The sequence below is a fragment of the Siphateles boraxobius genome, unplaced genomic scaffold (genome assembly GCF_051911475.1).
Source record: "Siphateles boraxobius isolate OS27281-9 unplaced genomic scaffold, OSU_SipBor_1 65, whole genome shotgun sequence".
Lineage (NCBI taxonomy): Eukaryota > Metazoa > Chordata > Actinopteri > Cypriniformes > Leuciscidae > Siphateles > Siphateles boraxobius.
In genome coordinates, this window is record NW_027509192.1 from 7,309,012 (window position 1) to 7,369,959 (window position 60,948).

The following is a 60,948-nucleotide window of genomic DNA, read 5'->3' on the forward strand; positions in this document are numbered from 1 at the left end:
AGATCATTTGACACTGAAGAGTAATGATGCTGAAAATTCAGGAATATATTACATTTTATAATATATTAAAATAGAAAACCCTTTTAATTAGTAATAACAATACACAATATTTTACTGTATTTTTGATCAAATAAATGCAGCCTTGCTGAGAGACTTCTCAAAAACATTATAAAATCTTACCAACCCACAAACCTTTGAACGATAGTGTATTTATTTAGTTTATGCAGACTCCTGCTTTTTTGTGATCAATTGAAGAGTTTCAAAATTACAAATCGTCGTTGTAAATTTGCATCACATATGACTGAAACAACTTTCCTTTTCAGACGACATCACCAAAGCCCTCTTATTTTTCAACCCTCCCCTAGACCCTCCTGTCATACTGTACAAAGATCACTCTTCACAATCCGATCAGTTCCTTATGCATAAAATCAAATCCCACCCTCCACGTTCTTGTTCAATATCTTGTTTATCTTAAATGTGGAGGTAAAACCAGCTTCATATAGGCTTTAAGTATCAGGCAGACTAAAAAAAGCAATCTGTGAAACTAATTTCACTCCAGAAGAGCAAAATGTGTCACTGTCCAAGCCATTGTGTTTTTACATGCTGTAGCACAGCTCAGATTAGCATGGCTGAATTCTGCATGCCAGCCGCTCTGTCACATACAATTAAACCGAGTCTTTTCCTCTGCTTTTACACACAGTCTCCCATTTCAAAAAGGCACTGGAGAGAAATGGGCAGCATTTTTTTTTCTCATGATGTATATGCACTTGCAAGTTGTATATAGACTTGTAATAGAAGTCAATGTGGCAAACATACAACTATCACCCCAGAGACTTTCATTTTAAGTGGATTTCTGTACAAATAATGGTTGCACTTTATTTTACAGTAGGTGCAATTGCGTGTACTTACAGTGTACTTACCTGAGAAAGTAAAATAAGGTAACTACTTAAGGTTAGGTTTAGAGGTAGGTTTAGGGTTATTACCCAGTTATTGCAAATAAATAAGTACATAGTGTGCATGGGGAACAGGGCTGTAAAATAATACTGCCCAAAAATGCATGTTATTATTATTGTTCTTTTAACGATTTGAACTAACCCCTAACCCTAAATGCTTGGTAAAACTTTATTTTGATGGTCCACTTTAAAAATTCTACTATCTATAAGTAACTTTGCAACTACATGTCAACTAGCAGCCATTCGACTATTAGTAGACTGTCTTCTTAATATCTACTGACACTTTTTTGATGCTACCCCAACATGCATTCTACTGACCCTAAGTAACTTTGCAAGTCAACTACTACAGTCTACAGTAAGCTGATATGTTGTTGCAAAGTTACTTATAGTTAGTACAATGTCTAAAATGGACCATCAAAATAAAGTGTAACATTGTACTTTGGCACATAACTTGTTCAACGTTGTTTGCGATACAAATATGAATGAGAGAATCAATTTTAGTTTACTTAAACTTATTTCGGTTTATTGCCATTTCTAATTTTCATTTAGTTTAAGTTTTCCAACTAATATTTATATTCATTTCAATTAACAGAAATAGTTTTGAATACTTTATTTTAGTTAATAATAACCATGCCTGAGCCACGTTGGGACTCAGTATTGACTTGGACCAGTGACTAAAAGTTGCTAAAAAAAAGAAAACACCCAGAAGACCTTAGCAACCACCTCGCAACAACCTAGCAGTGCGCCTGTGAGCTTTGCATGATCAAGCACCTCACATTCTCTTCAAAAATCTAATTTCTGTACATTTTTACTTGTATTTAACCCTGGATATTGCTTTATATGTAAATTTGTTCATTTTCTCTCTCTCTCTCTCCCTGTGTTCTTGCACTTGTCCCTGTTTTGGTAGCTGCCCACTGGTGCATTTAATAAAATAAAAAGGACTCGAGCGTGCTGTAGGCATGGTGAAAGGTGATAGCCAGATCTGCTTACAGTAAATACGGCATACAAAAACCTAACCTCCATCAAACAGAAACACACCGAGGTGAGTGTGACAAAGAACCCTAGACATCTTAAAGGACCACAGAACCTTAGAACGGTTAATTGTTTGCTCTCCAACAAGAATGGCTGTTTATCTTGTTCTGCTTCATTACATGAGAATAATCACAACATTTTGCTTCATTGCCTCAAGTGTTGAAACTACACTGCTGACAAAAGGAGCGTGTGTGTTTGTTTGTGCAAGCGTGCGGGGAGGTGTTGCTAGTCCAAGGGGGTGCTTTCGTAGTGGGGAACGTTTTGCTGAGTCCTTCATCAGCAAGTCAGGTTTATCCATCTGGGTTGGCAGGTTTACTCTCTTGTCCCTAATTTTCTTTTGTCCTCCGGCAGGGCCTCTCTGTGCAACTCGTACACACTCACACACCTCTGCCTGGTGACCTGGAGTGTGTTTGAGTCTCTCACCGGTGCTTTTAAGCCAAGCTAGCTGACTAAGGCCAAATCACTGTGCAACCAAGCATGGATGTAAAAACAAACACATGTTGAATTTGTTCATTTCTCACTCAAGTATATCATATTGTTGTACCCTGCATGCATAGATGTTATTTGATATGTTTTTTTTTCTTATGAATGCATATTATTTATTTATAGCATGTGAATCAGAATGGACCTGGCAATACAACATATATATATATATATATATATATATATATATATATATATATATATATATATATACTTTTTTTACATAAATATTTTAGTCTGAGTCGAGCATAGAGAAACCAAGAAAAATGTTATGCATTTTTTATTTATTTATATATTTATATAAGACATTTTTTGGCTGCTTTATTTTTTGTCATTTGTAAAAAATTAATGTAAAAAACATACTATATATATTATTTTGTATCAATAATAATGTAAAATGTGACCTTTTATACTGTGTATTAACGTCAATGAGATATTCAGTGATCCCATTTTGTGGGTTATTAACTAATCTGGCAACATTTTCCATGTCTGTAGTCAAGAGGAACTTAACAGTTTACCTACTGAAGCTCCTTAATCAAATTACTGATTGAATGATGCTGTTTAAAACCTGATTACATGCGTGGTCTGAGCTGAATTAAGACACTTGAACAGTTCCAAGGTCCATCAAACATTTGCAACGGCAATGTTTGCAAATATTAGGTTAAATTGGTCGTAAATGTCTAGTTAGCGTTTCAAGAGAGGACTCTCTCAGCTTTTAGCTTGGTCTTCTCGTGCTGTAATGGGCAACGGGTTTAGATAACTAGGCTCAATTGTATTCAGTCTCAATCAGTAATCTCTCTATTATTGAAGTATTAAGGGCCAATAATGGCTTCTAAGCTCTTGTGGGTGGCCGGTGGTAGCATCTAAAGAGCTTCGGTGCTGCTTCTTTAGGTCTGGGAGATCTTCTCGCAAAGCCACCACTTCTGAATGTGTCTGAATGCCATACCTCTCTCTGATTAAGTCCCCTGGCCTCGACCAGCCGAGCGTGAAAGATCAAATGTGCGAAAACAGAGGAGGGTCCATAGTGACGTGATAGTTATCTGTCCCAGTCAATGCAAGGGAGCGAGATAATGGGTGCACATGAAACAAGTGGGCAGCACTGACAACCCTGGACCCATTTGATCCTCCCCAGACCGTAAAGGGGGCTTAAGCCAGGCCCTGTTTCACATAAGAATACTCAGTGGATAATTAGCATACTCCTCCTCCCCTCCTTTCACAGGCCGGCTGCTCTATTGGGTTGGCACCGCTTTGGTGTTTGGGACTTCACCCTCAAATGACCGATTTGCCCCTTTGTTGACCTGATGACCTCTTTAGCTGACCACTTGATTAAGAGACTTGGGCGTCCTGTCACATTGCCACAGTTCACCTTCTGCTTTGCTCTGGTGATTTCTCTATACTAGGGCTGTCAATTGGTTCTAAATTTGAATCGAATTAATTAGTATCTATATATCGTTCTATCGTTCTGTCTGTCGTTCCATCGCTCTGTCTGTTGATCTATTGATCATTCTGTCTGTCGTTCTGTTGATTGTTCGTTCTGTCTGTCGTTCTATAGATCCTTTGTTCTCTGTCGTTCTATCGTCCTTTCTAGTTCTATCGTTCCATCTGTCGGTCTATTGTTCTATCTGTCGTTCTATCGATCGTTCATTCTGTATTTCTATAGATCGTTCTCTGCATTTCTATAGATCGTTCTCTGTCGTTCTATCTATCTATCTATCTATCGTTCTATCTATCGATCATTCATCTCTCCATCCATCGATCGTTCTATCTATCAATCGGTCTATCTATCTGTCGTTCCATCGATCGTTCTGTCTGACGTTCTATCGTCCTATCGTTCTATCTGTCACCTATCGACCGTTCGTTCTCTGTCGTTCTATCGTTCGTTCGTTCGTTCTGTCTGTCATTCTATCGATCGTTCTGTGTATCTATGTATCTATCTGTCATTCTATCATTCTATTTTTCATTTTATCATTATATTGATCGTTCATTATGTCCATTCTGTCGATCATTGTCTGTCTATCTGTCGTTCTATCGTTCTATCTATCATTGTAATGATCACTCTGTCTGTCGTTCTATCATTCGTTCTGTCTGCTGTTCTATCTGTCCGTCTGTCGTTCTATCTATTTATCATTCTGTCTTTCTATGTATTTATCATTGTTGGTTTATATATACAAACTGTCTTTTAATGTTGCGTCACATCTCGCTTTGCTGTTTTTCAGCATCTTGCTTCTTGAATGTCACATTTATTAAACCATCAAGAGAAAGTAAACTCAAAGCCTCTCTAACATCTATAAAAAGTAGTTTGAATTTATTTTTAAGATCCATTTTCTCACAAGATAAATGATTACTGTGTCGTTTGGAATTGCTTTCATTCCCTTCTGTTACTCCCTACTCATTTTTAAGGCCGGTCTGTCTCGTTAGTTCCCCGGAGATACATTAAAAACCTCTGCACCCACTAGCTGGCCCTCTCCAATACCACCTGCCTCCCTCTAGAACACAGCCGTGGCAGGCCAGTGCCGTTTTAGCGAGTTACTTAGCTTCTGCTCTAGGGAGATACCGAAAAACTAGTTGACGTTAGAGCCAGTGTCCCCTCAAAACAGTCCCTCAATGTCATCATTTAAATATCAGAAATTAAATTACTTTCTGAAGTTGTTTTTAATGCATGAAATCTGCATGTATCTTTTGCTTTTGTCAAAGTAATGTTTATTTATTTTGCTCTTTTCATTTTGTGTGTATACATCTCTAACCTGTCTTTCTATTCCCATTTCTAAAAAAAGAAAAAGAAAAAAATGAAGGCATCTTAATAAGTCAGAGATAAAAAAGGCTCCATTTGACTAAATTATTGTCCTGAATCTCCAGCAAAGGGGTATAATCCTCAACTAGGCCAATTAGCACAAGCCTGGGTTCACTATCCTCAGACAAGCCAACTGATTAGAGCTGACACCAGTCTAGTTCTCACTGCTGCAATGCCAGGTATGATGGGTCTACTTCAAAGAGCCTCCAGGCATCAGCAGGGCAAAGGATTGGAGGCCAACTTTGGCCGGCCCACTAATCTCCCTGCTGCTAAAGCCACGGCGCTCCCCAGTACTCGCACAAAACCAGCTTACAGTTGCACAATCAGGAGGTATTAAGGCCTGGGTCTGAGTCATGCCAATTGCCTTTGATTTTCTGATCGTCTGACCGAGAGGATGGTCACACATCCTGTCATAAGTTTTTAAGGCATGCCTATGATTATGTGGGCAAGTACTTCAGTAAAAAAACTGACACTGACACAATTTTCATGATTTTGCCTATTTGCTATTGTTGAGAATCCTTTGCATGCAGGCAATGTCTGCCTGAAGTCTGGAACTCAGACATCAGCAAAAGACTGTGTTTCCTCCTTTGCCAGGCCTTTACTGCAGCTGTCTTCAGTTGTTGTTTGTTTGTGGGTCTTTCTGCCTTTAGTTTTTTTTTTACCAAGTAAAATGCATGCTCGATCGGGTTGAGATCAGGGGATTGACTCTGCCATTGCAGAATATTCCACTTCTTTACCTTCAAAAACTCCTGGGATGCTACATTTTAAAGAGCTGTAAAATGTTTTCTTTCTTTTCTTTTTTTTTTAATTACGCATGAAGTTTATTTCATTATTTTAAGGCAATGTGTTTGTCTATGTAATGTCCCCATAACACATAAGCACCGTGTGTGTGTGTGTGTGTGTGTGTGTGTGTGTGTGTGTGTGTGTGTGTGTGTGTGTGTGTGTGTGTGTGTGTGTGTGTGTGTGTGTGTGTGTGTGTGTGTGTGTGTGTGTGTGTGTGTGTGTGTGTGTGTGTGTGTCACCTGAAACATGATTGGCAGGTCTGTCTTTGGAGTGGGTTCAGATAAAGGCTGACTGCTGCTGAAGGGAACTTGTTCCCACTACTAATGGTTTCAATCTGCTCAAAGCTCAAATTTCAAGTAGGCTTGCAGGCCTGGGCCAGGTGAAGAAACACAATTGGCTGTGATTCCAGGCAGGTTTGCTAGTTATGGGAACAATTTCCTCTTAATCACTTTTTAGTATGCCGTGAGGATTGGCAACAAGTAGACTGATCTCTTATCAGTAAAATGAAGTATAAGGTTTGCCTTCCTGACTAAAACACAAATGTATCTTCTAGCTAGCAAATGCTAACAAAACTGCAAGAGCAAATTAAAACAAGTCTTCCAACTGGGAAATTGGAAAGTGTTGTTATATGCCCTAAATTAGATTAAAATAAAATTAATACCACTACAAATCTTTCTTGTATAATGCTGAGCTTAGTTGTAGATGGAAGTACTGTAACGTTCAGCCATGCAGGTACATTAGCCTGAGGCTACCATTAACTTCAGGACAGGTGAGCTATGTTGGATTAGTTCTCTTACGAGAGGTTCTCTCGTATTGCGCAAGTTTAGCTTATGCTACGGGAAAGATTCATCTTCTCAAGATATTGAAGCCAAAAAAAATTTATCCTTAATTTTGTATTCATTGTCAACGCAGTGCAGCAGCTAGCAGACCTAGAGCACGCCATCTCGCGTGCTCATTGGCTGCCCTGCGGGCAACTGCTGCAGCCTACCAGTGAGCCCGGCGTGACGTCACGCCCAATGAAGGGTGCCCGCGCCTTCATAGCGTCACAGCCCGCCGGAATGGGCGTGGCTTAGCGTATAAAAGTAGGGGCTGTAGGCTGACTTCTCTGATTTTTCGTCTCTTCAGCGAGTTCTTTGCATCACTGGATCTGAGAGAAGCCACCGCCGCCGTCGAACAGCGAACAGCCAGCTTAGGACAGCGCTGAGGAAGCCGGCCGTCTTCGCCACCTTCAGCCATCTGTGCTAGCTACGCTATCCGGCGACGTATCCTTTACCTTGCTATATTCTAAAAGAGCAGCGAGTGTCTTTTTAAAGATGCCTCACGCTTCCTGCGGCTCGTGTAGAGCCCCGCTCAGCGCCAGAGACTGCCACTTGATCTGCGCTCTCTGCCTGGGCCTGGAAGATGCAGAGCTCGCCCTTGCGTCCGGGGGCTGCGAGCTCTGTGAAGCACTTCCGCTGTCGACCCTGCGGGCTCTGATGCGGAACTGATGCGCCTGCTGACGCAAGCTGTTGACCGTCTCGGGCTCGAGTGGTCGCTGCCGAAGGAACCCGTGCCGAACAGGCTCGACGGCTGTTTCCTTCAAAGTCGCCGCCGTGCAGCTTCAGCAAGCAGGCCCCCCCTATTCCTGCCGGAACTTCACTTGGAGCTGATGAAGTCATGGAACGCACCATTCTCCTCGAGACTTCAGTCCCAGGCCTCCGCGTTGCTCTCTCAAGTGGACGGCGCCGCCGAAAAAGGGTACACGGCTATTCCCCCTGTGGAAGAGGCGGTCGCAGCGCACCTTTGCCCGCCCTCCGCGAGATGGCGGTCACGGTCAGCCCTCCCGTCAAAAGCCTGCAGAGCCACTTCCGCCTTGGTCGGCCGCGCATATGACGCCTCCGGCCAGGCCGCGTCTGCTCTCTACTACATGGCTGTGCTAATGATCCAGCAAGCCGACCTCCTCTGTGAATGGGATGAGAAGGGTGGGGATCCAGCTGCGGTTACAGACATGAGAAGTGCGACGGATCTCTCTCTTCGCGCCACTAAAACCGCCGGCTCAAGCCATTGGACGAGCCATGGCCGCATTGACTGTAACAGAGAGGCACCTCTGGTTGACGCTCGCAGATATGAGGGAAACTGAGCGAGCCACCTTCCTGAACGCGCCGCTCTCCCCCACTGGTCTCTTCGGCCCAACGGTGAACGGGATCGTTGACCGTTTTTCTGAGGTACAGAAGACCACGCAGGCCATGAACCTCTTCCTGCCGCGACGCTCAAGCTCCGCTACAGGCCGCTCTCGCGAGAGACAAAGAAAAGAACAGCCTCCTGTGCGAGCCAGCGCCCAGCGTCCAGCACAGCCTCAGCCTTCGCAGCGACGTCAGGGCGGCCGCCCTAGGTCACGCTCAGATAGCCGTCACAGACCGCCGCCCCCCAGAGGGCCTCCGCAGAAGATCACGCTGAAGTCTGAGCACGCGAAGCGTGATAGAGAGAGAGAAAAAGAAAAAGAAAAAGAAAAGACACGCGTGTCCCGCTGCGGCCGGACCGCTGTCAAAGGTTATTTCCCTGTCAGTCCCCTTCAAACAGGCTACTGCAGTGGTTCATTTAGCAGCCAACAAGCCGGTTTGTTCACCCTCTCGCCTGCAAAACAAACGCACTTTCACGGCGACCCAGAGAAATCTCAAACAGAGTATAATGTCTGGTCTGGCTCACGCCGACGGTGTTTTAAGTGTAGTGAAAGTGCCCACGCCCCAGTGTGCCCCCCTACACACAAGCACTTGGAATCTCGTGTCACTCACAGAGCACGCTCTCATAAAGCGCAGAAAAGCCGCTCGAGTGTTGAATGTAAGAAATGTGTCCATAGGTCTGTGCCCACTATCTGCCCGCTCTGTTACACGATCAAAAAAGCAGGTTATGAATGTAAGTCTCATGCCCGCCAGAGAACGTTCACGCTTACTAACACAAACCTCCCCCCGGGCTCCGCCCGCGAGTTTAAGTGTTATCACAAAATGCAGGGCATTAATAAGACGCTCCCCATCCATTATGATCGGGGCGTCAAATACACTTGTAAGTCTCGTGCCCGCGCACACGCACACGCGCCCCCTAGCGGCTCACATAGCTGCGTGGGAAACCATCCCAGGGATTTCAGAATGGGTGCTGAGCACAATAAAGCAGGGCTATACACTTCAATTCATTCGCAGTCCCCCGTGCTTTCAAGCCCGGACCGCGACGATAGTGAATGCGGAAGTAGCACACCTACTTCACTCAGAAATAGCAAAGCTGCTGTGCAAAGGGGCTATAGAAAAGGTGCCACCTTCTCTGAGCGAGTCAGGTTTTTACAGCCGATATTTTCTCGTACCCAAGAAGGACGAAGCCTTCAGACCTATCCTAGATCTGAGACATTTGAACAAGGTGCTTGCGAAAAGACCATTCAAAATGCTTACGACCAGGAAAATCCTCGCGCACGTTCGCCCGAGGGACTGGTTTATTTCTCTAGATCTGAAGGATGCCTATTTTCAGATTCAGATAATACCCTGTCACAGGCAATTTTTGAGATTCGCCTTCGATGGTCAGGTATATCAATACACCGTCCTGCCGTTCGGCCTGTCCCTAGCACCCCGTACATTTACGAAGTGCATGGACGCGGCGCTCACCCCCCTGAGAAGTCAGGGGCTGCGAATAATGAACTATCTGGACGATTGGCTGATATTGGCACAGTCAGAGACAGAACTGCTATCTCACAGAACAGTGCTTCTCAGTCACCTGGAAAGCTTGGGCCTCACGGTCAACCGGACCAAGAGCTCATTACTGCCCAGCCAGTCAATTTCCTTTTTAGGAATAGAACTGGACTCGGTGGCCATGACGGCTCGTTTATCGACACAGCGCGCGCGCCATGTTCGCCACCTAGCCGCATCTTTCCAGAAGGCCAGCTTTCTCCCTTTGAAAACATTTCAAAGGATGTTGGGCTGTATGGCATCAGCTGCAGCGGTGATTCAGCTGGGCCTACTGCGCATGCGCCCGCTCCAACGCTGGTTGAATGCTCGCACCTCCCGCCGAGCCTGGGTTTCTGGCGGCCAGAAAATCAGAGTGACTCAGACCTGCATAGCGGCTCTGCAGCCCTGGTTAGCTCTGCAGCCCTGGTTAGTACCGACTGGTACCAGCAGGGAGTGATGATGGGAACCATCTCTTATCGGAAAGTCATTTCGACAGACGCGTCCAACTCGGGTTGGGGCGCACTGTTCAAGGGCAGACCGGTCTTCGGCCAGTGGTCAGACCAAGAGAAGTGTTTTCACATAAACTGTCTGGAAATGATAGCTTCCTGGCGCTTCCTCCCGTTCATACAGGACCAACATGTTCTTGTCCGCTCGGACAACATGTCTCTGGTATCCTATGTAAACCGTCAGGGCGGTGTCAGATCCAGAAATCTCTGCAATCTGACGAAACGCCTCCTTATTTGGTCTCAGATGAACCTGCGTTCGCTGAGGGCGGCGCATGTGCCTGGCCATTTGAACGACGGCCCAGACAAACTGTCCAGGGACAATGTTCCCCCAGGGGTATGGTCCCTGCACCCCCAAACGGTCCAGAAGCTGTGGCGCTTATTCGGCAGAGCGGAAGTCGACCTATTTGCGTCAAAAGACAACACTCAATGCCCGACGTTCTTCTCGAAGGACGAGGACGCGCTGGCCCAGGTTTGGCCCAGCCTCCCGCCATATGCTTTCCCTCCGGTCTCTCTGTTACCACAGGTGATCAAGTGAATCAGGGAAACGCGGCACTCTATGCTCCTCATAGCCCCGCGTTGGGAGAATCAGATTTGGTTCCCGGAACTAGCACGGCTGTCACTTACAGCTCCGTGGCCGATTCCAGTGAGGGCAGATCTCCTCTCTCACGCCGCCTTCACACTGGCAGTTGAAATCAGCTCCGATACGGGTCCGAAACGACCGGAAGTCATTCATTTCCTATGGAGATTCGCAGACCGCATGCGAATGGGTCTGAAACGGGTCCGACCGAGTCCGTTGGTCATCCGGATGCGTACAAAAAATTGAACTCTTGCGAAAAGCTATGGACGGTTCCCATCCGACAATTCCAGCGGAAGTTAGCTTTGCTATGATACTGATAAACAAACCTGAATTCTTATCGTTATAAAATCATTATTTATTTTATTAAAAGTTAAGTTGTCGTGTCATTTTTTTATTTTCATGATTTGCTAACGTTATTAGGGCAGTTAATACAATTAAATTGTTGGCAGACATCGAACTAAATGTGATATAGTGGTATAAATTATACCACTATATCACATTTTTTAGCCGACCTGACATGTCAACGTCCTGAGCAACTTTCCTCACGCAGCAGCCTTCCTATTAATATCTCTATAACCCTCATCAGAGAGATCATACAGAACTGACAGAATCAACCTTTCTAATCTCTCCGACATTTTTATTCTACCCGCTTCCGACGCTTTTCACTGTGTAGTACGACGTCCGTTGGGGGCGTATTGCGTATTACGGAGCTGATTTCAACTGCCAGTGTGAAGGCGGCGTCAGGCTCGCGGCGCGATCTGGCATCCCCATCCAGAGCGCTGGTCTCTGCACGCATGGTTGATCAACGGGTACTCGTTGCCCTGCCAGAAGGAGTGATGAACACGATCACGCAGTCTAGAGCTCCTTCCACGAGAAGGCTCTACGCATCTAAATGGTCGGTGTTCTCCGGATGGTGCACCGACAGAGGTCTGGACCCACGGACATGTGGGGTGGCGCATCTGCTCACCTTCCTACAAGAGCTGTTGGATAAGGGGACGTCCCCACGCTTACGTGTCAAAAGGTCTGCAATGCCCTCTGGGCATCAGGGCTCATTCCACGAGAGGCGTGGCCTCGTCGTGGGCGTGGTCCAGTGGGATTTCTATCCATGACATATGTGTAGCGGCAGGCTGGAGCTCTCCGTCTAACCTAGAAGTTCCTGCCTTGCAGGCTAAACTTTTTTCAGTTTGAAGGAGAGGTGTATTCTGCCCAGATCTTCCTGCTCAGATCACTCTCACGTGACTTAATGTAAGTTAGCTCATATGGAGGAGGTGTGTCATCGAATTGAAAAGGTAAGGATTTGTTTGGGTAATAAAAATGGCGAGTCGTCATTGCTAACATTAGCATTATCAGAGCCCGTTTCTCTGTCATTATGCTGAGACGCTGAGGAAAACAAAATTAGCACGCCCATTATTGTTTATCATGCAAGTTCTACAGCCAAAAATAATTGAATGACATGAAATCTTTTACATCACATATTTTAGCGTTATGGACGTGTACTGCGGGGTAAGTTAAAAAATACAGCTGGTAGCTTTCACTATAGCGCCAGCTAAATGAATAGCTGTGTCTTTGATATCGGTTACACACAGTGACAGAGGCTTGTGCTTGTACTTATACGTTCATGACAGATACCTACCGTCACAAGTTAGACTAACAGCTACTGTTCAAACAATGTACTGTCACATACGAGCGTACATCTTTACGATTATATTTGGCTAATCGCCATTAGTACATTTTTGCGATATATAATTTATTTGCAAAACATCTCTCATTTGAAGCATAAACATAATTAACAGAAAAAGCTTCTTGTTGCAGCCTACATTCCTGCTGGATCCTGCAGCTTATCTGGCAACCTCGAGTCAGGGAGGAGGGGAAGGGGATACATCGCTCTACAGTAATTTGAAAGTGATTGTAGTACCAGTTTTGGCCAAAATCTTACATACGGCTCTTTTAAGGATTATTTGTGTTTTTGTTGTACCAAAATTCCAGAATTTTCTCCACCAAGTAATGGAAATTATATTTTCATTTATTACTTGTACATTGCAACTTTATTTCTCATAACTGTGACTTTATTTCTATCAATTGAAAATGTATATATTGCAGCGTGGTTTCATTTTTCGCAAACATGCTTCCATGATTTTTAGTCTTTGTATTGGAAAAGAAAAAGAAAAAAACAGCATCCCTTTTGTATTATTTTTTTTTTTAAATCTTTATTCTTGGTAACAGGTTGCACCTGTTGAGGAAACCTACAAGAAGGTAACACTTTAATATGTTTTACTAACATGCAGTTAGGTCAAATAAATAATAAACCGATAGTAACTGCATATTTTATTTGCATATTTTTCAATTAATGTAATGATACTTTGAAATCTACAACTTTTTAAACAAAGTTAAATAATATAGTCAAATAATTTGAGTAATTATTACCCATATATAAATGCATTAATTTATAGTTGATAACGCTGTGTGTAATGTGTAAATTTCATCAACAACCTTTTTAGACCATCAAGCTCAAAACATTGGAATGTCAGCAATTGGATTAAATGGATTTATATATTAATGAGGTATTTTGTGTAGTGAAATAGCAAACAAATTTTAAGTGGTTTCTGTTGTTGGAGGCTTCTGCTACAAGCCGAGCTGCTGGAGTCTAGGTCACCAGTTCAGGTCCTTGTCACCTGCAGTAGCGCTTTTATCTGAGCTGTTTTGTCAGATTCTGTCATGACATCTGTGCTCCTATTGGCTGCAATCTAACCTGAAACATGTTGGCATCAGCCTGCCAGAGGTACAGCGAGGGCAGAGAGATAGATGAAGGAAGAGAGTGGGAAGGAGGAAGATTGATGGAGAAATGGTAACTGTAAAGACGAGACAGCAAATAAGGACAAAAGTGGGGGCAACTAAGGGATTTGTGATTGTGGTAGAGTCTAAATTAAGAGGGTGTATTATGTTTATAAATATACATGATGGGTTTATTGTGGCTCTTGTTAAGCAAGATGCAAGGTGCTATTTTGAGTGCTGAAGGCAAGATGGCTGCCGAAGTGATTATCGGTCAATTCTAAATAAATAAAATGCGTGAATAAGTGAAAAAAAATTCCATTTTGTTCTTAGCCTACTTTTTCTTTGAATATTCTGAATATTTGAATATTTGAATATTGAATATTCTTTTAACAACATCTTATTGTCTCCAGCATTTTTCTACAAAGTTATTTAAGAAATCACATGCTGGATCAGATTATAAATTAATAAATTCATTAGTTAATAGTTTCATTACAAATTAATAATTTGCAAGGAGGTTTAAACTCTCCTTTAGTATTAAGTGTTCTATACAGTATCTGTCAGACACTACTTTCCCTGTCTAATCTAACTTTGGGCCTTTAACCACCTACAAAAACTGCATAACATTGCTTTTAGAAAATTATTATCTGTTGCATTTTGAAGAAAAGTTAATTTCCTGCAGTAGTGGTATCCTATCTCACGCAAAACGACTACATGGCACATTGATTCAGACATACTGTAAATAATCATTATAGTACATATGCTTTATTTTAAGTGTTTGTAGGATTTTTAACTAAAATGTTGAAGAGGTTAATGTGTTTGGAAAAACACATTTTCATGCAAAGTAGATAACTTAAAATGAACCAAAAATGCTTCTCTCAGAAGCAAATGTTCACATGTATTATGTAAAAAGAAAAGAGAAAAATTGGTAGACAGAAGTTGCCTTTTTGGTTACGCTTTATTTCAATAATCACTTTAAACATTCTACTTACTATAAGTAACTTTGCAACTACATGTCAACAAACCCTCATTGGAGTATTAGTAGACTGTTAGGTTAGTGTTAGTAGAATAAGTTGACATGTAGTTGCAAAGTTATAGTCAGTAGAATATCTGTTGGGGGACAATCAAAATAAATGTGTGCTATATGATACGGAATTGATAAGGCATTTGTCCCGCCCCCTCCTCCACTGTGATTGGACGGCTAGGAAAAAAGTGACCGTGATGAGCACTGCTTTTTACCCAAAGTTGAACATTCTCAACTCTTGGCGACAAGTAAAAAATGTTCCCGCTCAGTGGGAAATAGACACTCAGCACCTTGTCATGCTGTTGGCGTTTAAAAAAATCTGGCGCTCCCATTGAAAACAATTGGATTAATAAGCTATAGCCTCTGGAAAAATTGCATTGGTTGATACACAGCCTTAGTAGATATTAAGCCGACAGTCTACTAATACTGTAATGACTGGTAGTTGACATGTAGTTGCAAAGTTACTTAGTAGAAAGTGGACTATCGAGAAAAAAAGTGTTAGTGTCATTTCTTGCATGTTTATTTTAATGTCAGTGAAAAAAATTTGACAAATTAGCATTTCAATAGGTCACAGTTCTAGTCTTTCCAGCGAGTAAACGTAACGTGATGTTTACCAAAATGATTGGTCACTTAAGTGGACGATAAAGACTGTGAAAGGGTGATTCTAGTGATTATATTATAGCATTACCAACAACTATATGTTGTTAAGTCTTTTATTTTCAAGTATCAGTTGTAAAAAACCTCTAGTGTCGGGTTGTTGGGCAACGGCAACGGGGACTACGGTCCTGGCTGAATTTATTGTTATCAACATCCCAGGCATCATCCGCTCCCCTCTTGTCCGTATTTAGAGGGGAAGTCCAAAGGTGGAATTTTGATCCAGGCCATAGAGTGCCATAGCCAGGAGCAATTCCTGCTTTGTTTCCACTGGCATTCGACTTAAAAATAACTTTCCCACAGTTTGTGTCTCGTCCTGATATGGGCCGGTGCAGGCAAAGCTGTTTTGTTGCATGGAAGCTTTGGGGTTTTGCTAAGGGGGTGTGGGGAGTGCCTTTGGTATGTGAGTCACATATAAATTCCCATTAGACAATCATCTGATAGTTTACCTCAAATGCTTTTTTGACACAAGTAAGCCTGTGATATATGTGATTCAGCACTTGCTGTTCTAAAATGACTAAAAGGCATGATAATTAACTGGCAGCAATGAAAGTATCACTCCTTTCCAAAGTAATTATTGCTATATTGTCTGCATTTTAGTTTAGTAGTCCTATAATGGAAAAGAGTTCAGTTCAAGCTGCGTCAATACAGTCTGATGCAGCTTTATCAAACAGACACATTGACCATGCGCATTTTAAACACATGGGGAATTGTGTAGAACTAATGACGGTGTGTCTACATCTGGTTTAACACCAAATCACATTTCACATCAGAAGATAAGAGGACTGCTGTGTATTTTAGTAAAAAAAAAAATACATAGAATCTTTTTTATTAGGATAGCTACTAAATTTTGTGTATTTTTTTATATTGTTTATTTATTTACCATACATTGTGGATGTTTTATGTTTTAAATATGTTCATAGTTCATTAAGGGTCAATCTGGCCATTCAATATTTAATTTATTTGAAATCTGAAAACATTCATGATTTACTTGTATACATTCATATAGTTATTGAGATCATTAATATTTTCACATTATATTGATAATTATATTATAGCTTTATATTGAAATTTACAAATAAATATTTTTAAAAAAATTATAGCTTCTGTATTTAGGATTTATAAATATACATTCAAATTGATTCTTGCTTATACATATACAAGAAAATTTACATTTTTACCTTTTATTTAAATATTGTTACAAATATGTTAATTTTTTTGTAAGCATATAGTGTAGTTGTGCTTGGAATCAATTTTAATTTGTGATTATCACAAATGAAATTAATAAAATACAAAAGCAAGAGAGAACCTTTGAGATATTAATAACTGATTATGTTGTAGTCAATTGTATTTTTTCCTGTTAGCTTTTTGTTTTTGTCTTCTTTATTTTTTCAAATAATTTTGACAGATAAACACATTGACCAAGTTTACTGTTTTATTTTTCATTCATATTTAAAATAGAAAAAAAAATCTTCCCCATATTTTTACCATTTGACTCGAAATTGTAGTGTCATAAAAAAACAAATATCCCCTCAAAAGTTCACTTTTGGCCACTTCTGTGTGTGTTTACTTTTGTGTATATATATATTATATATATATATGTTTACGTAACAGCCTACAATAATGACTTTAAAAAGAGTTTTATTGTGCATCTCTAGTGGTGGATCAAGCAGTGACCATCAGGTCCAAACCCCACAGGTAGCCTTTCAGAGAGGTTGTATAGAGATGTACCAGAGCACAGATAATAAGTATTGATCACCGAAGAATGTACCTTATTGTTGTGGAAAGATTCTTCACAGTCAGGCATAAAGAGTAACACTACTTCAAAAAAGGGTGTCTGTGTAAGTAGGTCCGCCTTCTATTTTGTGGAAGATTTTTGAGCCCCATTGTAAGCTGAGGATGATTTTAAATGTGTGGCTAAGATAAACTTTCCCATTGTCATTAATGAGGACGGCTAATACTGAGTGACAAGTGCATTTGGAGAGGGAGAAAAAAGAGCCGTTAAATTTGTCAAAGCAGATCATTTCAACTGAGCAAACTTAAGGCCTTTGGGGGGTGTTTTTTTTATTCTCATGAAGCCATAGCCTTGAACCATTTTCCAACAAAAAAAATGAAAGCTAAGAAATGCTTGAAGAATCCTGTCAATTTTCGCTGTGTCAAGAGAAATTCGTTTTCAATATCATTTTGGCCCTGCTGAAATCTGTTAGGCCTGCAGACTGATCTCATGAAATGGCGAATGTATGACACGCCAATTCGTATTTCCATTTTTGGCGTGCTATCAACACGCATAATCACTTTTCAGCGTGTTTATCAACGCCGTTGACTTAACGTTACATCACTGTATATATAAATATATGACCTACCCCAACCCCGTCCCTAAACCTACCCGTCACTGGGGTTAATACCATTTATGAGTCTTCCCCTACCATCATAGGAAAAAAAATATCGCTCCCCAGATGTAGATATACATTTTGCTTCGTTTCGCTCGGACATTTAACGGCGTACACATACACGCGGAATCACTCAGACATTTAATGGCGTAGACATACACGCGGAAGATGACGGTTCGTTTCGGCGTGGACATACACGCGGATAGCTAAAAATGCGTATAGATAACACGCCACTTGACTTGAAAGTGGCGTGTATGTTTACGCAAAGTCATGATGTCACGTTGAGGCCTGAGGTGTATACCTTTTTGGACCCTTTTCACATTTCTGGGGTTTTCAAAAGCGGAAATCGTCATAGTTGGGGTAAACTTCCATAGTGGTGAACGGGAGATGACAGCAAATACAATTTTTTTTCAATTCCCGTTTGATCCAATAGCAAAAGATAAAAAATCCATGATTGTTTTTCGCGACTTTCCAAAAGAGGGACAAAATATAGAGAGAATGATTACAGCATTTAGAAAAGATAATGATGTGACATTTGCTATAACTCCTTCAGCTGTTCTTTTAGAAACACTCACACAGCACATTTCTTCTTTTTTTTTTGTCATTTAATTTCGAGTAATATAACCAATAAGTCAATCTCAATGACAAAAAAAATCTCATTAACCCCCTTGTGAAGCAGGAAACGTTTTCTAGTTTTTGCTACATGTTAAAGACCGTGATACTATGTAATCCTAATTTGTGGGTGAATAGACTGAGATGATAAATTTGCCTATCCTGTTTTTTTAACCTCTTTTCACTTTTTTGAATTTCCATTTTACCTCGTGCAAAGTTCTTTACTCTCCCCCATGACACCTCTGAGGCTTTTCTCCAGTTTATGCCAGTCGAGCCACAACAGATGCTACTGAAAAAAGCCACTTTGTCCCTTTTAGCATCTCTCTGCCACATTTCCACAGCTCCCAAGTCTCTGCCCGTAATTCAGTCTGTTAGGCTATTCATGTGATAACTATCTGAGGAGATAGTGCTACGAGAGACTTCTTGCGAGCAAGCCATTCCCTGTTCATGGAACACATCACTTTTGCTGAGAGCTATCTGATATCAGAATAAGATGTCTTATTTAATCTTTTTTTCTGTGAAATCGTGATTTCGAACAGAAATGCTAATCAAATCAACCCCAGGACTACTTTTTATAACGTCTCGCCTTACCTTTCATTCCACAGCTTTGAAAATGGATGCCTATTTGGCAGATGCCAAAGCTCTTAGCTGACACATTGTGCAAGAAAATATGACAGGTCTTAATTATCAGTAATGAAGCAGGAATAAGCTGCACACTTAGATATAATATACTAAACGACCTTTCGGGGGCTAGGAGTGATGATTAAAGGTATCCGTTTCATGAATCATGCCTCATTTAGTCGCTAGTCTTTTGTGTTGGCTAATGAGCGCAGAGCAACGTTTTAAAGTTGAACGTGTAAATGGTTGGAAAGTGTAAAAGCTGATTAAACTGATTTAGTGTCTTGAGACCGGTCGAACATTACTTTAGTTTAGAGGAAGCTGCTAGCCGTCTTTATCTCAGGTTTCTTGTAGAGCTGATAAGGACTCTGCTGTCTCATGCTGTTTATTTTATTAGCATACTCAGAGATTAGCATGAGCTAGGGAGAAAAAAATTACTTAGCTCCTTGTTTTCATGTAATGACAGTCTTTATATGCAATATACATTTATTATTATTGTGTAATTTACACCTGACTCCAAGCTATAACTGACTGTGCCTTCAAATACACCTGGGAAACTATTGGGTATTGTTGTTTATGACAAATGAAACCAACACAATGTTCACATACAAATGGGAAACTGGATTTTCTTTGAGACTTTTTTTTTTTTGAGTTTAGGCCGTTTCAGTGAGCGAACCTGATGGAATCTATGGATGCAGCGTCTGTAGTTGACGACAAATCTGTTAAAATTTATGATTTTTTTTTATTTGCAATCAAATTAGCTAAGTTGCATGTACAAAATATGACTGTATTGTACAATTGCAATATAACAATTCAGTTTACAGCTCCTTGATAAATTGACAAAAACATATAAAAGCAAAAATGCACCTAATGCTCATTTTCTTATTTTGTAGAAATGGTTTTAAAAAAGTATAAATAAATGATATTGTAGAAATGTTCTTTATATTTTTTTGTCGATGTAGAGATGAAAACCTTGCTGTATTTTTAGGTACATCGCCAATTTGCTCCTATCAAAGTGATTTGAATGCAGCTGACATCATAATTACGATTTAGGTAAGATTTATCTATTACAATTACGTTTAGCTAGATTAAGCTTCAAAATTTCTTAGAAAATGTTTGAGGTTTAAAGCTATGGAACCTTGTTTCTGCTATTGAATAAAAAATTACATGTGACAAGTTATAAAGTCACGATTGCAAGAGACAAAACTAATTGCGACAAATAAAGTCAGAATTGCGAGTTTGGCTTTTTTAACAAGGTTTGTTGATAAGGGAAGAAGGCGGCGGGAACCGGCAAACGATCAACGTAACTTTAATATCATAAAATAAACCAACAACAAAACGAAAGTAAAGCGGCAGCCCATCATGGACTACTGCTGCAAAAAGCATAAACAAAACACAATGTAAAGTCCAGGCCTGGTCCTCTCTATTGTCCTTCACCTTTGTCAGTCCTCCAGAGAAACTCGAGGCCGTTAGTAGGAATCGCGCGCTCTGTTCTCACAGCTCTTGACCTCGCACTGCTTGCCACTGCGTTATTTCTCACAATACCTTTACTTCTCTCAATACCTTTATTTATCACAATTCTGACTTTACTTCTTGCAATTCCAAGTTTATAACTCACAATTCTCTTTTATACCAGAATTTTGAGTTAACTCACCAATACCAGTTATCAAATTCGAATTGTGAGAGATAATTTCACAAAAAAAAGTGTGCATTGTGAGATAAAAAGATGCAATTACCTTTTTTAATGTTTTAGTACATAGCAGAAAAAAGTTCCATTTAAAGGAGAAGCACTTTGTAGTAAAAATGCATAAAGACTGTGTTCTGTTCCAAAAACAAGAAGACATGTGGGATGTTACATGACTTGCTAAAGCTCTAAAGGTCTGGAGGCTTGAGTGTGGGGCTGTGCTATATAATTCCCTCAGTATCTACCTCCTAACCACCCCCATCAGCCCCAGCTGCCTCCACACGAAGAAGCCAAAGAGTTCAGCTGTGGCTTTGGGTAACCAGCATGAAGCTTCGCAAAACTCTTGGTAGTTGCGTGCAACTCACTGATTGAGTATACATCTTTACTTTTAGTTTTAATGATCTGTGCCAGTGTAATTCTGTATATGATGTATAGAAGATAAGGATACCTACGTTTATTTTTAAAGGTTTTTCTCCTTTGCGTTGTAAAAAGACAACTCTTTTGTAGCAGTCTGTTAACTCGCTTAGAATATAAAGCTTCAAAATATGGTAATAGTTAATATGATATGCTATGTTAATTTAGCATTCATTCATTTTCTGGGAGAACAATGATGTTTTTCATTACTGGAAAACACTAGCTGAACAATTAAGCCTGCGTTGATTAAGATGTAAATTCTTTTTAATTAGAATGTAAATTCTTACATTTATATGAAGACATCAACTGTCAGCGTTTTATGTGATATGTTTTTTTTTTTTTTTTTTTTTAAGCCCACCGCCTGAATGAAGCTTTCATCGTTCATTTACGATGCTAAAACAATTTTGCTCTCCCTTTTGTTCCTCTATTCCTGCGTTCCCTTTTGACATTACTTTTGTTTGTATTGGCACTCGCATCCCGTGCAGTAGTGCCTTGGGACTCCAAGGAAATTTGGAATGAAAATTGAGTTCATTCAGTGTGCACCAATTACTTCTGCTGAATATTTCTCAATGCAAATCAAGCCTGTGCTCATGAATGGTCCACATGTATTTGAAATAATTAATTTTCTTCTCTTTGGGAAGCTCGCAACAGTGCTTCTAATGTTTTATTGTGCACACACAAACATGTTCATTGACAGCCATGTCAATATTTCTTTTTTTTGTCAATTTGATTTACATTTTTAATTGTGGGGTGTGTATCATAAAGTAAATGTTATACATATGAGCAAAAATTGGCTATTTTAGATGCTCTGGGGACCAGTGTAAATTTTAGCCAGATCTGAATTAGGATTATTTGGCTAAATTAATGGATGTTGGCTGTCTCAGGCTTTGTTTTGTTGAGCTGCGGTGCACGTGTTTAGGACAGAGAGTGGGGAGGTGGTGTTGACTCTCTGGCTGAACCCTGGGCCCGAGCAAGAGAAGGAGAGCCCAAGGGTGGATGGCCCGATCAGGGTTAATCTGGGCTGGGGCCTGCCTCTAAGCCCTGTGGAGCTCTCTGGCGTCCTCTCTTTCCTTCACTGTGTATATGTGGCCTTATTTTTTTGAAGCTGTGTAAATGTCTGTGTGTGTTTATATGAGGTTTTTTGTATCTCTGTTTTTCTGATTTTTTTTTTTTTTTTAACTTTAAAAAAAAAAAGTAATATAATTTTAATCCAGATCTGGATGGATGGATGGATGGATGGATGCAGGGGGTTTGACATTAACACCCACCAACCCGGTTGAAATACCTGTATATGTATAATATATACAGTACATTTTTCAATTGCAGTCTTTTAAAAAGGCATCTGAAAGAATAAAGTGCAGATTTAGTATATATTTTTCAATACCTGTCGATATCTGGAACGCCTCCAATACTCATTTTCTGCAAAATAGCTGTGCTTTCTCGCTCTCTGATCTCTACGACAGCGAGTTGACACACAAACCCGCCTTCCCTCACTCACTTGTTTCATTTGCTCCACAAAGCTGCCTCTCAGCACTAAATTGAGTTCTTTTTTTGCTGCTTGCTGCTCTTAAACAGTCAAATACACACAAAATAAAGTCAAAATGCCGGTCTTATTGAGTATTCACGTAAACACAGTCAGTTATGTTTAAAGTGAACGTAAATGGTTGAGAAAGAAAAAGCATGTGCGATCGTATAATAGATCCGTGTCAGGTCTTAAAGTGACAGCAGCCTAATATAACTGCTGCCCAATGATGAGATAATATTAAAAATATCTATATGTCAGTTTTTCCCCATGGTATCGATGTCAAAAATGTTGGCCAGTAAAAATGCTGAGTGGCTAGTAACTTTGGAAAACCACTAGCTACAGTGACTGGCGAGTAAAAAAATTAATGTCAAGCCATGGATGGATGGATGGCAGTAGTGTAATGTTGCTTACATTGATACATTTCCACATATATTAAAATCAGACATTTGATGACAATGTTCCTCTTGATGCTACTCACTGCGGTTTATAGGATCTCATTTGTTTGGTTAAGGATGTTGCAGTCTCTCAATACTTTTGTGCGTTGTATGTTTGTGTGTGTGTTTGGATGTGGCACAACCTTGCTCTTGCTCTTCCAAATCCCTCGCTGGCCCCTCTAAGCTAGCTTGTTGACTAACAAGTTGTGGCTCTTTTCTCCTCTCGGCATTTGGTTCAAGACAACTACTTGAGACGAGAGGGGAACATTTATCCTAGAGGCCACTTGTGGCTACTCAAGCAGAAAGCTGTAACGGGAGCTTCTCTCTCTCTTTCTCTCTTTGTCTCTCTCTCTCTCTCTCTCTCTCTCTCTCTCTCTCTCTCTCTCTCTCTCTCTCTCTCAGCAGCAGCAGCAGCATTCCACATTTTTAATGAGTTTCTTCACAAACACTCTAGGGCCGCCTATTCTCTCTCTAGTACTGGCTAAAAGGGGATTTGTCCTAATTAAGAAGGTGGACATGTATGGGATGGCCCACAGTACCCACACATTACTTTTTAATCACCTTTAGTTCAGAAAACTTTTTGAAGCCTATGATGATCATCATTTTTATACATATGTATTTAAAATTGTTGTTGTTGTTGTTGTTTGTTTTCCAGGTTTAATTGGACCTGACAACATTCCCTGTTTTTTCCGTCTACATTTAGTCACCAACTGAACATATATGCGAGCTCTCTCTCGCTTTCTCTCAAATTCAGCTTTCAAAGGGCTTTTTGTTTCAAAGTTTTTCAAGTCTCTTGAAGTGAGATTACCCCTTCTTGTTTGTATTTGTGTGTCTTTCTCTCTCCCTCCGTGAAAAGAAGCGGTCCCTCATCTGTCCCTCCGCAATTACCCCACGGTACTCCTCCATGCGTGCGACAACGCTTTTGAAATGGCCCTCTTTTCTCTTTTCGAGCTATATTTCATTGTTGACGCTAGTGGGCTGTGTCTATGTATTTAGAGGGTAATTGGTGGGAGATACAAGGAGCCAGTGAAGTACATCCACTTATCTCACTTCTCTTTTTTAGCCCGCCCGAGCATCTCGGTGAGCAGGACAAAATGCCCATAATGTCTGTTTTATACCTAGGTGGACAAACACAATCAAGGGCTGATTCGGCATTGTCCCCGCTGCTGTTTGAAATAGTCTCCGAGTGCATCATTTATGCCAGAGCTGGCTGCGGGCCCTCCAAGACTGCAACCTTTTGAAAACCCCCTCCCTCCCATCACTGAATGGCATAATCTAATGATTTCACTTACACCTCCCTTATTTAACACTGTCATGGAAAGCAAGGAATCAGCCATTTATAATTTACATGTCATTTGCTGCCTCATATTGTGTGAAATTTAATTACGGCCCCGCTCCGATTGTGGCCGGTGCTCGTTTGTCTCTGGCGGGGCTCACAATGCGGCATTGATGTGAGCCGGGGCGGCGCTGGCTGTGTCTCTTTTTATCTCATCACCTTCTGCTGTAGACTTCAAGTCTGCTTGGTCCCTTCCTTTCAGTCCTTTGTGAGGAAAATGAGAGAAGTTGACCCCTCATTTTCATTTAAAAATCCAAAGGCCGTCATATAAAAGATTCACGTTCTTTTGAAAGGATCCCATTCAGGGCTTTTAGTACAATGGAATAAACTGATATTTTTTTGCGTAGAAAGCGATTACCGCTTTTAATCGTCCTGTAAAGATTTGTCGAAACTTTTGACTATGAGTGAAAGCAGCTAGTCACAGGTGCTTGACTGACTAGCGCAGACGTTGTTCGGCGTTTGGTGACGTCAAACATTATTTTGTGTGTGTGTGTGTTTATGCGAAAGAAATGAAGGAAACTTCAAGGGAGGGAGAGTTTCTTTTCGGGCTCCAGCTTTCGGAATCTCTAATGGCTTATTATTCAACATTTTAGTCAGTTTCTGAAAGTTTCTTTTAAATCAAAGGCACCGCCACGCTGTAATTGCAGGCTGCTCAGCCTCCTGCGGAGCGATTCATATGACTGTAATCCACCTGACAACTCAGACTCTGCTTTGAGCTGGCAGCCGGCCCGTTTCTCAGCCAAACACTAAAGTCTGAATTAAGAGGATGAAGAGGATAATTATTAGATTCAGAAACAGTTTCCCAGCAAAGAAAACTGTTATTCAGGGCTGGGAAATGTCCTTATGACATTCGTTGTAAAGAGTGGTTTTGGGCTTTGGTGTATGATGTTGCAGTGAGGAAAGGTTTACTGAAAACAGCAAGCTGGAACGCTAATGGCCGAGGCCTTTGTGAAAGGGTGTTGAGAGATACAGAAAGGGAGAGAGAGAAAGGGTGAACGAGCGCTGCCTGGGGTTGGATTACAAATCAAAGATTGCTGAAGTGGAATAACAGCATTCCACTGAGTTTTTGATGCTCACACATCCATTACTCAAAATACTTTGCAACACTTTTACTCCTCCTGCACCAAACATTGATTCACTGTATTTTTGTTTAAAATTTTAATGTGAAGCTTTGGTTTAGAGTCACATAAATTATTTATTTGCAATGGCAGATGTTGCATGGTTCATGAAAAAAAGTGCAATTTCTGTAAAAACAAATGACTATTTCAAAGCAGGTTTCCTGTAGTAACACTCTCATAGTTTGCGATTGGATGTCCAAACAGATAGCCCCGCCCCAAACTCACCCCATTGGTTGATATACAATGGATTGTCAGATGTTTAAAGAAACAGAACAATGTTTTGATCACCACTACAGTTAAAATGTTTGGGTTCAGTAAGTTTTTTTTCTTCTTAAATTCATTTTATTCATCAAGGATGCGTTAAAGCATCCTGATAAAAAATGCAACACTGTTTCTACAAAATATTAAGTATCACAACTGTTTTCAGCATTGAACTTGAGCACCAAATCAGTATATCAGAATGATTTCTGAAGGATCATGTGACACTGAAGACTTGAGTAATGATGCTGAAAATGCAGCTTTGCATCACAGGAAAAAACTACATTTTAAATGTATATTAAAACAGAAAACTGGAAAATATTTCACAATACTACTGTTTTTACTGTATTTTGATCAAATAATTGCAGCCTTTGTGAGCATTACATCTTTTAAAAACAATTTACCAACCCCAAACGCTAGTGAATGGTTGAATGTAAATGTTGGTAGATATTAGGAGAGAATACAAAAACATATTTTAGTTCTGAAAAATAGCATTACCTTTAAGTTGCTCTGAACAACGTATCATCTTGAGTGAAAATCTGTGGAAAATGTTACAAGGCTATTCAGATTCAGTGACACATTGACACTTTTGTACTTGAATATTGTATGTAATGATTTCAGAACCTCAAACTAACAGCAAAAATAATGTTTATTGGTTTTCCCATTTGGGAAAATTAAGCATTGAGGCGTTAAACAGCTTTGATTCATTATGCAGAATCTCATGAATGAAGTCTCGCTTGCCAGTAACATGCAATATTCTTGGTCCAGCAAGCCATTTTACAGTGATTGTGCCCAACAAATGACACTCAAAAAGAGACACTGTAAATGTGTTTTCTGTATGTGCTGGAGGGTTTGGACTTGTCACAATCACTTTAGTGTAGTCACCAATCCCTGCAGGAATTTACTGGTTTAAATTTGCAGAGATAGTGTAGGTTATGGCAAAAAATAATGCTGTTTTTCATTAAACTATTTATAATAATGCTTTAGCAATATCAGCCAAATCATTCTTTCATAAAGGGTTTTGTTGTAAAAACAATCAGGCAGTATCATGCAAACGAAATGTTAAAAGGGGTTTTTTTTTTTTTTTTCTGGTGAGGATAGTGACAGTGTGAATATATTACCCAGAAGGCCATTGTTTGGCCTCAACTGGTTAGAGTTATTGAACTGTGCAAGGGAAAAGTAGGTTACTATTGACAACATCATCCTTTGTGATCTCTGTATGTTATCCTCTGTGTTGCTGAAGTGTGCTCAGATGCTTTTAAACAGACGATTATTAGCTTTTGTCAGATATCGATTGCAAATGCTTTCAGAAGTATAATATAATACTTATTGTCTCCTAACAGGGGCTGGTTGCTTAAACTGCTAAGATTAGTCTGACAAGTTAGTCATCCATTTTTTATAAGACTATTCATAACTGTTATTAGTCAGTTACATAAAAGTGGAGATTGATCTAATTTGATACTAAAAAGTAAGACTATTGCCCCTTGACTAACCGCTAGTTGGTCATACTAGTAGGCCTACTTAAGATACAGTCTTAAAGTCCCCCTGTGATGAAAAGCAAGCTTTTAATGTTGTTTATACAGTGCTGGTCAGAATTATTTGCCCCCTTGGTAAATATGATCAAAGATGGCTTTAAAATATAAAACTGCATTGTTAATCCTTTTGATATTTTATTAAATAAATTCAAAAAGCACATTTTTTTGTTTCATCTGACCATAGAACCCATCCGTTTGAAGTTCCAGTTGTGTCAGTTACTTTTCAAATGTTCTATGGACAGATGAAACCAAAAAAAGAGCTTTTTAGCAGCAAACACTTAATATGGGTTTGGTTCATACAGGGATAAAAAAGTACCCCATGTGTAAAATTAAATGCTCTACTGTATCTTTAATGTTGTGGGCCTAATTTTCTGACTGAGGTCGTGGACATCTTGTTCAGATACATGGCATCATGAATTCGATCAAATACCAACAGGTAAAAAATCAAAACCTGACAGCCTGTGCTGTCTTATAACGAGCCATGTTTGGATCTTCCAACAGGACAGTGATCCAAAAACAAACATCAATGGCCGTCCCAGTCCCTGACCTGAACACTATAGAAAACGAGTGGGCTGAACTGAAGAGAAGAAGCGCCAACATGGATCTGGAAATCTGAAGGATCTGGAGAGATTCTGTATGGAGGAATGGTCTCTGATCTCTTCTCAGTTGTTCTCCAAACTCATCAGGAATTATAGGAGAAAACTCAGAGCTGTTATCTTGGAAAAATGAGGTTGCAAAAAGTATTTAATAAAAGGGGACAAATAATTGTTCCCAATGTTTTGAAGGAAAACATTTATTTCATAATGTGATTTTAGCCCCACTTTCAATTCTTTTACTTCAATAAAAGGTTAGATTATTATTATTTTTTTAATAAAATATTAAAAGGATAAACAATGCAGATTTATTTTTTACAGCCATCTTTGATTATATTTACCAAGGGGGCAAATAATTCTGACCAGCACTGTATGTCAAGTGGTGTTTTTAATGTGCTTTAAGACAAACCATGTACAAATGCATAAGTCAACACCATTGCAGAGTATTTTCTCCTCAAAACGGTGAACCAAAGACAGTCTCAAAAACGCGTTTTGAAATCGTTGGGGTTTCTGACGTCACAAACTTCCTTGTAACCAATCACGTCAACGTGTGATCATCAATGATCTCTGAGCTGGTGCGAGTGAGTGGAGGCGGGGCTAATTTGCATATTCATTGAACCGCGTATACTAAATGAGGCAAAGGTTTACAGCTACATTCAAGCTATTTTAAGGTATGACAAAAAAAAATTCAAGACTTTTTTTAAATATATTATTTTGGTGATTAAAGGTGAGTTTTATGGGATACAATGATTGACTACAAGGGGACTTTAACATAATGGCTGTTAATGCAACTTGCCGCAGATGTTGACCTTATTTTTGAGGATGACACAAAAACCTAAATATGACCTCCTCGCTGTAAAACGGCAACAGATCTGCTTGCGAACATTGTTTGGTACATTTGTGGTATCTATAGTTTCTGACAGGACTCGCAGTCACCTCCTTGCATCGTCTAGCTAGTAAAAACTGTCACTTCTAGAACCAGCCTGTGCTCTGAAAAGCCAAGAATAAATAAAACATCCATCTAATGCATCTCCTCGCTGTCGTCAACTCAAGATAATACACTTCTTACTATGTACAAAATGTAGGAGGATCATGCAAATAGAAGTGTTGTTTTTTTCCCTCGGTTTCTGTGAAATAACTGAGAGTGAGATGGTCGCATGCCACTTGTGGTGATGGTTTTTGGCTTGAAATAGCCTCTTTCTGATTCCTTCAAACTGAACTAGTGACAGCTTTATTCAGAATTTGCTTGTATGCCTCATGAATTTCGTCTAAGCCGAAATGTGACTCTAAACCTGTGCAAAATGTTGCATGATGAGAAGGAAAGTGATGCATAAGTTTATCTTTAACATTTTGTTACATAGTTTCGTCCATTCAGACACATTTTTCTCGTTGTAAAGCTTTCTGTAAGCTATGTCTCTTTTTTTACACTCCCAATGGATATATCTTGCTGTAAAGACATTATATATCCCTAATACAAACGAGCCTAGATCTCCTTGTGGAACAAATCCTTGTCATGATCCTTTCTAACTTGAGGTCATCAGAGCACGACAGTGACCTTATAAAGACTCGATTAGCATTGTGTTTTACGGCTGATCAAGCCTACGTCTTTAGACTGGATTTACACACGTGAAATGAGGAGCGTTTGCTTTCGTGCCGACGTTAACAACGCTGTCATTAAAAAGCTTGTTTCTGTGGCAGTTACTACATGCTATATCACACGTTTTTAACAGAGATTAGCATCTATATGAGCTTTACGTCAACATGCACAGAAAGTGTGACCGAAGAGGAGTAGATTGGATCTGTCCTATGAATATTCATTTTCATAAATGCTCGCTCATTAATATTCATGAATTCTTGCATGCCGGTCCTTCTCGACACCTGTTTTAAATGTTTAGATGGCTTTCTCATCTCTTCAGTTGTAAAGTCTGAGAGTTGAATTTCTAGTTTGTTTATTGACAATTTTTGATTAATCGAGACATTTTACATTTCATCTGTTTAAGAAAAAAAAGTGTGTGTGTGAGCATGTGTGTATACATGTGTGTGTATACATGCAGTATACAGTATACTGTGTGTGTACAGTGAATATGTATGTCTGTGTGTGTGTGTGTGTGTGTGTGTGTGTGTGTGTATACATACATACATACATACTTTTGTCCAGTGTGTGTGTGTGTGTGTGTAGCATGTAAAGAGCCTTCAGATATGTTGTCATAGTTCATTCCATTGTAACATTCGCAGTGCCTTTGTATTTAATCTGAAGGCAGCACTTACATGTATTTTGCTCATGCACTGTTTCTTGCTCTCACCCCAGGGCCAAGCCTCACACTCTTCAAATATTTAACACACTCTCACACACACACACACACACACACACACATTATCTGGCCTGTCTGTGCTATTGCCCATGCTGCACTTGATTCAGCTCCAAGCACCAAACAAACACACAGTACACTCATAATAGGACACACATATTTACATGAATGCACACACTTACAGTGTCTCGCAAAGTATTATTGCATTTAACCATCTTTTATATTGTGCTGAATTGCAGCTGCTCCACCACTATTTATTTGAGTTGTTTTTGGTTTCAAAGCACAGGATCTCAAAATGATTTGAAAGTTTAATTGCATCATGTTAGAAAATATTGTTTGTAGACATAAAAATCGAATGCACTTCTTGCATGAGTATTTAGTTTTTGTATGCATGTATGACTATGGCTACTCACTTTAAGTTCATCTTTAAAAAAAAAAAATTTAAATGTAATTTTTTGCAAATCTCAAAATGAATATCCATTTTTTGTACTGTGCTGTGATGCCTAGATTCACTTGCAGCTTTTAAAACTACTTTAGTGTTTTATTTTTTACATTTTTGGACAAAATAGAAAGAATTTTAGGTTATACTTTAGATTGGGTTCCAATTCTCACTATGAACTAAGATTTTTGCCTCAAACTCCTCATTACTGCTCATTAATAGTCAGTAAGGTAGTTAGGTTTAGGTATTGGATAGGATTAAGGGTCATAGAAAATGGTCATGCAGAATAAGGCATTAATATGTGCTTTATAAGTAATAAAGGGCCAATATCCTACTAATATATATATATATATATATATATATATATATATATATATATATATATATATATATATATATATATATATATATATATATATATATGCATGCTAATAAGCAACTAGTTAATAGTGTGAATTGGGCCCTAAACTAAAGTGTTAGCGAAATTTTAATATTAGCCATTTTTCAGTTATTGGCCATAACGAGAAAATATTTATTGTCATTATTATTAATAATCTGTATCAGCCAAAATTTTGCACAATTCCAACACTACAATTAGTTTTTCTTTTATTTATATTTTTGGTCAGACTTCTATTAGGTGTCTTAAACTACTATGTACTTATATATAATATGCACATATACAATGTGCTTATTGTGTTCATTTTGTATTGTAAAACACTTTTGTTGTTATTGAGGTGGGATACGGGTGAGGTTAGGGGCAGGTTTGGTGGTGTGGGTAGGTTTAAGGGTTGGTTTAGAGGAAAAGGAAGGGTAATTATAGATGTAATTACAGAAATTAATTTCAAATGTAATTACGTACAGGATTTTTTTTTTTAAATACAAGTACAATGGAAAAGCATGTTTGCACACAATGAAAGCATTGTATGAAATTATTAATTTAAATGTTAATATACTGAACAAAAGTATAACCAGTCAGTATCTGGTGTGACCACTTTTTGCCTCACGCAGTGCAACACATCTCCTTCGCATAGAGTTAATCAGGTTGTTGATTAAAATGCACCTGTGTTCATTGTCCATAACATACGCCTGCCCATACCATAACCCCACCGCCAACATGGGCCACTCGATCCACAACTTTGACAACAGCAAAACGCTCACCCACACAATGCCATGCACGCTGTCTGCCATCTGCCCTGTAGTGAAAACCGGGATTCATCCGTGAAGAGAACACCTCTCCAAAATGCCAGACGCCATTGAATGTGAGCATTTGCCCACTCAAGTCAGTTACGACAACGAACTGCAGTCAGGTCAAGACCCTGATGAGGACGACGAGCATGCAGATGAGCTTCCCTGACAGTTTGTGCAGAAATTCTTTGGTTATGCAAACCGATTGTTGCAGCAGCTGTCCGGGTGGCTGGTCTCAGACGATCTTGGAGGTGAAGATGCTGGGTGTGGAGGTCCTGGGCTGGTGTGGTTACACGTGGTCTGCGTTTGTGTGGCCAGTATGATATACTGCCAAATTCTCTGAAATGCCTTTGGAGACGTCTTATGGTGGAGAAATGAACATTCAATTCACGGGCAATAGCTCTGGTGGACATTCCTTCAGTCAGCATGCCAATTGCACGCTCCCTTAAAACTTGCGACATCTGTGGCATTGTGCTGTGTGATAAAACTGCACATTTTAGAGTGGCCTTTTATTGTGGCCAGCCTAAGGCACACCTGTGCAATAATCATGCTGTCTATCATTTTGGAGAGGTGTTCTCTTCACGGATGAATCTCGGTTTTCACTACAGGGCAGATGGCAGACAGCGTGCATGGCGTTGTGTGGGTGAGCGTTTTGCTGATGTCAAAGTTGTGGATCGAGTGGCCCATGTTGCCGGTGGGGTTATGGTATGGGCAGGCGTATGTTATGGACAATGAACACCGGTGCATTTTAATCAAAAACCTGATCAACTCTATGCGAAGGAGATGTGTTGCACTGCGTGAGGCAAAAAGTGGTCACACCAGATACTGACTGGTTATACTTTTGTTCAGTATATTAACATTTAAATTAATAATTTCATACAATGCTGTCATTGTGTGCAAACATGCTTTTCCATTGTACTTGTATTTAAAAAAAAAAAAAAATCCTGTACGTAATTACATTTGAAATAATCAGCATCTTAATATGCCACACCTGTGAGGTGAATGGATTATCTCGACAAAGGAGAAGTGCTCACTAACAACGATTTAGACAGATTTGTGGACAATATTTTAGAGAAATAGGCCTTTTGTGTAAATAGAAAAGGTCTTAGATCTTTGAGTTCAGCTCATGAAAAATGGGGGCAAAAACAAAAGTGTAGCGTTTATAATTCTGTTCAGTGTACATAGTAGTAAAAAACACTTAATATAAAGTGGGACCTATATTTCTAAGACTGGAGACTCTTTTAATTCTGGACTGTTGTTTATTAAAAAATATTCTCATCATTTCATCAGTACTGTTTCCAAATTTATTTAACCCATAATTGTAATATTTTACACAGTAATTTTCTAATGCTTCCACAGGCTCTCACATGGGACATTCCACACACGCATAGATTAAGGAATTCTCGGTTTAAATAACCTGTCTCGACAGGAAATAGCATGCTCTTTTATCTAACTTTCTCTACCTATGTGGCCAAAACTGTGCTCAGTTCAGCATATTCCAAAGGTCCTTTTACTTCCAGGTGAATATGTTCCTGATATATTACAAATGACCTTTTCATGTAGGCAATCCATAGAGAATCTGAAGGGAATCTATTTTTCAAATGTGAGCAATAAGAAGAGAGCATCCGTATCAAGCAGTGTGCCCTTTACAAGGTCTGATTGGCATACAGGTAAATATTTATAGTTATAGTTTCTCCATCCGGCTTCCTGATCCGTGAATTGTGGGGGGTTTTTTTGTTTAAATGGCTATGTCTGATTTGTTTAAGATGACATTCATTGCCTCTTCTATTATAGTATTATTTAATTTAATTATCCTCTCACCTTTAGGATCCATAGCACCCGAAGACCTTAATTTACCAGTCAGGATGTTCTAATGTAGTCTTTGAAGACTGTTCCACCCTAGCAAAACATCTGCTCAGGTCCTGTTCCTGTGTCAGGAGTGCAGAATCATTCAGAAGTTGCGGGGAACAATGCTGCGTAACTCTAGAGGACCGGGGCTTATGGGCATGCCGAGAAATTTTTGTGTTTTTAACAGTAGTGTTGAATTTCAGTTCGAGATTACTGCCAGACAGAGGTGGTAGGACCGGCCCAAAGCTTGGATTGCTGAAAAACAAGTTTAATCATCCCTTTCAAAGGAAATCCAAGAGCACACACAGATGTCTTAGGAGTTTTTTCTGTACAACTTGAAAGGCTTAACTATGGTGTGAGTAAATAAATGAATTAAGTAAAGTGAGAGTATAAACTGGTGTACCAGATAAGTAATACAATGCACATGAATCTTTATTTAACTTTTAATCTTTAAATCTGTATTTATTGACAATTGACTTTTTGCCTTTAATTGACAATTGGGTTCCACAATTTATCATATATATATATATATATGTATATATATATATATATATATATATATATATATATATATATATATACATGTATACATATAAAACTGCAAAATGCTAAAACTGCTAAAGTTTGTTTAACTTGTCTCACAATGCTAATGTCAGAAGTTTCCCTAATAATTACTACGTCCTCACTAGCTTGATTGTTGTGTGTAAAATGTCCCCAGGAACACGAATGACACGAATTAGCACCTAATACTTCTATCATTAGCGACTCCTGCCAGAGCTTTGGAATTCCTTTGATGCTGTTTTTATGGTAAGGACTGTTTTGCTAATCTCTGTTTGAGGAAATCATGGTATTTGGGTCACAAATTGTTCACCCACATTAGTTATATAAACACTGTTAAACTACACAAAGTTGTTAGCGTGGAACTCCCTCCTGATCTCTCGCTAACACGCAATCCTCACGCTCCTGCAGTGTTTTTGTTGAGGAATTTGTTTGTCAAGACCAAAAACACGTGTTCGGGGCAATGCACTGCTGAGCCACCAATAGTGTAAAGATAAAGTTACATTCTAGTGAGATTTGGGCCTGAGGTTTTGGCTTTAGTAATGCAGGTAATTTCTTATTGCTGTTGTTAGCATAATGGGTTTTGTTAGCGTGATCTGCTTACTCATGCTTTTTCTTCTTCTGGTCTGAATGAGTGTTTAGGGTGGCGAGAGTTATTTCAGGAGGAGAGTTGGGTCTTTGCCCCGTCCCACAGTTGCAGGTGGGAGGAGGGGGGATTGGGGGGTGGTCACAATAGAGAAGCAGTGCCATGCTGCCATCGCCATGACGGGCTCTGGCTCGGATGACTGTGCTCTGGTCCAGAAAGACACCGCTTTCTGTCTGTCTCACTGACTGGGGTGTCCTGAGACGCTCCAAAAAGAGGAGTCAAGGGTGAGGTGTAGACTAGACCGCCCTTCCATCTGCTGAGTGTGTATTTGTACTGAGTTGAGTTTGTGAGCGAAAGTTTACATGTGCCCGGATGATGGAAACAGCTTCTCCTAAATTTTTATCTTATACTATATTATATTATATACAAATTCAGTTTGTCTTTTCAATTTAACAGAAACAGCATCTCCTAAATGTATATATTATATTATTACATTACATTACATTACATTATATTATTATTATTATTATATTATATACAAATTTAGTTTGTCTTTATTAAAAAAAAATATGTACAATTCTGAGCTTGGACAATTATTTTCATTATTTAGTACATTATTAATTTAAAAAATAATCAGCAGCAGTGTTGATACCAAAATGAAATTACATCCGTGTTCCTCCATTGTTGAAAAGCACCAGCCGCGAGTGTGTGTGTGTGTGTGTGTGTGTGTGTGTGTGTGTGTGTGTGTGTGTGTGTGTGTGTGTGTGTGTGTGTGTGTGTGTGTGTGTGTGTGTGTGTGTGTGTGTTATTTAATAACTGCATATGCGATTGTGTGTCATTCATGCTCTGTGTGTCTGGCCTGTTGTTTCTCCAGCTCTTTTTGCCAGCTGCTGTCACTCATCTGTCAAATATCTGTTAAATCCTGGCCGGGGCCATTCAGCTTTCACTACTGTAATCAACTGTAGGATTTGTGAATGGAGAGGTAATATGATTAAACACATTTATAAGTACAAAATATTACTGAAATCCTTTCCCTGAAAATTCCACCACCTCAACGTAATAAAATCAGCACAGAGAGGATGTCAATGTTCAAGGTCACTAGCTTTGCAGTCTGCAGATGCCGTTTTTTAATTTTACATTATTTTTAATGCACAGTTTTTGTGCAAATAATTTGGACTTCATATAAAAACCTCCATCATCTCAGTATATTTCTGACAGGGTGTTTGAATGAATTAAACTCGTTAATCCTTTAGGTGAGCTGAAGTGTCACTTCACCTGCTGACTCACAAGTGGTGGACCGAGAGGTTCTCAATAAAGCTTAGCTGTGCTAGTTCATTCAGAGAGCGATAAGTAGCAGTATTTGGTCAGCAGAGCTTGTCTCTGCAAGTGGGCATCGAGAGGAGGGGTTTGGTGCTTCTGAGGACGTGTGAAGTGGCTATTACTCTAAATTACAAGCTTCAGTATATAAAGCACTGGCAGGCAAAGGATACACACACTCGTACAACACAATACTGAAGCATTATTGCTCAAGTACCAACAGCCACTTGTCTTTTCCCCTCTCAGACAGACTGATAACCCTTCTTTGCACTTTCTGGAAAACATTATGTGGATTTACGCACAGGGCGTTCATTGGATAGCCTCCCACTAGACTAATAGCATTTTGATGGAACATACCATCATTATAATCCTCGCTCTGTGTAACGAGTTTCTTCTTTTATTTCATTCTTTCTCTCATTATCTATCTTTTTTCAAGCATGCACAAAGGATAATTCCGATATAGTCCTAATCCAGACTCTTTATATAAAAGGGGATATCATTATTGTTTTAAGGTGGTTTTAATTAAATAAAGTCTTCAGATTACAACACATATACACACACACACAGTACATACATACATACATACATATATTTATTTACAATTTATACATATACTAATGTAGCCTATTTATACGTAAATGTATTATACACGAAGTGTATCAATAAAATAGTTTTACTTATTTTTTATTTATTTTTATCCATTCTCAGTAGTCTTGCGGACTACAGTACAGTCTTACGGACAGTTTGTTCACTGGTTGGTTTTACTCCTGGATTCAGTTTTTTTGCGGCTTTGTCTTTTCTCCTCGTTTCCTTTGTGTTTATCATTTCAAACACAGCTGCATTAACTCTATTGTAGGGGTCTGCTGTGCAGAGACCCTTCAGAGAGATGCTCAGAGTAAAATTATAACAGGGCGCATGCATCTGCAGCCAACAACAGAGCACAGCATAATTGTGTCCTGTCATATTTAAATGCTCCTCAACTGCGGAAAAGGGACCAAATATCTCCCTCTCTCCAGCCTTTCATTGGTCTTTTTGCCTTCTCACTTCTCATCCTCTCTCTCTCTTTTAGCAGAGACGCAGCTTTGGCCTCTAGACTTGTCAGAAACAGCCTGGCATTTGAGGGAACAGGCTTTGGCAGAATTCAGTAAGTGCTGGGGTTGTGGGGGGGAGGGGGGGTCAGCTAGAAGCACCTGGGTTTCCTCTGCTCCTCTTGAACTTGATGCAAACAAGGCCTGTGCTTCAAACCTCACGGGCCTTTAAACCTCAGCCAGACACACTCGATTAGCACATAAACACCCTATAATAAGAGATTGCTTCACTACAGATATATTATGAAATAATATTACAGGGTTGTTCTTATTTAGTGGCAATTAATAAATTATTTTTTTATTTACATTTTATATTTGTATATTATTATTTGGCTTGATTAATATAGATTATTATTTTATATATTTTTCAAATACATAATTTCAGTTTATAAATTATCCTATAAAATAAAATTAGTACTCATTATTATTACTATTATTATTATTTATTATTATTGTTATTATTTGGTTTGATTAATATAGATTATTATTTTATATTTTTTGTTAATATACATCATTATATTTCATTATTTTTATTTTATTATTTTATACTTTTTATAGTTTGTATTCTATTAATGTATTTTATTTTAAATGTTTTATTATATCGTATAATTTTAGTATATACAATATCCCAAAATTTCTAAAATTAGTATTCATTCAATTTAATTTATTTTATTATTATTATTATTATTGTTTTATTTGTTTTGATTAATATATATTATTTATAAAATATATCATTAATTAATTATCAAATATTATATTGAGGATTTTTTAAATTATTTTATTTAAAATATTTTGTTTTAATGTATTTTTACCTTTTATTTTGTAGCTGTTTGCTACTTCATTGATGTTGCACAGGGGAGAGGAAGGGAAAGTGAGATCAGGAAATGTCACAAGCTAGACTTGAACTTGTGTTTCCAAATGAGCAACACAGCTCGTGGCCTTGTGTGCCAAACCACTAAGTCACGTCTCCAAACCTTAATGGCCTTTTCTCAAGAAATCCTTTACAGATGAACCTAAATTTAAGGTCCGTTGTTGTTTATTCCTCAGCAGGAGAGGGTAAAGTTTTGCCTCACTTTGGATCAGAGGTATCCTCCATCTCTGAAGTCCTCTTGTGACTAAACATACAACCAAATCAACTCAAATTCTCACAACCATGTACATGGAACAGACATATCTGGGGTTTCCATTTCGAAGCGGGTTAAATGTGATTGCTGCAGGCTGAACACGCATCCCATCACAAGTCTCCTTTGCATTGCGCTTAGTGGTGTGAAAACTTACCCCGACAAGGCTGTTTCTGAACAACTTTCATACATGGATGGCTTTGGCCATCAAACTTGTTTTTAAACGAATATTCTAGGTTGTGAAAGTTGTTGTTTGGCACGGATGCATTCACTGATCTACACTGGTATTTTCTGTTTAAAAAAATACAAATTGCACTTATCAGAACCTCAAATTAGAGAATAGAGAAATTTTATACTGTACAAACTATATATTCTATCCCCTAACGCTAAACACAACCCTCACAGAAAACTTCCTGCATTTTTACATTTTCAAAAAACATCATTCTGTGTGATTCATAAGCTGTTTTACTCATGGGGACAAAAAAAGTCCAGACAAAATGACTGGTACTATTATCGGTGTGGGGTCATTTAACATATTATTTAACGTTCTTACAATTGATTTTTAATTTGAACTATACACTATTTTACAGTCCTGTTCAACTTCCACATACTCTATTAGTTAATCAAATACTATTAAATCAGTAACATTTCCTGGATTGTGTTTGATTTCAATCAATACATAGCATCCAGCTTGACTTGTTAAATTTTGCAACAGCTCAGACTATTCAAATATATATTGTTTGCAGCTGTTTGCAAGACAATACAATTCATAGATGCTTCATTCATCCACCTCCTCAAACTCTCATACCATAATATTTAAGAGCAACTAAATTTCCTACAATAAATGTTGATAGTACATTTTATGCTAACGTTAACAGTGCCATCCTGTATATTCGTAAATCTAACAGTCGTTAGAGTTTAAATCTCTTCTTTTTGTTGCCTTTGACATCAACACAAATTGGATCCTAACTTCCACTCAGATCTTACTAATTCCATCGATACACTAAGGGTACATTTACACGATGTACTAAAAACGGAAAAGTTGTTTATTTTTAAAAAATTTTCACGTACAGGCGACAACGTTATTAAAACGATTCCCGTTCACACTATTTACTATTAACACAAAACTATTAAAAACGCTGTTATGTCACTACGCTCCAGACTGAGCACATAATACGCATGCGTTTACACAACACCCTTTTCAACTAAAAACGGAAAACTTTTTATGTGTTTTGGTCGTTCATTTACACGACAATGGTGTTTTGGGTTCCTGAAAAGCAAACTTTTGAAAACGGTTTCAAAGTGCACGTTTTTGAAAACGATACCGTCATCGTCTCCGTGTAAACTACAGAAACATGATTTTGTGAAAACGGTGACATCATGCGCAGGCGTATTACGTGTTTAATCTATAGGCACATAGTGCCACATAGCACATTTTTACAAAGGGACATCGCCAACTACTGGCCTGGCATCATAGTACAGTGTTGTTAATCGCTCTGACAATGTTCTTATGTTTTGAGAATGTTCATATCCTACCTGAAAACGCGAAGGAAGAATGTTTCCATTTTTAGTACATTGCTGTCGTGTAAACGTACCCTTAGGTGATTGTGATTTCAAATTAGTTATATTATATTAGCCTAGATAGGACAGTTATACACAAATTATATACATTTTCCAGACTACTGTATCATTTTGTCAAATGTCTGTGTTACTGTACCTAGCTTTCGCTTTATTTTCTGTACGTGACGAACAGGCCGATCGCTGTCACACGTACCTGACCGTTCTCCTGTAAGGATTTTTCTCTACATTTCCCTGCCTGCTGAGTCTACCGAGGGGGCAAAATTACATATTTTACCCTGCAATCATTTCACTTACTGGTAAGATAAATGCATTGTTTTTGATTTCTTCTTTAGGTACAGTTGCGCGAGTTCTTTTTGTTTGCTTCTTTTATCGGTAACACTTTTACAATAAAGTTTCATTTTACATGAAAACTAACCATGAACCAGTGTTATTTTAGTGTAGTTATAATTGTATTATTATTTTGAATTGGCTTTTTATATTTAAATTTTAGTTTCAGTTAGATTGTTTATTACCAGTTTTTTTGTTTAGTTTAAATTTTTCAACAGATATTTATATTTTATTTCATTTCAGCTTCATTCTAATTAATAGAAATGTTTGAATTAGTTTAACCCTTTAATAAACATCACTGCAGCATTTATTAATCTTAATGTTAATTTCAACATTTGCTAATACACTTTGAACAATGAACTTTTACTTTAAATGTTTACTAAATAATGTTAACAAAGAAAAAAAACTGCTTTGTTAGTTCATGTTAGCTAATGCATTATTAATGAGACCTTGTTGTAAAATGTTACCGATATATGTTCAATCACGTTTTTGATAAATAAGCTGACATGGCCTATTTAGTCATTTTTGAATTATTCTCTCTCTCTCTCTCTCTCTCTCTCTCTCTCTCTCTCTCTCTCTCTCTCTCTCTCTCTCTCTCTCTCTCTCTTTCTCTCTCTCTCTTTCTCTCTCTTGCTCTCTCTCTCTCTCTCTCTCTCTCTATATATATATATATATATATATATTAAAACAGTTTTCTGTTTGAGAAGATTCTGCTTCAGATTAAACATTTAAAATGAATTAATCAATTATTAGTTTTTCAAAGAGTTGTATGAGATTGGATGAAATTAAATGATTGATTGATTAAATTGATCGTTGATTTTTATCATGAAAAGGGACAACAAAATGAATATGCGGAACAGTCTAATAACTGATACGCCATTCTTATTTTTGGCTACATTAATGTTATGTTGCATGTACAGCATGTACTGTATGTATTGAATATTCAGAGAATTATAAAATGAAATTAGTTTTATTATAGAAATTGTTCTGCGAGACTTCTAGGGAAGACAAATACTTATATTTTGACATAAACAAAACTGAATTACATCGAAGACACAATCTACCGTTTTAAGCTACCAAACATTTTCCTCTTCCAGTTCAGCAGTCACCATGTTCAACAGCTTGCTTTTGTCTGCAAGCTTTGGAAAACAAATTCTGGATTGGCTTCCTTTGAACTCTGTTGCTGTTTTTGTCTTGAAATGATACAGAGATTGTTTGTTTCTACAGGTCCACATTTGAAACAGAAATGGGCAGAAGTTCTTGATATCAGCTGATGATGAAAAAAGAATGATGAATAGGCCTGCACAAATGTTCTTCCGCTCACCGATGCAAGACCAACTTAGTTTGACAGTCCATCCATGGTTGTTAATTTTTTTTTGTTTTTTTTGTCATAACATACAATTGGCCATTACATGTACAAATACATCAAAATGACTTAAGTTGGAAACTCAAAAACAGATTTTTTTTTCCATTTTACGATATAATACCGGGCACTTTACAGAAGTCTGTTCTCTTTTATTCTTCAAGTCTTTGTGTCCAAAGAATGATAGAGAAGTGGCACTATCCCAGTACAAAAAGGTCCGTTAGAGTCTCCTCTTTTCCTTCCATAGTAAAATACTGCTGAACAGCTCTGCCTTGAAGCCGAGAGACGTCAGGAGATGAAGGAGCTCCTCTCTTTTATCCTCTCCTCTGTTTTTTTGTTCTCATGTGTCTTGTTCTCACTGTAGTCTGGGCCAGTATTGGGACATGTCTGCTTCACTGCCTGGCACTTGGACTGGTACAGACACCCCAGGCGAGATTAGACCTGTAGCATGACAAAAATTAAGGAAATATTTAGGATTGTCATATTATGTAACTTAAGAGCATTTCTAAAAAAATAAATAAAAAAATGCATCAAAATGTTAATAAAAAATATTAAAACATATAATGATAAAAACAAAATTAAATATAAATAAATCAAATGTTTTTTTTTAAAAAAAATTTTAATTGCAGAAAAGTTTATCCTTATCATGCATCACGTGTATTCTGCTATTTTAGGCATTTCTCTTTTCGTAAAATATGGTATATATTATACATTTTATAAATGATATACATTTTAATATAAATATATAAATAATATTAAATATATATGTATAATATTTAAGTTAAAAACAAATTTTAAATTACAATTAAAAATATTTATCATATTAAATTATATTAATAATATTAAAAATAAAATACAACAATATTTAATTAAATATATATATATATATATATATATATATATATATATAAACTTACCCGTTGAGGTTGTGCCTGAGGTGCCCATTGATTGGCTGTTCATGTGTGCCTGCATGTGCGGTGGTGTGTATGTGTCATAGCTCCGCCCATTCACCGAAGGACTAGTGGGCAACATGCAGGAGTAGGATGAGGTCTGACTGGGCTGTGGAGGGGGGAAGAGGAGCAAACCTGTCAGCAACACTCACATCTGATATAAACAGCCTTACAGACCTGTATGCTGTAGTTGCATTAGATTTACAGTGTGCGGAAATATCGAATTACTAATCCTTTGAAGCATTGAGGTAGGCACAACAGTGTAGAACAATATAGGACAGCGTGAAGCACTAAACTGACATACTTGCATAGGAAGATTGTTGGCCATGGTGAAGCTTGGCATTGGTGGCAGAGCGCTGTATGTGTTCGTAAGGGCCGTGTCTGGTCTTCCCAACATGGAGCCCGATGTGAAGGATACTGTTTAAAAAGTAAAAACAAAAAATGTTTTGCAAAAGTCTAAAAACTTAGTTTCTTGTATAATTTCAGTAGTGTTTGCTTATGGCCTTCATTCACCAACAGTATGCACATTTTAGGGCCTTTACCTGGCGTTGTGGGCTGAGGGATTGGCTGATAAACGCTAGTGCTGAAGCTGCTACTGATGGGTATGTGACTCGAAGAGTTGCTGGCCTGTCTTCTTTGATTTCTCAACTTTTCTTCCCTCCTCCATTTTGCTCTTCTGTTTGAGAACCACACCTGGACGGACATGCTTTAGTTAGTTTTCAAAGAATTTTAAAACAAATTACAACAATTAGTATCTAGCAGGATGAAGACTGATAAAGTGGGACACTTCAAGTTTAGTATTTAATATTTTCCTTCTGCAGTGTAGAGGAGACACTCAGCTATTTAAAAATCCCATGAAATCTATTCACTCAAATCTATTCTAGCAGTTTTCTTTCCTATGTCGTTGACATATTTATCATATATATATATATATATATATATATATATATATATATATATATATATATATATATATATATATATATATATAATGATTTAGTTACATCACAGCTACTTGATAATCCGTTGAAGGTAACTTTAGTGGGTGGGACATTCTCATTGAAGACAACATTTGATTGGACAAAATCTGTGTAGTGCAGGATGAGTCATCAATATTTTTGCACTGTTTTTTCCAGAAGAGAGAGACTAAATTTTAAGTGCTTAAAGCCACAAAACTATGATATCGTCAAAAAGTGAAATCATTTGAGCAGCTATTTATGACATTTATGATAATGTTTTAAAGCTAGGGCGATGAAACATTATTAGAAAGTGTCCCATTTTAACAGTTTTTATTCTGATTTTGTATATTCTAGTGTTTACGCTCACCTGTATTCTTGCCTCTGGTAAGTCTATTTTCGCAGCAAGTCTCTCTCGTGCAAACACGTCTGGATAGTGCGTTCTCTCAAATTCTGGTGGAAACATTAAAAAAATAATGTTAAAAAAGAGCAACAATATCATGCAATGTAATTTAGCTATCTTTAAAACCAACAAATAAAAGTTTACCAAAAAAGTAGTATTTTCGAAATGAAGTGTGATTCTGTTGTTTGGTCTTTGCTTTAATAGTAATAATCTCAATGTTTACCTTTTTCAAGTGCTTCTATTTGTTCTTGTGTGAAAGATGTGCGGTTCCTTTGCAGTTTTCTTTTCAGCTGAAGCCTCATCTGTGTTTCATCCGAGTCTTCCCCATTGGAGCTTATTGAGTTTGTGTTCTCACCACCTCCGTCTGACTGTTGGCAGCCATCTGGAAAGGAAATATAAAACGTAAGATAATTCTGTCTAAAAACATGATTCTCATTTTCAGTTTGGACTCCATGCTTTAATTAAGGTATATTAGAGTTTGCTTGTCATATTTATGTAGGGACAATGTGGCACAAAATGAGTGGAGTGTTTTGTAGGCTACAGTATCGCCCTCTGCAATGTTGTGGGAAAACATTTCGAGCTCGCTCGCTTAGATCTTTCAGCATCGAGTCACAAAGGCTGACGAGCTCGAGGGCTCTACAGAAATGCGATAAAATGTCCCAGAAATCTTTTCAAATGTTTTTAAAAACCAAACACCCTCTCCCCCCTTTTCATCCCAGAGTTCTTCAATTAGGCTACGGCCACCATATGGGCGTTTGCAGAGCTATTGAGATGACCACCAATACTTGAATAGGAGAGGGATGCTTTCAGTCACACAATGCGGGAGAGTAGGGTAACTCTTAAATACTCGCTGTGAGGACGGATGGCAAACTTTCGTGGGTTGAATTTTGAGGACACAATTGGACCAGGCAACAAAAGGATTCTCTCGAGCAGTCATTGTAGCACGAGGATTCCAGTCAACAGACTTTTCAGCTCGGCGTGTTAACCTTTATGCTCTACTGTCATTAATCACTGTCCCTAGGGCCGGCCCGTTCAACCCCAGTTAGGATTTATTCCTTCTTATAGGCACAGGGAGAAAACAGCCAGGCCACCGTGAATGAGACATCGAAATGCGAAGGCTCTTGTTTGTCCCAGACAAGGGGATAGGAGTGCCAGTTGTGAGTCGATAAGCTTTAACCCCGCTGTGTTGTTGGACACCAGTGCCTAATTAAGCCCACCAGATACATTTGAGGCTAAATATTTGAGTTTGAAAAGTCTAAAGAAACTTGTTGATATTTTACACACAGTTGTTTAATATAAATGAAACTCCAGACTGAATTGACTTTCAGATGGGTGTTGCTTTAAATAGTCGCGTGGCCACAGGCCAAACTTCCAGTCTGTGTCAAAGTCATAATTTGGAATGTATAATATTTAAAGGGTCTTTTATACATTTATTAAACAATGCTCACAGGACATGTACACTATAGTGGAAAAAAATCTGCCTGTCAGTAAAATACTGCAGCCTATATATGTTTATTTTTTTGAAATAATGTTAGCTTACAATTAGTTTTTGGGGGTTTTATAGAGCAAATGAGCAATTGTTGAGATTATAGTTTCCCACAGGTTACAGCTATGAGAATATAACCCTTTTGATTATTTATATATATATATATATATATATATATATATATATATATATATATATATATACAGGTTTATTTAACTGATTTCACACAAGACATATCAAACTATTTGAGGATAAATTAGTAAAAACCACGTTATGAAATTTAATTCACCTTTTTTGGAAGTAGATGATTTGACTAATCAGTAAATTATGTTATAAGGTGGTGAACTGAGTAACAATAATAACCTTAAAAAATTAAGCTCATAGTATGTACTGTAAAAAGTGATCAGTTGACTTAACTTAAAAAAAGTGAGGAAACCCTTTGCCTTAAAATGATTAAGTACATAGACTAACTTAAAAAGTTACGTTTCCGCATAAATTAAGTTATGTGGAATTGTCAAGTTCACATTACTTATTTTCTTTCAATTACGCATGGTTTATAACTTAATCATTTTAAGGCAACTGACATATCAGGCCTATACCTTTCCTTTTCTTCTCAAAGTAATTTATTCATCAAAAACAGTGCCTTTCTATGTTCAAAAAAAGTTTTAAAATGTCTTTGGTGTAGGCTAGTATCCTCGCTTTTCAAGAGCAAATCCTAATGTGTGGCCTGTTCTCAAATGCTTGACCAACTGTCGCCAGATTTAGGATTTGTTTTCTCTGAGAAAGGCGGTGGGAAATAAAATCATTCCTTATTGGGGCGTTGTCGTAATCGGTGAGGCGGAAGGCAAGCAAAAATGTGGCAAAACAACCGCGGCATCTTTCAGCTGTGGAGGCCTTGATCAAAACATGCGAGGACCCTTGGAAAAGGAAAAATGTCCAAATCCTTTAGACGGCTTTAGTAGCCCGGTCCTATGGCGGAGGGGAGGGGCTGTTCCTCTGAATGCGATAGAGTTGTCTCTTTTAGCGTCCTGTCAGCCCAGATGAATCCGCGATTTTATTCAGTGTTGCGTGACATTCATCAGATTGCGACCATATTTCTCTCGCTCAGAAACCTCACCCAGACTAATGTCTATGACATCTATATAAGAGAGGTAGTCGATGTAGTTTAGCTAAAAAGCCTCAAAAATAGCCCAACACAGATAGTTATGGCTGTTATTATATTTTAAACGCACAGGTTTGAGTTTGTCATAAATCAGAAATTAGATGCTTAGCAATGTGGCAATCAATCGATTAAAAAAGCACTTTATTAAAGTAAATAAGCATGTTATCTCGCGTGTAGGCTATGTTGTCGTTTTCGTCTTACACATTCTGGTAGGCTTTACGAGGCCACATGACAATAAACCGTATTAAATATGCATAGCTATACATGTAGACTACTTGTTATGTAGCATGTCAGGTGAAATCAAATTAGTCCAGTATCTTTTACTATATAGTTTTAGTAGGTAAAATATGTCTATTTTTTCTCATAAAAACATGTTAAATATTATATATAACGGGTTTTTGCTCATGTGAACCAGCTTTAGGATATGCTCTCCTTGGCAAAGCTCAAAAAAGTTTCTGCAACCAGTTAATGATTTGACACGCCGACGTTAGGCTATACAGACATTAATTTTCTATATTTGTATATTTTTACGTCTGTCTTTCGTTGAGTAGCGCGTTTAACACTAACAACTCTAATTGGCAAACGTTGCCATATCATGTCCAGGGTGTCTCCGGTGGAATATTTCCACAGCTGTCTCCTCGAACTAAACACGTATTTAAGTCGCCTTAATGGGAAACAAAACGTTCTCTAATGAGCTATTACATAGCGACAGAACTGTTCATTTTTCTGTGTGACAGCAACATGTTTTGCACAGGGAATCCACACACGGTTCCCTGTTTATTTCGATGAATCTTTCTTATGAACTGTGAATGTGGATTGCAACTCGAATTACTATTCGTAATTTTTATATTATCTTTATGGCATATAGGCTAATTTAGTAATTCAAGGTATTTAATTTAATTATTAATATTATAACAATAATTTAAGCCCTGCATGTGCAAAATATAATTTATGAGTCATTTATTTAAATTTAATATATAACTATATGGAATTTAAGAACTAAAAGCCTTCTTTATTATTATTATTACGGTAGCCTAATTGTTTTACCTTTTTAGATAATAATTCATCATGAATTGCTCTGAATCAACATGCACCAATGCTAAACTTTCCATATATTGTAATCATTATGTCCACAACTTTACTTCAATGAGCTCATTGTTTCTGCATTATACATTATTAACTGCGTGATTTATACATGTACATTTCTGAAATGCATTACTTGGACAGAGCCACCTCTGGTAACAGTTCACTCTAAATTGCATGCATTTTCTGTAAATCTGCTTAGAAACATATGTATCGTGAAAAGCGCTACACAAATAAATGTCAATTATATCCAGATCGCAAAATAACAATCAGCGAATGCAATGCCCCTTTTTGCACAATCTTCCTCTATGGAAATTAAAATAGCCATACCTTGATTGGGCTGTCCTGGCACTGAGGTTCCGGGGTACCAGCCCGGCCGGGTCCCCCACGTGCCGGTCTGACCGTTCAGCATCCTCAGCTTTTCATACATGCCATCTGCGCCCATCTGTTGCTTTTCGCTAGCCAGGTTGCGCAGTACTCTGTTTATCGATGACACCTGAAAGACGAACCCAAAGATGCGGCACATTAATTAAAGCGCGCGTCCACGATGTGGCATCTTGGCTTTCGGAACGATTGGCCCCATTTCTACACAGGCCTACGTGCCAAAGCATTACATCGCATTGCATTGTCCTCTAGTGGAGAGGAGATTACAGCAGTGGCCGGGGATGGCTGATGTTGGAGAATGTTCAAGTTCAAGGTCGTTAGTGCATGCATTTAAGCAACGCATCAAATTACTACTCATTAACTCATGATTTTGTTAATGAATTCATGGCAACTTATATGAATGAACTTACACTGGGTATATTATCGTTTGTGCAGACCCCGTCTGATAGCAGCCTGTCTCGGATTTCCCACGCGAAGATTGACGGACACTCCCTCTTGTACTGGGCAATTTTGCCGACCACCTCTGGAGTCGCTACTCGTGGTTTACTTCCTCCGATCGCCCTGGGTCTGATGGAGCCTGTTTCATAGTATCTACCCAAGATTTTGCTCACACAGCCGTTCGACACCTAGATGGAAAACAAAAGAAACAATTCACATACATTATTTAAAACTAGTGTGAAATGTTAAGTGTATGCTGCAAGCAATGATAAGCTTACGTTTTCATTGTCCAGCACTTGGACTTTTGCATCAGCATGGGTCTATAACACAAGAAATACCTTTAACACAAAAAATATGTCTTCAGTGGTACGAGAAATGATGCACTTTTTAAAAATGCATTTCGCTCGCCAAATTTTAAAAATTGCCAAATGGAAAAAAACCAGGTGGTGCTTCGATCCATTCCACAAGACCACTGTTTATGCATTCCAAAATGAAATTTGAAATGAATCCTCGTTGCTCGCTGGCATTAATAATGCAAAGGTTTATTTAAAAAAAAATTGCTATGCAGCTGGGAAAAAGCAGTATGAAACAGCACAAATGTGAAACAAAACTACTGTAAAGTTATTGCAATTGTTTTGGTGAAGAGTTAACATGAAAGGGAAATGCCTTATCATCACCTGCAGAATCCGGGATATGTCGCACGGGCGCGCGCCACTGTGAGCGAGTTCAACTATTTTCTGTCTTGTGGAGTCGGGCAGCGGTCTGCCGTTGACGAACACACCGCCGAGCTGGTTCACTCCACTGTGACCTAAAAAAGGAAAAAGCTTGTAATTCACCCAGCATTTAGCAAACCAGACTCCACATACAGAATCTATTCAAATAGAATCCAATCACAGCTGTTTATATTAAAAGAAGCTTTCAGGTCGCAATTGTCTAAAATAAGTCAAGCATTAGAGCATTGTCAACAAATCTCAATATTCAGCAGAGACCAGTGTAAATCGCTTTTAAATCAGCATAGCCGGTAATTATTGCTGTTGCTCAGCTGTCATATGTTTTCGACAGTTCTCCAGATGTGCTCGAATAATATCATAATCTCCTAATACACAATTGTAATATAATTACACATGCAGAACATTGATTAAGCGTCAGCGCTCTCGAATGATCTGGAGCAAAACATCTCCAACCCACTGAGCCGAGATTTGCGCATCTTTGCAAAGCCTTAAACGGATCAGATGGCGAATGCTATTTGTGGCATTACACTAAAACTTCTTAAACGCTGCAATGGTTTAAAGCATAGCCCCACACATTAAGTTAAACAACTTTTTAAGAAAAAGAAAAAAAAAGCATCAAGCAATGCACAGCATTTCCTATGTAAGCAATTGGCTTATGTTACTAAAGCCTCCAAAAAGCAGACCAAAGGCACCAAACCTGAAGCCAAAACGGAAAAGCAGCCTTCCCGGTTTGCTTGACTTCTCAGCTCCCTTCCCTCCGAAGCCTCGCGTTAAATTGAGTCCAAGAGCACAAGCTCCTTTGCAATAAATAAGCTCCAAATATAGAAGAGGGGGAAAATATGATGAGCCTGCCTGACATTTGTCTTTAAAATAAAGCTAGCTGCATGTCAAGTTTGAGCTTAATTTCTGGAAATAGGCGGAAGTCGCCCTGGATCATGCATGGAAGGCTAATTGAAAAGATCAGTTGGAGCACTTGTGGCAGGCATGTCACTTTATGACATCGCTCTGCTTTTGAAAATCGCATCGTCACGACAAATAGTAGCATGATAAAACGACCCTTTCTGTCTGCATTTGGATATCACTCAGACTAAATTGGACTCTACTCATTTCCCCTTTAAGGGAAGCTTAATTTTAAGATAGCCAGGGGCTGTGCGCGTGTACGTTCACGGGGGCGCGCCTCGCCCTTAATATATTAAAAGTGACATTTCTTTTTTTCCCAAGTGACAAACCTCCATTGCCTATATCTAAGCACTGGGAGCAAATTTGCGGGATGCTGTTTTGATCTGTAGGTTTATGCGTAAATCTGCAGAGCGAAATATAAAATCTGTGTTATACGTGAGTGTTTTATTTTTATTACGCATTATGAAGATAACGACGTTCTTTATAGTTTATTCTACCTGAGAACTACTTCTGCTAATATTTCTAGTACTCTTAACATAAAGAAATGCAGGATGAAAAACGCAATTAGCCTACTGTTTTTTTCTATCCCGTGATAGACGCAATTGAGGATTTATTGGCTTTGCAACCATATGCCGTATGGCTCTTAAATGTATCCACTTGTTTTGAGCTGGCCAACACGCAGATTAGGATATAAAATCAAAACTTTCGCTTGAAAGGTTAAGTCTTAATCGTTCTATAATTCCCCATGGTGAATGGTGTGGGTCTAGCCCAGTGGCAATCATTGCGCGCGCGGTACTCTGTTTCTAATCAATTAATAAGAAGACATATGGTGTCAATTTGGACGCTCCACTCTATAAGAGTTATTAGCACAAAGCTTGAGTTGCCGCCTGTGACCTTTAAACAAACCAAAGGCCTAACCCGATTGATATCTTTTTATTAATACACGAGAGAAATCATACGGCAACATTTGCGTAACCTGTGATTGTCCTTGAGAGAATTCTTTTTTCGCCGCGTAATATTTTTTTTATTTTGTTCCAATAATATTTTTAAAGTGTGGGGATATGATTTTTTTTTTAATTATTATTAGTTATCGCTCATATATGCTCTACTTCTGCTGACCTAATTTGAAATGCTTCGTTACTCCAAATTTTTGCACCTTCCAAAACAGATAATCTATGGACGTCAAAATAAGTGACTAAAACATGAGGACAGAGCAAATAACTGGCACTTACAACAATAAAAGGAATAGAAATGAGAGGATGACATTCAACACACCTTCGTTACAGATGTCATACACCTCTTGTCCAGCATTAAGAGAGAAAATATGTCTCATTTATTGTAATCATAACTTACTCAGTGCTTTCTACAAATGACTAAGTATATGTTTTGCTAGTTGGCCTTCACACATCTCAAAGACAGACACATAAGCGCATGTAATTTATTCATGCTCTACAACACTCAATGCAGCATCAAAGCTCAGTCTATTATTTCTCTCTCGCGGTGTTTCATAAACATTAGAGACTTTCCATCAGAATCATGCAATGTCAATTTCGTCTCTGCTAATGGACTAGGTGGATTGGCCGCCGATGCTAACATTAATTCAGCAATTATTTAAAAGCAAGTCAAGCAGAAACATCCTCTCTCTCTAATACACACACACACACAATTATGCAAAGAGCATATGGGTTAGACACTCTTACTAGGTTGTGTAGCTATGCAGGCTTCTATGTGACTTTTTTTGAATTCAGGAAATTTCTCACTGATAATGTAATTATTGCTCTCTCAAATGTAGCCGTACGAATTGAAATAATGGAATAAAGTTCCATAAAACTGTAAAATGGTTAAAGTCAAGCTTGAGTTTAGCAGTGAGCTTAGTGCTCAGCTACTTTGAGGGAGCTGTTGTGAATGTCAGGCAAAAATGTTGGCAGCATGCACGCGCCCAACACCCCTGACGAACAGTGTAAACTGCCTTCACTAATATACCAAAACAAATGCCTTTCTGGCTGGACGCCTCTCGCGTTTTCCCTCCTGTTTATTTTTTTCGCTCACCTTTTTATTTAATAGACAAAAACGCATTTCAGAAAAAGAAAAGAACTCCACTTACTGTTTTGCATCATGGACGCGACGCCAGACTCCCACGTGGCCCGGTTATAGTATTCTATTAGTCATAAAGAAAGAATAATATTGGTCAGTTTCACATTTTTAAATCATGTGTATTTTAGTGCAATTTCTGTAAGACTTGTGTGCAAGAAAGTTACGGACAATATTGTGTGCATGGGCTAAAGCTTCAGCATTTTATTTTTGCATTCATGCTGCAAAAAGTGAGAACAAAAAAATACTGTCTCCACAAATACACTTATGCCCAGGGTTTAAACTTGCCTGGAAACAGAGTTGACTGTCCGCTTAAAACAATTTATAGACTCGCATCTGCTTCACTCTATTAAAATATCCCTAGGACAAAGCAAAACAATTTATTAGTACACCTAGCCGTAATTATTTATTTAGCATTACAACTAAATCTAATATAAGCTTTTTTTTTAGATATTGTTTTAATTACTAATACAATGATTATTTTGTGTTTATTATAGTTAAGATAAGTTTTAGTTTGGTTACGTTTTCTTATGTTAAGTTTAATAATCTATATTATTATTGTTGTTGTTTTTGTTATAATATAGGCTATTAATAGTTTTTTATTATTATTATAATAATTATTATAATAATTATTATTATGCAAAATATTTTCGACATGTACATCTGCTTTTCCCCTAGAAAACTTCAAATGTTGTTGGCAAGGCCTACTTTTTTCCCCTCCCCTTCAGATCCTCTCTTCTGGTGACACACGCTGTCTACCTCGCCTGGCTGCGCTGGAAAAGTAAAGCCAGGAGGGGTGAGGGGTCCCCGACAAAGCCCCGCTGAATTTTAACAATAGCTTTCTTTCTCCCTCTACACCAAAACCCAGAGAGTAAAACCCGGGCTCCCTAACTAGCTACACCGCTTCCAACTAAACGTACCAACAACTCTCAGAAAATACAAAGAGCCAGTGGCGGTTCTAGACCATTTCAACTGGGGGGGCCAAGCTGGGGCCAGTTGTACTGTTAGAGGGGCCAGTTACATTTAGACCTTATTGTTGTCATATCATTTTCTGCACTGCACTGCAGGCATTAACAGGCAAAATACCATGTTTATAATCATTCAACAATGCATTTGCATTTCCATTATATTTTTACATTTGCATTACATATTCAGTATTAGTCACAGTAACTGTAATTGACATGATGTCCTTCTTTCTCTTTATTTTGGTGAGAACTAGAGCAAAAGCAATGGGGACCAAGAAGCGTATTAATTCATTTACTGAAAATAACTGACTTGCTAGGTAACTACGTCTAACCGTTTACAGGGTTCCTGCACACTTTTTAAAGTCAAATTTAAGCCTTTTTAAGACCTGAAGAAATCAAAATTCATACCGTACATTAGGGGTGTGCAATATTGACAAAATATATCACAATATTTTCAATGTTTTGTTGATAATTAGATGATATTTTACTGATTGTGTTTTTGTGCTGGTGACGTGGCTGGTTTAGTTGTTGACAGCAGACTCACAAAGATATTCATATTTTTTAATATTCTATGCAGTGGTCAGTTAACAGCAGGGACCGAAATTAATTTTTTCATTAATTTTTTATTAATTTAATTTGCCACCTTAAATTGATTTCCAGAGGCATTTTCACCTATATATGGACATTCTTTCTAAACTTATTTAGAGTTATGAATCACCTTTTATGTCAAATACTAACATACAAATTATACAGTAATTATACGTATTTATACAATAATACTTAATTATACAATAATTATACAGTACCACTGTTACCTGTCAAATGAAATAATTTAATCAAAATCCATCTTTGCAGTGTAGAGGTGACACAGAAGCGGCATTAATATATTTACATTCCATTTATAATTGCATAAATAAAGCTATGAGATTTTTTTTAAAATCAATATTTAAATATGAAATGATTTCTAATTGTAATGTTCTAATTAAAGGGTACTTTAAATATGAAACTAAAAGGTCTTAATCTTAAAAGGTCACGGTCTTAATAAGTGAGTTGAGGGATTCATTCATTCAACCGATTCGCTCAAACGGCTGATTCATTCGGGAAAGCAGTAAGTGATTCCTTCAAAACGCGGATTTCAGTCAAGAAATCATCGCTGTCTGTTGCATTGAGACTCTGCTACGGTTTCATTTTGAAATTCTAGTCGTCGAAATAAAGGGAAAACAAACATTATTGACAATATTGTGTCTAAAAGGTAACTCCCAATGTTCACTTATTGTTAATTTAGCTGTTGTATAACATCAATATCACAGTTGCAATTGTGCACGGGAAAACGGCACTCTTGCTGATCTGATACTCTAATATAAGAACATAATATGATATAAATATAAGACATAAACTAATTTGGGGGCATAGCCTACCTATGAACCGCACACAGCAGTGAAAGAACGATAGACAAATGCGATGTCAGCTCACAGTGCCTCGTATACAGTTAAAACATTGATTACAATATCATAATAGACAATACACATCGCACACCTGATACGCACATAAAGAATGAACTTGCAACTGAACTGATATTTACCAGCTTTCTCCTTCTCTCCTCTCTCGCGTGCAGGAGACAGGCGTTATTCTGCCGCGATTCCCGCGAATGTGATGCGAATTGTCACGTGAACAAGCAAATCCACAAAGATAGAATAATAAAAAAATACGCATACAACGATAACAAAAAAACTGTTTTGTAAAAATTATTTCACACTCCACATTTAGGGGGGCCACAAGGGGGGCCAAGCTTGTTGTCACAGGGGCACGGGCCCCCCCGGCCCCCCCTCTAGAACCGCCACTGCAAAGAGCTGAAGGGAGCGAGTCCCCCCTTCCTCCTCCTTCAGCATACCCCCCTTCACCCGCATCAGCCAGTGCAGCTCACTATGACCCGGTGCCCGCTACCTCAATGCCTTTTTGTTTGTCTCGTAGCGCGAAATAGAAAAGTAATTTCTTGTTATAAGTATCTGGAGGTAATTGTGTTACTGGTATATGTCGTTAAGGGCTGTAAAAAATGTACAACAGCGCAGTGGGGCGCTCAATTGGTAAAAGACAATTGCAATAAAGAACCCATTCAATACATTTACCGAAAAGGAGGCCACTGAAGAAATACTCCCTGCTTTGATTTTTTCTTTTTCTTTTTAAGTCGATGGATTGTGTGCGCGGTTTACAGTGCACAGCAACAAATAAATACATACACTAATTGCCAGCGTTGAGTTGCACGTGTTTCATTAAATAACATTTTATAATTTTAATAATGTACCGTATTGCCTTTTAATTTAAATTATTTTAACTCTTTTTTAATTCTTCACGTTTTCTCAAATTTCTACAAATACGGAAAATCGAAACAAATCTTTTTTTAAATTGCAAATAAATGTTTATGTAATTTTACTAAGTACTATTTAGTATTTCTTACCCATGTGGGCTATTTAAGGTCTTCTGCCTGCACTCATCTTTTTAGTTAATGATCTGTTTTAATAGTGCTGTCTGTAATTGACAGGGCCTAATCTGCATTTTGTTCGTTCTAATGTGCAACATGAAGGCTCTTAATTAAGCACACTTATTCTCAAGGCTTTGATATTCTGCGGAAAGTACTGTACATTAGAGTGAAAGTTTCGAAAGTTGGAAACGATGCTGATTTATATCGCAACAGATTTATAAAACTGTTATATGTAGCATAATGCAGGATATAAAATACTGTCACCGTTTAAAATAGAATCAGATGCATTTAATTTTACATCGTTTAAAAAATTTAGAATTTAATATTTATTTAGACATCAACGTATAGCCTACACATAATACTATCGATAATATTTTTCAATTCGTTTTTTTTAATACAAACTAAACAACAAAATGCAGAAACCTTAACGGTTAAGTTTGAAGTTTAGACTTTAATGTAATTCTGCTTTTTAAAAGTAAGTCTTTGGACAAAGAAGGCAGCAGTGACCTGACTGAAAAGCAAAACACCAAGTTCACGGTGCGATTTGGTGCTGGCGCCCGGCTGAACGTGATGGTGTGATTCAACCTGACACGCCACCTCATCGGGTCATTGCGTTCCCATTTCCAGGACTGATCGCGGTCTTGGCCTACTGTGACTTTTTGCTTTCTCTGTCATAAATAAGAACTTTGCTTGGCACAAAACTCGACATAGCTGAAGCACAAAAAGGCAAAGAGCGTCCGTGAAAATCAATGATTTAGTTTGACACCACGAGGCCATGCAGTTTTAAGTTTTCTGTTTTAGTTTTTTTTTCAAGGACACAAATAACTTTAGTAGCAGTCAATTTTTCCCCCTCATACTGATTATTTACAAACCAACAGTTTTTCTTTTTAAATCTGGCGTGTACATTTAACAAGAATTTCACTTAAGTGGTGCATATGCGTGCGAATTGCTCAAAACAGAAGAATGTCTTAACTTACCTTTTTGAGGCATAGTTCCAAACAGCCTTCGTATCCTCGCTGAAATACTTCGTTTACAATAAGGAGAAGACTCTGAAGAAAATCGTCCTCAAACAGTTTGTCTTTAGTTTCCAACTGATCTCGGGTGGAAAATTTAAATTCCCTGCGAAGGACACAGAGATTGACAATAAAATGGGATGTCAAGACTGCGCGAGACTGAAAAATGTGCGCTCGTAGGAGAGAGAGAGAGAGAGAGAGAGAGAGAGAGAGAGACGGGGGGGGGGAAAGAGGGAGAGGGAGCTAGAGAGAGAGAGGGCGCGCACCTATGCTGATTGGTGATAGCACTCGTGTATTAATGTATGTGTTCCTGGTCTGTGCCTCGCCTCCTCTCCTCTTCAGTGGCCCATTAGCTGAGCCTGACCTCTGTCATCATCTCCCAGCAAAACACTTCCTCCTGCCCCGGTGACAGAGCGGGAAAAGGGCCGAGCAAAAAAAAAATCTATTTTTTTACCCTACTTAGTCACTCCTCATAAGCAGATGATTCTCTACCATTTTTTCCATTGACATGCATTTGGGTGATCGGGCTATTGAATTCTGGGCGACTAGACACTTTTATAGAAAAAAAGTTTTTGCCATTGACTTGGCTACAAAATGTTCTTGGAATTACCAAAGTAGCCTACCATAATTTCGAATTAACACAAATCGTCGATTTAACACGATTTAACATGACAATCATGTTCAGAAACTGTACTTTTTGTAGACAAATATTATTAAAGGGAGCAGGGTACAAATAATAATTTCGGTAACACTTTATTTTATGTCATTGTTGCATATGTTATGTAGTTACTAGTAATAACTACAAATTATGCATAATTACATGCAACTAACCATAAACCAAACCCTAACCCCTATAATAAGTACATGTAGCCTACTGTAAAAAAAAGTAGCTGCCTTAAAATTAAGTACAATCAACTTGGATGTTTAAGTCATTTCAACTTAAAGTACATTAAACTGGCCTTAACAATTTAATTGAATCTTGTATAACATAAAATTTGAATAACGGAAACTTGCTTAACTTATTTGGGTGAGTGTAGTTACTTAATATTACTCTGTACTTTAATGTTTAATTACAGTGTAACAAAGACACCTTACAATAGGCCTAGCCATAATTTCTTATTGTACTTAACCCCATTAATATGGAGTTAATGTATGCTACTCTTGTCCACTGAAACGAGCGCAAACTTTCTCCACGTGTCATTGTTGACTTGGTGTCTGAGAATGTCATCAGCCTTTAGGGGCCGCGCTCAATGATCAGTTTGGGAGACCCCATACTATTTACATTAATAGCGTGATTTGTTGTCGTTTTTCAGCGGGAGAAAAAGAAACTCCGTGTCGTGGGTTGCCAAGGGGGAAATGAAAATATCATTACGTCCATGGCCGGACACTTAAACTACATTTGTTGATTGCTTGGACATTAGCACACACCTCGGTAAACCCCAAAGCAACCCCTCCGCGCCTGTGTTCGAGGTTACATGCGCTGCACTCTCAGCTCGCCACTCGCAGCTTGGGGTGTTCCACCCGTTCACTGGAGTGGAATAGATTCCGGGTTGGGATACAAGAACTGGAGATGGGGAGGGGGGACGTAGTATAGCATGGTGGGGCAGCTTTAAAGAGAGACTAAATGTGTTGGGACGCACGGAGCATAAAATTAAGCTGTGGTTGCATACACTTGACTTCGTTTTGACATGTGAAAAGTGCTAAAAGTCGGAGCTCATCAATAAACTATCGCGAAAGTGAATGCGAGCTCTGACAACCATTGCATTCCCCACTATAGCACAATGAGGAAACAAACGACACTGCCAAAGAGTCTGCATCGCAATGAAAGGCCGCTTGAATGGGAGTCGGATAATGAGCTGGCGCGACCGTCATGCACTGTCATCTCGGGTCCTGCGGTGCGACCCCTCCACGTCGTTTATATATTTTCCAATATTTCCCCTCTCCTCGCCATTTCAAGTGTTTGCTGGTGAAGGATTCACTTCTTAATGCAACACGTTGCTCTACTGCACTGATTCAAACATTTGTTATTAGTGTGTGTGTGTGTGTGTGTGCTGTAGCCTACGACACCTATTAAAATATTCGTAGCAAGCTAAGTGATGATTGTTCTTAAAATAGATCAGTTTTAATCACTTTAAAAAAATAAAGGTTCTTCAATGGTTCTTTTGAGCAACCGGGTTTAGCAAATAATCTTATTATAGATCAGAGGTCTTAAATTTAGCTATTGTTTTAGAAAGTTAAAGTTATTAATGTTTCGTTAGCTGTTCTTCAGAACTACATAGCCTATAACGTTAAATTAAACGTTTTTATGGATGATTCCATGACATGTTATAAAACTATTTTGGTTCTAATTGGAACTTTACTTTTAAGAGTATATAGGCCTACATAAAGTAGGCTAAATAAAAACCACGTTTAACCACGTAGCGTTTAAAGATACAACCTGTTTAAATCAAATATTTGATTATACGAGATTTTTCACACGGATGGACTCTTGTAGTCCTCCCATCAATTAGCACAGTTCGGATTAGCAGTCAGTGGTGTTTGGTCATGAAAAAGAACCTAATCTTGTCGTTATTTCCCTGAGGCAAAATAGACGGTGCCTTGCCTCTCCCTAAAAGTTTTCAACAGGGAGAAAAAAAACCAATAATAAGGGGCGGGGACAGGACTGAATACAGCTGACGTCAGAGAGAGAGAACTAGAGAAAGACTGGCTCTTATTAAGGCAATGTGGGAAAAGTTTATCGGCCAGTGCAAGCTCCAGTCACCATGTTCTGGGGGAGGGGACTTACTAAACTGTTTGTGTGTGTGTGTGTGTGTGTGTGTGTGTGTGTGTGTGTAAGCGCGCGCGCGTGGTTGCCCACAGCGACCGACCACCACACTGGCAAAGGGCCCTGCTATGTATGTAACTCTAGGATCTAAAAGAAGCAAGTTACACATTATTCCATTTCATTAGGCTATAATAAACAGAAGTTCTCTTGGGCTGATCATTTTAATTGTTATTTCCGTTTTTTCTTTCTCTGATTACGGAGAGAACCCGGAGAATAGTTAGTGAAGATTTAAATTATTTCGATAACATGACGTGTTTCAGTTGTGACAGAGTTTATGGGACGTGTAATCTGCATTCAGGGCAAAGTGTATGCATTACAGGTCAAATGGGAACTTTAATCTTAAAATTAATGTTAATAACCACTGTTTAACAGTAGCCATACTGAATAGTGCAATTTGCATAGCCATTGATAATGGTTAAAATATTTATTCTCTTACATTTAAATGCACAGTTTTTAACTACACTAATTCTGCTTTATGGGAAGAATTATTTTGTATTATGGGAAGTTTAATATATTATATAAAATATTAATTTATGGCAAATACAATATTATTAAAAGATTCATTAATTTTTCTTTTATTTAGGCTATCTTACATTTATTTTAGTAGTCTATTATATATATTTATAATTGTATTTTGTAACTTACTGGCGAAGGTTTATAATACTTCAAATACGTTTTCAACTTTTTGTTTATTTAGTAATATTAAATTAAGCTTTACAGATGCGCGACGTCCCATGTTTTTATAATAATGAAAAGGTTGTTAGTTATTTGGTTGAATGATGTTTAGGCTACTCTCATCTGACAGATTATGTATTTCTCATAATCCGTCCTTGTGAGGATCTCCTGTTTACAAATGTCTTTAAGGCTTTACGTTGCATTTAAAGCAATTTTCTGGCATGGTGTCAAAAACGAGTATTAAGTATTGAAGAAGAATTAATTTCACGGCACAGTTTTAGGGCAAAGAAATTGCTGCATGCCATTCATATTTGTTATTTCTCGAGATTAGCCGAGCCCAAAATTATGTCAGCGCAACAATGTGGTCTACATGGTAAAAGAATCATTTAGAACGTCGTAAACTTACCTCAATAAACGCTATAGCCTGTGAGGGATTTCGTTATGAGAGGAACGTTTCCAAACGAGACAAGAGTAAAGAGTGTCTAGAAAGCACCCCTCCGGATCCGTTTCCCAAAACTACTCCCAAAGTAAACGATATCCAGTCCAACAAGCCGACAAGGGAACCACGGGAAAAGTTGTGAGAGATTGTAAACCCCTCTTTGTAGTAGGCTATTGATGAAAATACTAGCCTATTTAACAGATGAAAGCAGGTCCAACTTTGGACTCTCCCTCGTGTTTCTTACGACACACGCACGTTAACTGTTGTCTTGACGAGTTCAAAATACCTCACTTTAAACGTGGTTCGGAATAAAAAAAAAAAGACGTCCTCGTCTCACCATCAACTTTCTCTAAATATTAACCTCAACCTGGCAGCGATTGGCTATGTGACGGCCCACGTCACAATTGACGCCATTTATCATTCCCCAAACCGGGAAGTCGAAGGAACGGCTGTCTGCTGTGTGCGTTTATAA

The 60,948-nt window shown here is 38.4% G+C and overlaps 1 protein-coding gene across 10 annotated transcripts; it reads right to left on the minus strand.

Moving 5' to 3' along the window:
* Window positions 1–41,088: 41,088 nt before the first annotated feature.
* pax6a (paired box 6a) lies at window positions 41,089–60,718 on the minus strand. Of its 10 annotated transcripts, XM_077210549.1 has the most exons (15): window positions 60,444–60,718; window positions 56,503–56,644; window positions 52,370–52,441; window positions 52,095–52,148; window positions 51,266–51,289; window positions 49,037–49,167; window positions 48,638–48,679; window positions 48,332–48,547; window positions 47,868–48,033; window positions 44,030–44,188; window positions 43,774–43,856; window positions 42,990–43,140; window positions 42,752–42,864; window positions 42,415–42,556; window positions 41,089–41,938 (listed from the first exon to the last, which is right to left on the minus strand). In XM_077210549.1, exons 4-15 carry the CDS (start codon window positions 52,105–52,107, stop codon window positions 41,853–41,855), a joined length of 1,326 nt encoding a protein of 441 aa, XP_077066664.1. In that variant the 5' UTR covers window positions 52,108–52,148; window positions 52,370–52,441; window positions 56,503–56,644; window positions 60,444–60,718; the 3' UTR covers window positions 41,089–41,852. The 10 variants fall into 10 exon arrangements, with proteins under 10 accessions (XP_077066664.1, XP_077066671.1, XP_077066661.1 ...); XM_077210556.1 differs by lacking the exon at window positions 60,444–60,718 and having other exon boundaries at window positions 51,266–51,287; window positions 56,503–56,699; XM_077210546.1 differs by lacking the exons at window positions 52,370–52,441; window positions 60,444–60,718 and having other exon boundaries at window positions 56,503–56,651.
* Window positions 60,719–60,948: the final 230 nt, after the last annotated feature.

Bases quoted from the DNA above. Each gene is read 5' to 3' on its own strand.
- pax6a (XM_077210546.1), bottom strand. The intron at 51,290-52,094 runs GTAAGTGGAGTT...ATGCTGGACAAG, and splicing joins CGCGTCCATGATGCAAAACA to AGGTGTATGACATCTGTAAC. The intron at 49,168-51,265 runs GTGTGTTGAATG...TTCCTTTTTTAG, and splicing joins GTATGACATCTGTAACGAAG to GTCACAGTGGAGTGAACCAG.